General features: G+C 31.7%; 6 protein-coding genes across 9 annotated transcripts; 3 read left to right on the top strand and 3 right to left on the bottom strand.

The window, feature by feature from the left end:
- The first annotated feature begins 3,617 nt into the window (after positions 1–3,617).
- LOC100815092 (transcription factor RAX3) lies at positions 3,618–5,789 on the top strand. Its single transcript, XM_006595944.4, has 3 exons — positions 3,618–3,913; positions 4,257–4,386; positions 4,609–5,789. Exons 1-3 carry the CDS (start codon positions 3,778–3,780, stop codon positions 5,435–5,437), a joined length of 1,095 nt encoding a protein of 364 aa, XP_006596007.1. The 5' UTR covers positions 3,618–3,777; the 3' UTR covers positions 5,438–5,789.
- An 8,314-nt stretch (positions 5,790–14,103) lies between these two features.
- On the top strand, positions 14,104–16,587 carry LOC100806012 (uncharacterized). Its single transcript, XM_003544458.4, has 3 exons — positions 14,104–14,302; positions 15,747–16,169; positions 16,284–16,587. The coding sequence occupies exons 1-3, from the start codon at positions 14,255–14,257 to the stop codon at positions 16,494–16,496; spliced, it is 684 nt and encodes a 227-aa protein (XP_003544506.1). The 5' UTR covers positions 14,104–14,254; the 3' UTR covers positions 16,497–16,587.
- Positions 16,588–21,685: 5,098 nt separating this feature from the next.
- Positions 21,686–35,670, bottom strand: LOC100814561 (CSC1-like protein RXW8). Its single transcript, XM_003545313.5, has 12 exons — positions 35,210–35,670; positions 33,463–33,821; positions 27,282–27,428; positions 26,775–26,838; positions 26,467–26,676; positions 25,639–25,824; positions 24,296–24,594; positions 23,374–23,650; positions 22,951–23,229; positions 22,236–22,469; positions 21,974–22,154; positions 21,686–21,890 (listed from the first exon to the last, which is right to left on the bottom strand). Exons 2-12 carry the CDS (start codon positions 33,738–33,740, stop codon positions 21,793–21,795), a joined length of 2,253 nt encoding a protein of 750 aa, XP_003545361.2. The 5' UTR covers positions 33,741–33,821; positions 35,210–35,670; the 3' UTR covers positions 21,686–21,792.
- Positions 35,671–40,331: 4,661 nt separating this feature from the next.
- LOC100805476 (probable pectin methylesterase CGR3) lies at positions 40,332–44,825 on the bottom strand. Of its 2 annotated transcripts, none has more exons than XM_041009324.1 (7): positions 44,721–44,825; positions 44,039–44,204; positions 43,906–43,945; positions 43,753–43,794; positions 41,526–41,900; positions 40,999–41,054; positions 40,332–40,784 (listed from the first exon to the last, which is right to left on the bottom strand). In XM_041009324.1, exons 2-7 carry the CDS (start codon positions 44,147–44,149, stop codon positions 40,632–40,634), a joined length of 777 nt encoding a protein of 258 aa, XP_040865258.1. In that variant the 5' UTR covers positions 44,150–44,204; positions 44,721–44,825; the 3' UTR covers positions 40,332–40,631. The 2 variants fall into 2 exon arrangements, with proteins under 2 accessions (XP_040865258.1, XP_003544505.1); XM_003544457.5 differs by lacking the exon at positions 44,721–44,825 and adding an exon at positions 44,360–44,642.
- Positions 44,731–49,010, top strand: LOC100804936 (uncharacterized). Of its 2 annotated transcripts, XM_003544456.5 has the most exons (6): positions 44,731–45,019; positions 45,728–45,844; positions 46,325–46,557; positions 47,733–47,769; positions 48,483–48,540; positions 48,630–49,010. In XM_003544456.5, the coding sequence occupies exons 1-6, from the start codon at positions 44,915–44,917 to the stop codon at positions 48,707–48,709; spliced, it is 630 nt and encodes a 209-aa protein (XP_003544504.1). In that variant the 5' UTR covers positions 44,731–44,914; the 3' UTR covers positions 48,710–49,010. The 2 variants fall into 2 exon arrangements, with proteins under 2 accessions (XP_003544504.1, XP_006596005.1); XM_006595942.4 differs by lacking the exon at positions 45,728–45,844.
- A 2,422-nt stretch (positions 49,011–51,432) lies between these two features.
- On the bottom strand, positions 51,433–56,019 carry LOC100804406 (squalene monooxygenase SE1). Of its 2 annotated transcripts, XM_006595941.4 has the most exons (9): positions 55,589–55,996; positions 54,079–54,190; positions 53,768–53,942; positions 53,099–53,267; positions 52,633–52,851; positions 52,222–52,497; positions 51,839–52,117; positions 51,639–51,745; positions 51,433–51,551 (listed from the first exon to the last, which is right to left on the bottom strand). In XM_006595941.4, coding segments are annotated over exons 1-9 (1,581 nt in total). In that variant the 5' UTR covers positions 55,832–55,996; the 3' UTR covers positions 51,433–51,550. The 2 variants fall into 2 exon arrangements, with proteins under 2 accessions (XP_006596004.1, XP_003544503.1); XM_003544455.5 differs by having other exon boundaries at positions 51,433–51,745; positions 55,589–56,019.
- Between the last annotated feature and the right edge of the window lie 15,710 nt (positions 56,020–71,729).

Below are 71,729 nucleotides of genomic sequence, written 5' to 3'. Positions count from 1 at the left end.
ACTTTTTAGCATGTTTTTTTTTACTTACACGTTTTCTGAGATACTTCCCAGAAAGGCACCCATCCTACAACTGCTTGAAGCCAAGTACACTTAACTGTGAAATTCTTAAGTGATGAGCTACCAAAAATTAGATCCATCTTGTTGGTATAGGTAGTTCCAATTAATTCTTTTAAGTCATCATCAACTATATAGTCCCACACTTGCACAACCTTGGATCCCTCTCATTTGAGTATGATTTGTTTGAGGTGTTACATGCCCACCAGGTTTTGCTTGGTTCGTCCTCGAGCCACCCGTACTAGGAGAGAAGTTTACTCTGATACCATTTGTAATGTCCCTGATTATTGACGTCTCAATGGCTCACTCTATGGGACTTCACACAATGACATTTCACTCAACATCCTTATTGGTCAAAACCTTCCATAGGTAGCCCTTTTTAAGACCTCGATAATATGCTTTGGTTACTTCCAAGATCAATGACTGTCCCCATAAACCAACACGAGACTTTTTAGCGTGCTTTGTCCTCACTCGCATGCTTTTCAAGAAACTTCTTGAAGGTCACCCATCCCATAATTGCTCAAAGTCAAGCACGCTTAATTATAGAATTCTTAAATGATGAGCTTTTAAAAAGTAGATGTATCTTGTTGGTATAGGTAGTACCAATTAATTCCTTTTAAGTCATCCTCAAATGTATAGTGTCACATCTGCACATCCTTTGATCCCTCTCAAAATGTAACACCCCAGACGAATCGCACTCAAATATATGAAGGATCCAAGGTTGTGCAGATGTAAAACTATACATTTGAAGATGACTTAAAGGAATTAATTGGTACTACACACACCAACAAAATGCATGTATTTTTCAGTAGATCATCACTTAAGAACTACATAGTTAAGCATGTTTGGTTTCAAGCAATTATAGGATGGTTGTCCTTCTACAAGTTTCCCAAAAAGCATGTGAATGAAGACAAAGCACACTAAAAAGTTTCATATTGGTATAGACTGCCATTGATCCTGAAAGCAGCCAAAACAAATTATCAAAGTCTCAGAAAAGACTACTTATGGAAAGTTTTAACTAGTGGAGAGTTTTGACCAACAAGGATGTTGAGTGAAGTGTCACCATATAAAGTGTCGTAAAGTGTGAGCCATCGAGTTGTCAATAATCAAGGGTGTTATAAGAAAAGATGAAGTGTTGATAGAAGTAGAAAAGTCCTCTATTTATACAACTTTGAGAATCACTTCAAAACCCTTTTGATTTCTCACCATTTATGATAATATCGAGAGTTACAAACTCATGATGTAGGTGCGAAAATTGAAGCACCACCTCCATTTGGAGTTTTACCCCATCCAAAGCGACATGACCATTTAAGACCACAAACGTATTCACACGTGGTGCGATCAAAATACACCTAGACTATTGTGTCTTAAATCGAAGGGTTATGATTCTTTTTGTCTGAAAAGTCATCACCTTGTATGTACACGTGCGTCATAACGTTTGATTGAGGCCATGTTGATTGAGCAATTTGCTCATTGCTACTCGTTGAAGGAAAAACAATTAAAACAGATTGGTTGTAAATCGTTTCTCTTATAGCGGATCGACCAATTAAAACAAGTTAATCATTTTGTTGCTCCATGGTTACCGCGCCAAACAAAACCTTCATTTGACCGCTTTGGCTTGTCATGCCTACATTAGAATCACAATTAAGCTCTTTCGTCTTTATCAAACTCAGCTTGGGAACTTATGTACTGTACAAGACCCACGAGTGATCGACTAACCAACCACCATCTTTGGCACATCCATAGTGGATATGATGGAATAGTTATCAGGTCGATCATCTCGTCCATTATAAGCAAAGGCCAAACACACACACAAAAAAAAGATAAGTTAATTACATTCTATTGACATTTACACACCTTGAACAAAAATACTTATTGTACCATTGGAGTTTCTTTTCAAGTATCTTACCCCACACCGAGAAGGAGATTTCTTACAAATTGGACTAGCGAAGAACTTGGTAAGAAAACATTTTAAGAATATCTATTTTGTAAAAAGAAAAAAAAAATGCATTGGCAGAGTTATTAATTTTATGGCTTGAGCTGGGAGACGGGTATTAGAAAAACGGGTAGTGCTCGCTCCCACTGGTCAGCATACTGCCAAGTTCTCACGGCACTCTTATTATCTTGTTACTCATTTGTTCACCAACCAAAAATATGGTAGAAATTACCCCCCCGCGCTAGTTTTCCACATAAATTCAATGATCGGTATTGCCCTGCTTCTTTTGCTTCTAGAAACTTTGTTAATATTTCAATTTTAGACTAAACGCAATGAAATTGATGAGACCTTATAAATATCAACATCATCAGGTTTTTAATTTCATTTCTTGGATGAAATTTGGTTGGTGAGTTACTGATGAAATTATCTTTGTTTCTCACATTCAATTTTTTAGAAGAGGCGACTTTCAATAAATAACTAGTTAAATCAATTACTATATATTTAATAATTTTTTATAATATGAAAACTTATACACAATATTTTGATTATAAAATTTATTAATATATATAAGAAAAAAACTATAAGAATTATGTGTCATTTTTTAATTCCAAATAAATTTCGTAAAAGATCTTTCAAAGGTCACTATGTTATCCAAATTGATCTAATGGTGGTATTTTAATTAAATAGTTTGGATAAAGTTTTAGGTTTAAAATTTATTTATTATATTTCTTTGTCTCCTTGTCACTGTAATTATGGATTTGTTAAATTCTTCTATTTTTACAAATCATCCTTCTCACCAATCTCACTTTTTCTTATTCATCTGCATTAAAGCCCATTAAAAAGATTATCCTTTAGAAGTTGATATATATTTTTCTATATTCTTTTTTTTTTAAAATCTCCGGTTTGAAAAGAAGTCTAAACATAGATTTTTGAAAGGTACATCTGCCTGTTAAGGCAGCGATATATGCCTACATTGTGCCCTTCGCGTGTATTTAAGACTATCTTTGCCCTAAAGTGATATTAAGGCCGGTCAACTTTGAAGTTGGAAACGTATTAACGTTACATTAATATAAGGGACAACCTTCACAGGCAAAATTCAAAGCATTGACAAAAGCTACCTCGCAATTAAATAATGAGAAACATTGATGACTCAAACAAAAGGAAAATGTAAAAACTTATAGTTTACATTTTCATAGCTAGAACATAAAAATATAGTGCTATGTGGTATAACAAGGTTTAAGAGAGATGAGAAAATAACAAATAATGCTTATGATTTTGTAGAGAAAAAAAAAAGGTAAGCAAATAATTGCATTTATAATTTTGTAAAGAGAAAAAAAAACTGAAGAGTGTAACAAGAAGACTGCTCTATGTCAGATGCATGTATATATGGCTGCGCAGTGAGGCAGCAAAGGTCACAAGGAGTGGACTCCAAAAAGTTGTAAGAAAAATAAAATTTTTAGCCTATAGTATATACAACTTAAAATTGATTCTAGTCTAAGCAAGACAAGAAGAACAAACCTTATTCTCCTATTCTGGCAATACTAAATTTCAGGAATTTTCGATATATATATATATATACCTTTCTTTTCTGCCACACACTATATAAAAATAGTACAATGGATGGTCTCGGAATCATGTTTATTCCCTCAAAGTTTTTATATTAATAATTCTTATTCCCTCTCTCTCTCTCTCCTATAATTCTGACTTGGGGGTTGTAATTAAAGAGTGGAGGTTGCCCCAATCAATCAAAAAGCTGAAAGCAGCAACACCAAAACCAAAAAGGCAATATGGGCAGGGCTCCTTGCTGCGACAAAGCAAACGTGAAGAAAGGTCCATGGTCACCAGAAGAAGATGCTAAGCTCAAATCCTACATAGAAAAGCATGGCACTGGTGGTAACTGGATTGCTTTGCCTCAAAAAATAGGTATATACATATTATACTACAAACACACACTACTTTCTATGAAACCCTATTTATGAATTTGGGTTTCCTTGATTCACTCACATGTATATCTTCCTTTCATTGATTATCTATGTGTAATTAGGAGCCAAGGACTCATTACTAAAGAAAATTTTTGCATCCAGACTTCTAAATTTCCTTTTGATCAAACTTAAAGTTAATACAGTATCAAAATTATTATAGTATTATTTTTCAATCAAAATTAGCATTTGGTTTCGGTGATTCTCATTAATTTAACAACCATTATGATCAACACGAAATACTAGTTTTGTATGTCTTAGTTAATTATATTAATTTTGTGAATCAGGCCTTAAGCGTTGTGGCAAGAGTTGCCGCCTTAGGTGGCTAAACTATCTTCGCCCTAATCTCAAACATGGTGGTTTCTCCGTAGAAGAAGACGACATTATTTGCAGCCTTTACGTCAGTATTGGAAGCAGGTTTGTACATACACATATACTTGTTAGTTCGGTCCTAGCTAATTAAATTTACTAGTTAATTAAGACTGTGATGTTAGTTATAATACACGTTGCTATAGTTATAGAGCGAGTCTGGTTTCACATTTCAGATACACAGTCTTTCATATTTATTAAAAAGCTAATAGTTATTTCTCAAAGAGTTTCTAAACACACTATAATAGACAATACATGTTGTGATCGCAGGTGGTCGGTGATTGCAGCTCAATTGCCAGGAAGAACCGATAATGACATAAAGAACTACTGGAACACGAGGCTGAAAAAGAAGCTTCTGGGGAAGCACCGAAGAGAGCCACGTAATAGAGGGAATTACAACAGTGTTAAGCAAGAAAATGATGTTAATAGAGGGAGTGGTACTACTGATGGTGATTCTTCTTCCTTATCTTTGCTTCAGGAAAATGGTAGCACTACTCATCATCAAGAACAACATCAACAGCAACCATGTTGGCCACAGAATATTAATAACATGCCTGTGCTACCACTACAAGTACCTTTGCCATACAAAAACCAAGGTCCATGTTTTAACGACCAAGATTCCCTCAAAAAACTCCTTATCAAACTCGGAGGAAGATTTTCAGGTGATTCTTACCATCCTACCCTTGATGGCTTGAACCTTGAATTCTCATCACATGGGCAACAAATTTATCAAGAACAAGTCCATGTTGGCTCTTCTGCTGCTTGCATTAGTGCCACTATTAACAACAACAATGAGGTACAATTTGCACAAACTGGTCAATACCCTGGAGTTGATAACTTGGTGCAAGGGCAAGGTGGTAATTTCACTCCGTCGTTTGAGGAAATGGTGTCTTCTTCTAATTATCCAGATGGTTTAGAGTTCTTGTATAATGAGGGCATGATCGACCATAAGATAATAGACACTACTACTACCACAACCTGGGGTGAAACTAGCACTCCAATTTATCATCATCATGATTCACTTGCTTCCACTTACCAAGGTCAAGGTGTGATACAAGAATGTGTTTTGCAAGATTTTAGCTACCCCAGGGCACAATAACATGATCTTGTACATATTTTGTTATTTTTATCATTATTAACAGCTGCTACTAGCCATTTATCACAAGGGGAAAAGGGTAACTGATTAATATTATAGACAATAAAATTAGTTATATATATATATATATATATATATATATATATATATATAACTAGCTATTGTAGCTGTATCAATTTATGCTTAATTAGTCTTTGACATAATAGCTAGTTTTTTTTTTTTGAGGGTCATATAATAGCTAGTGTTGAATGTTGATCATCTGCTAGCTGGTAGCAGTGTAGTTTCTTCGGACTCTTGTTTTGTGTATTAATTTGGCTATCATTTAAATATCTTTCGTGTTTTAACTGATATGTGTGATATGATTTATGATTTATGATTTGCAAATTCTATGCAATAGCGGTAAAGTGCACTAATTAAGTACGGTGCCATATAGTCTGCGGTCAAACTGAATAATGTGATTGGTGTGTGTACATGTATATCTCCTTTAAGAGAAAAGAAGAGATACAATAAATAGGTTAGCTTTTACAATTTGTTTTTTTTATTACATTATTCATCTCAGTTAACATTTCTCTCTCTTCTCTATTATCTTTTCTTCTATTTGTAAATGGAGTCACTCCTACATGATTAAAATATACATGACATATATCTATTATTTATGGTGAGCGAGTTATGTCTTGTAGATGGAATTGAACACTAATAACATAAAATGACATATTTAAATAGGGTGATTTTGTTTGCTCTCTATGTGAGAAAGGTACTCTAGTTAATTAGCTAGGCCCTCTTATATAGTTTCATATCTATACAAAAATATTGATTTGTAGTTACGTGACTCTGCTTAGCATCCTTTTTTATATATGATTTCAGAATTGATAGACTATAGCTGTTCCATCTTCTTTAGATGTTATAAAAAATAAAATCAATTAACTAGTTAGATTTAGATTGTGTAATAATTAACTTAAAGTTTAGTATTACTATTACACGTGTTAATGGGAAGATGTTATATATATAACTATTAATAAAGACAAATATTTTATTTTGTCATTTTTTTTAGACATTTTTATTTTCAATTATTATAAATTATTATCCCATTTTATTTTAACTTTCAGTAGTATTTACATTTTTTAAAATAAATTATACCTAATTACATATACAAATTCCATTCCGTGTTTAGACAAAACTTTTCAATAATATATAGATGAGTTTTGTGTATCTTAAGCTACCCAAAAAAGAAAAAAAGCTAAGTGAATCTATCATCACTCGTCAGGATCACAGTAACACTTATAATAGATATAAGTTAATTTCTCTTCAACAGTAACCTAACGTGCGTACATCATATATCATATATAAAATATGAAACTGAAACATTGATTTATTGGAAAGCCGGAGTTATAAATTTGATTTAAAATTTCCCTTTGTTTCACTTAATGTGCTACTTTTTCTTTTTTTCATTTCACTCTACCTAAGTAGGGATAAGACTGATAGGCCCTATATATTAATTAGTTGAAACTTTTAGAAACGGGTTTTGTCAAAACAGCGAAAAGTCATGGTCCAGAGTTCTTTCTTATTCTAAGAAAACATTTAATAACGTCATCCTGTGTAAAAGGATCGGTGGAAGTACATGAATAAAGCATCAATTTGTTAATGAAGTATTGTCTTTTGTCCTATATAATTCTTAAAATAGTTAAATTACATAAATGGTTCTTAAGATGCTAAAAATTTGTCAATTTAGCCTCTATGTTGTGAGAGTAAATTTTTTAATTTAGTTTTTTTTTATTTTTTTTTCAAAATTGGATATAAGAAATAGATGCAAAAATTTATCCCTAAACACTGAACAATTCAAGAGAAATGATAAACACACCAGTCCGAAAACAAAAGAAACAGAACCCTCCAATTTATCCCTAAAAATCAATAAGATCTAGTATTAATTAAAGTCTAATGTAGAAATCAAATCACGTTTTCCTTTATTTAACACTATGTATATCATTTGATCAACAACCATAAAGACCAAACAATGGATGCTAAATTAAGAAAGAAAATTTCCTCAATTTGTTTCCTACCGTCAGCTGGCCGACAAATTGAACAAAAATTAAAAGATCCCTAAAAAAAGGCAACACAAACAAGAAACCAATTCAAGCAAAAACCTAAACCCAATCCGTCTAATGGTTTTAAAAGGATTAAAAACATACGGAAATGAATATGATGCTGTCAATCATGAGATTGTTTTTTCCCCATTAGAATTAGAATAGTCGACGATACCTGGCTGGATTTTCTTTTAATTATACTATTTCAATAATAATAATTTTCGTCTTTGCTGATAAAAAAAGAAAAAGAATAACTGACAATACTTTGTATAGAGAAATTTTCATAAAAAAAAGTATAGAGAAATAAAATTTCCATTATTATTATTTATATACATGTTAAATCTATTCTTAATCATTAAAAAAAGAATGGGAAAAATTATATTAAAAATAATTTTGTTATTGAAAAATAATATAATTATTGTCCAAATTAATAACACATCTCCTTTTCAAATGGCTTTGTCTATCTTTTCATGACCAAACACAACAGAACATTGGCCATGATTTCCAGAAACACACATACTCCAAATAAGATAATTGTCTCACGTATTTTATTTTATGTTTTTGTTTACACCCAGAAAAAAAGGGAAATATAAACTATATACGTACCTATATTATGATTCGATTTTGTGGCTCATATATCAATCCCACTAAATCCATATTTACATGCCTATAGTAATCATATAGAACGTTAACAATAAAGACCAAAATCTTTTTTGACTTAATGCATGTTTGGTTGTGATTGTTTTTATAAAAATAATTACTTATTTCTAAAATTCTTTTAAAAAATTAACAAATTGTTAAAAAAGTAAGTTGAATCAAACATTTCATGCATCTAATTATGAAACTGGAGAGGTTAGAGACTCAAAATTTAGTAGATAATTCACAGTTAATGTTCAGTAATATTTACTATTTAGGGAAATTCTGAGCCAGTACCCTAAAATCAAAGTAATATATATAATTATATCATATGTACCAATTTAAATATCAATATCGGTGGGGAGAAAAAGCATAGAAAAGTTACCCCCTCCCCCGGGGCATGATATGCACATTTATCTTCCAACATTTGGTTTCCATCAATATCACAAATTAACGAAAGACAGCTTTGCATTGCTTAAAGTATTGTTGTTAATTGCCACACCTTTAACCTATAACATTATGGTCAAAACTAACAATTATGAAAAATTTCATCAATTAAATATTATATTCCTATATCATTTTGAATTTCTACCATGGGATTGTCAGCGTTCTGGTCAAATGTAGTTGGCATGCATCCTAACGACAAGTTTGATTACATCTCAGTTCCACCCAATATATTTCATGCTATGTTATTTGCTTAAATTATTTAGACATTAATGGACCAAAGTCCTCTTACGGTCTTCAATAATTTTTATTTAGAATGGAATCCAATGTGTTACGGCATGTATGTAAGCAGATAATTTATTATTATATATTTCACGATATTATTTTTGTCATGTCATGATCAACGAAATCGTCATAAATTAGTTTCACTTTTAAAAAAATGGAATGGAAGTTTGTTTAAATCATCACATCTACACAAAACAAGGGATACCTAGCGAAGACCTCTCACATTTCTGATGATTTTCACATGATACCTGGTTTTCAACTTCAAGATTAAGTGTGAAAAACAAAGAAAAGATCAAACGGAGATAGATTATTTAGGTTTACAATATCACATCCAAGTTTCCAAACCTACAAATGTGTGTAGTATATAGACCTCCCTTTTGTTTGACTTCTTGATCTAAAGATAAACTTAGTCATTGCTGTTATAAGATTATTTGTTGATTGTGCATGTATATGTAATTGATTATAGTTGTAATATTTTAGATGAATTTGAGTTGACTATGTGGATATTCTGGTAAGCCATGGTTATTATTTGTTAGGGTTGGTTGACACTTGACATAATTTGACACTGGATATATATCTATAATGATTTTTTTCTCAACTGTTTCAAACTTTGGCCGCTATGGCTGATTCCATTCTTGCTATATAATTGAACCAAAATGTGTATAATATAATATCTTCGGGGTCCATAACAGACTTAAGTATAAAGCGTCTCAATTATTATATATTAATCAACAAATAAATTAGGTTGGCCATAATACTTTAGCTTGCAATATATCTTATGATTTTATCACTTGGCAAACATAAAAGGCACTCTCTAGATCTGTATATATCCAAAAAATAAGTGTATGTATCTGAACCATTTGCAGCGACTATTAATGAAAGAAGGTATGGATTTCTTTATTAACTCCATCATGAGTCATGATTCATAAGAAAAACTCAAAAGAATAGGGTTTTTTCTTCTTATTAACACGCGTGCACATGCAAATTCACTATAGCCATCAGTAATTTAATGTGAATGGTTAATTAGTTTAATGTGATAAACCATGTTACCTACGTATGGTGGCTGCACAAATTGAAAGCCGCCAGATAGAGGAAAACAAAAACTTCTAAGGTTAATCCATATATAATAACTAATAAGAGAAAAATGGTTATCTATCCACGGTCTAAAAAATTTTACATAACTATCCAATTATAATATTTATTATGTATGATAAATTTATTAATTTTTAAAATATTCATCTTAATATAATTTAAATAATAATTTATATATCTATAATTTAAACAATAATTTATATATTTAGATGACTGTATAAAATTATTTTTTAATATCAATATATAAATATTAAACTCACATAATAATATATTAATATTAAGAAAAAAAAGTTAGCTAAAGTATTTAAGTTTAAGTGTGAATAGTTTGGCTCTGTAAAGTGAAAGGGAATATCCCGTAGCCAGAACAAACTGGAGAGAACAATCCTACTACATAAAACCAACAAAGACATCGAAACTTGACTTGTGAGTTAGCGCATGAAATTATATAATGATAATTAAGCCACGAAATAATAAATTAGTTTGATCAGTTATTGAAGCCCTGACAAGTTACAACAGCCACACGACAGGTTCTCTCATAGTACTTTATTTTATATAAACAGTCATCCAAAATAAAATTCATGTTAACACTGCACTTTAAAAACCCAAATCAATTGGCAGAGAATTGTTATTGACGTCAAAAATCAACTTAGCCTTTTAGGGTTTTTTTTTTCTTTCTAAAATATGATTTTGGTCCCTTATCCTAATGCTTGGTTTCAGTTTAGTCTTTTAATTTAAAAAATAAATAAATTTGGTTTGTTATAGTGTTTTTCTAAGACCTCTTCTATCTATCATGGCTGTGTTTAGAAAATTTGAGGCCTTGGGATAATTTTTTGTTGTAAGTCTTACACCAATATAATTTATGAATTTATATTTTGTTTTTCAAATTTTTTTAATTCAAAAATTGTTAATTAAAATTTAATAATCAAGTAGACTCCACATTCCATTTTATGATAATTCGTTTGATCACCATCTTGCAGTATAGTTATATCAAATTGAACCTAAGATTTTTAACAATGAAACAATTACAAGTATTATTAATAATAGTTTTTAAGACATTTAATGCATTTTAAATTTTTTCATACAGTTATTTTAAAGCAAGTATAAACCAATTTTTCTTACAACATTTTAAATGAGTAATAAAATTTCTCAAATAATCTTTAATAATATTTATGTGTACAAATAATATCATACGATTTATTATCAGATACTTTAAATTAAAAATTAAAAATATATATAAAAAAATTAAAATGACAGGGGTCAGGCTGCCGCCTCATTCGCCTTGCGGCAACCATGCCCTGCTGTCAATTTTTATTTTATTTTCTGTTAATGATAATGTTAATATTGACTTAAGTAAGAAATATATATTTAACATAATATTTCTCATAGTTTGTTGCAATTTTGATCTCTTTACTTAATCTGCAATTCTGACTCTGAGATATTTGATTTTTTTTTTACTTTTCAAAATTAAGAACTTTTGTTCAAACGTCAATTTACAAAATGTTGATTTTTAATTATAAAATGTTGGCAACTAAATTATTGATCTAACATTATAATAGGGTTTGTAAAATTAAAATCTGAGGTTGTTTAAAGAATTTTTTAATAATTAATAAATTTTAATTAAACTCTTATTAAATTAAATGTTCTATTAATTAAAATAATAATTAAAAATATTATAATATTATGTGAGTAACTTAACTGTTAATAATTTTATTTTTTTATCGATAAATATTAATTATTAAATTATTAATTTTTACTAATAAAATGAATTCAAACTAATAATTCTTTTCCTTTTCTATGTTATTTGTTAACACCCAGTCAACCGTATAATTATTCTCATAACATTTTTGTTAATTATGATGGTGAATAAAATTCATAATATTGGTGTAATAAATTAAGAGAAGGATGAACGTAATTTAACATCATATTTATCTAAAATATTACAACTATATTTAATTTTATATCATATTTAATCAAATCCGTACCTTTTTTTTTTATTGAATTTGGGGTGACTAGGTGTGTTTTCGTCTGATTATGACACTAACTAAGTAACTATAGCTAGATGTGAAATTCTTCAATTTTCGGTACACCTTTGGACCTGACAAACTTGTTTCATTGGCCAATTCCATTTATTAAATTGTTTCAGAATGACTGCACAAAAATTCTAATACACAACAAAATTTCTTAAATTGTTTTGGACATATAGTTGTACCTTGTCCAATAACAAGACACCGACCTTCGCCCACTTTTTATTTATTTATTTCACGAATCATTGGCCTACTCTTTAGAGATAATTTTGTTAGAGTTAGATACACCTATTATGAATAACAAATTTTTTTAAATTTTTTTTTTAAATATAATTATATATCCAAAACTTAAATCTAAAACATATAGGATTAAATTAAAATAATTTTAATATAATTTATTCACATGTTTAGTCGTACTCCACTCATGCATATTTCTATGTCAAAGGCACAGATTCCAAATATTAAAATATGCGATGCCTTACGACTGTGATTCATAATAATGACTAAAAATGTATAATATGAAGACCTGAACTGATGGACCTTTTTTAATATATCGTCGATGGCGAAAGGTGCAGAATAGTAGAGGTACAAATATATAAGTCCGATATTTGTATCTATGTGACTATTTAATTGTTTTCTACGTGCAAAATTCTAATTGGTAAGTGATAGTCATGGATTGGATGCGTTTTGAGTTTATAGAACAAAGGTATAACATATTTTATTTGGCTGTTTAGCAAATTATATAAAGTGCACTTGAATTAAAATATGCATATTTAAGTTTCAATTCAACTTAAATTTGTAAAAGCAATTCAAGTTTTAATTCTACAAAACTAAATTTTAAAACGATTTTAATGTGCAAATATATTTTTAAGTAATCAGGAATATGATGACCAACTAAAAAGTAATTTGACACAAATAATTAATATATTAAAATTAAAGTTAAATTATTTAGGTACTACTCAAATTCAATTCTTAGTGAAAATAATTTTTATTAAGATATTATTTGTTTTCTAATCAAATTTTAGATTAGTTAATATCTTTTTTTTAATAAAGTATTTTTTTTTTTAAAAAGAATATATCACAACCAGAATTGAACTTACTCTTTAAAGTAAGTTTGAAGCACTCCAAACAAAAAATCAAATGTAGCATATTGGTGAGTTATATGAATGATTTTGTTTTACTCAAATGTTACTTTAAGTTTTTCTGGTGTACTCGTGTGTTAAAATATTGAATTTATCATAATGTTGATAGTGAAATTTGTTTTAAGATTCTCTAGTAATTTCCAATTGTGTTAAACTTGAAGTGAAAAAAAAAGTTAATATACTCTTTTTATTGCAATACATGGACATCTATCTCCTCCCCTAAAAAAGACACTGACATGCCTCTTTTATTTATTTATTTTCATTTTTTTAGGAGATGTATCTTTTATTTTATATACATTGAAATGTCTCGTAACTGAAAAAAAAAAAGTGTTCGTAACATAAAATTATCAAAATGTATTTTAGCTCTCTCAATGAAAATTCAGGTAAATTAAAAACAACTAGAAACTCCATGAGCAAAGGCTATAAATTAATGGGGAATTCTATTTGTATCATTCATGTTTTCTCTTCGCACTTACCTATATTTTTGTATTTTGAAAATTATGTTCTAAATATAAAAATACATTTAAAAAAATTAGGAGATATGTAAAGAGAAAAAAAATTAATTATCAATTTGGTCCTCAAATTATTTTAATGGTTCAATTTAGTCCTCAAATTTAAAAATAAAAAATCAATTTGGTGTTTAAGTTCTTAAGAATAAATTAATTTAGCCTCTAATTTTTAAAATTTTTAACTTCATCATCCAATTTTTAAAAATAAATTAATTTGATAATGATTCTTAAAAACGAATCAATTTAATTATTAAATTTTTAAGAATTTAAATATCAGATCAAATCATTTAAGATAATTTGAATATCAAATTGACTTATTTATAAAAATTTGAAGATCCAATCAAACCTTTTAAAGATTTAATTATCAAACTAAATTATTTAAAATAATTTGAAAATCAAATTGATAATTAGGTGAAAGAAAAAAGTTACAAATAAAATGGTCTCTTTAAAAAAAATAATTGAATGGGCCTCTTTGGTTTACGACGTTGAAGGTTGGCCTAATTGGGTCAGTCCCAAACCTGTCTGAACGCAAAACCCTAGCGCTTGATGTAATATTGCATCGCATTGCACTGAATTGGATTGGGTTGCAGCTGAAGCAACGAAGGATATGGCGATTCTTCCTTCTCTTGCAGTTCCTTCAACTCCCATTTCTCGGGTATGTTTTTATTCTATTCTATTTCTTCTTTTCAACTAAAACATCATCTCATGAGTAAATTACGTTAAATTATGTCTGCAATATCAATCATTATTCAAATTCAGCCTTTTTTTGTTTTTGGTTGGTTTTTTTCTTCTTAATTCCACACAAAATGATCCACTAGATTGTAATTAAGTCAATCTTAATTCATTGCATTATGATTATTTGTCCTTTTGTATAGAACAAAATTTGTGCGATTATACAGAAAAAGTAAATGGCCAGTGTGTGTTGTAGAACTAATTAGCTATTATTTTAGAAATCAGGACAAAGACTTGAACATAGAAATTCGTTTAGAGAGATACCCAAGTTTTGCTTTGGGCAAAAAAAACGTTTCAGGGGAAGAATGTAGACATAAAATTATAAAAGGGGTTCAGAAGGGATATAAATAGTGAAATGCCACTTAAGTTGAGAAACTCTCGAGATTTGAATTAATCTGAATAATGTGTCCTACTCTGATATGGTGAATAAGCTTAACTGAAACATGTTGGATGGAATGTATTGAGAATTTAATTTTGATACACTAATAACTGTTAGTGTGAAGATTTTTACATTATTAACCGACAAGATAATACTCAAAGTATGTCTTTTAAAGTAAGGGTAAAATATGTTTTAGGTCTGTTAATTTTTCAGTCAAAATTAGTTATAGTTCCTATACTTTAAAAACAATGACCTGGTTGAGGAGTTACTTGGAATGCTGTCAAGATATCAGTATCTTTGGTTTCATAGTCAGGAGTATAATAAGTCAATTTATAATCTTCAACATCAGCTTTGAACCCAACACTTGCTTTAATCTCTGTTTGTGATGACATAAATCCTTTCCTACAACTCATGAATTAAGAATTCTCGAAACAACAAAGTCTACTCGACATGACTTAGGAGTTAATGAAATCTTTCATTTCACAGGAATCTTTCCCAAATAATAAACTAATATTATCAATTAATTTTGATCATCGTATTTTTTTTATAATTGGTGAATTTTCTTTTTCTTTATGGATCTTAGGATATTAGGGAGAAGGACGAATTCACCATAGAAAATACAAGGACCAAAATTATCATTTTTAAATTATAGTGATTAAGATTAATTTTGTCCAAAATTGAGGGACCTAAAACACATTTTTTATTCATAAAGTGATTATCATGAAATTGAGGGACCTAAAACACATTGTCATTGTATTCTAGTTAAATCCATATAACAATTATTATTTTATAACTTTAAATGTTTGTGTTATCTCTGTTGCGAGTTGCTATCCATTTTTTTTGTGCAAGGGATTCCACTGAAGTTGCAGTCCCAAAAAACTTGTGGATTTTGATATAACATAACTGGATAAAATTTTTATAAATTTGCAGATTGACATCATCTCAATGCTCAGTCGTTTGTAGTGATTTCTTTCCTTTCTTGTGTCAGGTAAAGCTGTTTCAGTGCCAACCCTGTCAATTCCATAGATGCACAGAACTATATCTTCCCCATCAAACATATTATACTCGAACTAGATCAATTAAAGTATCAATGGCAGACCATAATGAGCCGAGTGAGGTTAAGATGCAGATTGGGATCATGAGGGAGAAACTTAAAGAAGCAATGCCAGTCTCAGTTCAAGAATTTCCTTGGAAAAAAGCTGAGCAAATACTCCTAGACAGACTACTTAATCTTGCACAAGAGACAGTGAAGTGGTCTCTTGTTTTGTTTTTCATCTTTAGCTCTGTATCGGATGTTGTATATACATTCTCCATAAACCGTGAATTGGTTATTCCCATTGGCCTCTTTGTTGGCCTTCTTGTGGCTGGTTTCTTGAAAGAGATATCGCAAGACTTGTTTCATAGACCCGAGGTATATTTTAAATTTGTTGTGTATTTCATCCACAGTTCCATGCTCAGTTGATTTGTTCCTATGTTTATTATAATCTATAATCTATTAATGAAGTTGCTTTTGCTGTGTCCACAGGAAAAGGATTTGAAATGGCATCTTCTGGGCATGTATTGCATTTTTGTGTTTGCCAAGTTTATGTCAACATGGTTTGCAACACTACCTCGAGTGTTTCTTTTGCATGTTGCAAATGGGGGACTGATACAGGCTTTGTGGCATTCGACAAATTTTATGGAAGATGAAAAGAACAAACAAGAAACTAGCAGTTCCTCTAGTTTGCATGCTTCATGATGGATGTATAAGTTAAGTATTCCAGCACATCTTTATGAGCAGATTGGGTTGTAATTTTCCATTAATATGTGGCCAATATGAGGTTTTTTTACTGGAGTGCACCTTCTCTCTCATTTATATATCCATTCTACATTAGTTTAAGAAAATATTTTCAAACTACACCATTTTTTTGTGCTTTACAGGAGTTGGGTTTTGCCACCCCGACTTCCCTTCTTCATCTTTCTTTTTATATATAAATTTAAATATTATATTATATAAAATTATTTTTAATTGATTTTAAAATTATTTATTTATTTAATTAATTTATATAATATTATTTTATAATATTACATAAATTAATTTAATAAATAAACGAGCAAGTAGAAAAAAATGTGAACTTTGTCGCTAACATGATTATAGCATAAACAATTGTCCTAATATAACTTCATCTTAAGTTTTTTTTTAGTCAAAATATGATTGTTTAAATATTTTATTGATAATGTATTATAATGTTTTTCTATAAATAAATTATTAAAAGTTTTTTAGTTTTATCATTTTTAATTAAATTTAATAACATAAACAAACTAATTATATTTAGTAAAATAAGTAAATTAAAAATTTTAAAATTCAGATTATTATACAAAATAAAGTTTATTATACAAAATTCAGATTTTAAAACATATATTCACCCAAAAAATATCTTAAATAATTTAAATAATGTAACAAAAATAATTAAATTTAATAATATCATTTTTTTAATAACAAAATTAATTTAATCAATAATATTACATAAATTAATTTAATAAATAAATAATTTTAAAATCAATTAAAAATAATTTTATATAATATAATATTTAATTTTAATAATATTTAAATTTATATAAAAAAATGAAAAAAGAAAGTCGGGGTGACAAAATCCGATTCCCCTAAAGCACAAAAAAGTGGTGTAGTTTAAAATTTTTTTCCCAAACTAATGTAGAATGGATATATAGATGAGAGAGAAAATGTATTGCAGTAAAAAAAAAACCTCAATATGATCTGGTAACCTTCCTGTCAGTTTCTGCCATGCTTCACGAATATCATCTAGCAGCAACTAACCACTCTCAATCATCTTGCACATGTTAAAGTGGTTATTCCTTAGGTTTAATTATAATTTTGGTTTTCTAATTTAATTTACAAGTTCAATATAGTCCTCTTATTATTAAAAGATTCAATTAGGTTCTATGATTTTTAAAAATAATTCAATTAGGTCCTTTATTTTTAAAAGTTTCAATTATGTCCCTTATTTTTTTAATATGAATTCAATTTGGTCCTATTATAAACCAAATTCACTCCCATTTTTCAATATTTTCAGAGCAAGTAAAAGAAAAAATATCACCAAGTTGAACTAATTTTAAAATAAAGAGTCTAATTAAATCTTTTAAAAGTAAAGGAATTAAATTGAATCATTTTTTAAAATTAGAGGACTTAATTGAACCTTTTGATAATAAGAGGAACAAATTGAACCTTAAAAATAAATTAGAGGACTAAAATGGTAACTAAGCATATTCTTTATGCTTATTCAAGTTATAAGCATCATGTAACAAATAGTAGATGAACAGCGACTGATTCTGTTGTGCCTGTGGGCATAACCATTTAACTATCAAGATAATGTTTTTTGTTTTCGTGCAACAAATTGTAATTTATTCAAATAAATATTTCGTTCAGAAAAAAAAATGGACGAAGAAAATATGCACAAATTTCACTTGAGAATAATTCATAACAAAATGGTTTGCTACTAGTTTGAAACCTGTTAATGATGACACATTTGTCCTATATGAAAACCTATAAGTAAAATGGTAGCATATAAAAAGTTTATGCTCCTTTTATCAACAGATTCAATTCAAGGGTCACTAAATAGTAAGATCGTGCTAATAAAATAATTGGATAAAATTAATTAAAAAGAAAGTTTTTGCTGAACATAAATGTTTGAGATATCCAAAATAAAACTCTCTACATTTATCGGGGATAATAAATATATGATTTAAATATGTTTTTAATCCTTTAAAGTTGGATAAAAAAAAATTAGTCCTTCAATTTCAAAACCGGCTCTTTTAGTCCCTCAAAGGCTTCTTTTTTTTTTTTTTACCAAAATAGATTAAAAATGAAAATTAATTATCCTAATTTGTTGTCAAGAAAGTATTTAATAAAATAGGTGATTTTTGCAACCTAATACATTTTATCCTGTTACTTGTTTGTCCTAAAACAAGAGGTGTCATCATATAAATGACTAGATCTCATGACACATATAAAATAAAAAATTACTTATTTTACAAGTATTTTATGTCAACTTGATTAATGCTAAATTAAATAAAAATGTGCTTATAAATCTACCACTAAATAGGAACCCGCATAAAATAACAAAAAGTAAGAAGGTGGGTGGCACCTCCTATATTTTTAGGTGCCAAAAATCACTCATTTTACTAAATCTTTTTTTGACTAATCTGGTAATTAATTATAATTTTTAACCCATTTTGATAAAAATAAATAAATAAAAGTCGTCCCTCAGACATAGAAAATATTTTTATTTTTTTTAGTCCTTTTCCAAAATGTCAATAGCATGTCTCAAACAAGGAATAATTGTATGTATTTTCTGATGATTCTAAACCTTCGTAATCATTTAAAACAAAAATAAAAACATGAAAATTTCTGCTTTAACTTCATAAAATCCCTAAACCCAATATAATCCTCACTCAAATTACCTCCATCAAGATACCTAAACTCCATAGGCAAAAGCAAAGCTCAAGAAAAGAAAATTAGATCTTAAACTCAATTTGTGGCTTCGTATATTATTTCCTTATACTATACAAATGAAGGACCAATTTGATAATCTCACAGCACAAAAAAGGCTTTGCCTAACAGTATGATATGCGTCAAAGGAGGTGCAGTCTATGTTGTTGTTTGTTGAGTCGTGATTGGTTCATATGGTGATAGCAGTGCCGATGGAAGTGGCGGCAGGGCAGGGCACATCGGCAAAACTGCAAAAGCATGGCGGGGTAGGTGAGGATGACAGGGAACCTATTGAAGACGTAGGAATCGATGGAGATGAAGGAACATCCCACATAACAGTCCTTCCCCCTCACTCCACCGATCAATAGATCTGCTACAAAGGTTTCAGGAAACGCCGAGATCTGCGACCTGAAGAAGAAATCCCCGTTTGGCTCGACACCTTCCTTCCTGTGTGTGGATTGGAGCAAGGGTCAGAGATTCTAAATAAAAGATGAAGGGATTTTTGAAGTTACCAAGTTACGGATTGATTTTGAGTTTTAGAGATTTCTAAGGTTAACCAGAAATTTTCATGTTTTTTTTTTAAAAAAAATTTGGTTTAAATGATTTTGACTATTTTGAACCATACAAATCACATTTCTAAATTTTAATTAAAAACATTTAGGATCTTGTTTGAAAAACATGTGCTAATCACATTTGAAAAATGACTAAAAAAGAGTATTTTAAAAAAAAATTGAGAGGTAAAAAAAATAATTTTAAAAATTTGAAGGATAAAAAAAAACATGATTCTTAAAACTAAAAATATATTTAAATCTAAACATAATACAATTTAATTTACTGAATTCATTTTTTTACATATATTTGACATAATATATAATAAAGTTTAATTTACTGAATTTGTTGGGGGTTGTTACAACCAAAATGTAAAGAGAGCATTAGCTTGACCTCACTTATATTTTGAGGACCGTCAATTTACATATCTATACACAAAATGGGTATATTTTTCGAGTAAAAGTTTAGAGGAGTCAATCTTAGTTAATGATTAATTTTCTTTAATATGCATTCTCATTTCATTCTCTCTCTTCCTTTTGCTCGAAGTAATATGCAATGATATTTATACAAAATGGGTATATTTTTCGAGTAAAAATTGAGAGAAGTCAATCTTAGTTAATGATCAATTTCCTTTAATATCGCATTCTCACTTCATACTCTCTCTTCCTTTTGCTCGAAGTAATATGCTAATGATATCTAAAGTAATTATATTTGCATTTTGGTTTTTTCTTCTCACTTTTTGTTTTCCCATCACATTAGCTACCACATTTATATTTTTTCTTTTCTATCTATCTCTCTTTCCTTCACCCCAATCCACCTAAAAATGAAGTTCACACTTTTTTTTATCAAAAAACTCTTTAACAAAGGTGGGAATATTTCATTGAATGAGTAAAAGATGATAATAGTGGATAATATAAGATGAGAGTAAATGCATTAAACAAAAGTTAACACCTTTCTTTTTATCGGCAAAGAAATATGTATACTTATAATATTAGAACACAAGAAGGCCATTAAGTAATAACAATTAGCTATCACAGTACCCTGTCTGAGATGCCCTATCCCAACAAAACAACCGACATAAGATCTTGAATCTTAAGATATGCACACAAGTTGCATATAAGAAGATTCAAGACACAAAAGGCATACACATGTACACATAAACTACAGAAAAGCAAAGAGTTCCAATCCTACACTACAAAATGGATTGACTGCTATACCCCCTATCCCCGACATGCACGTATCCTGCGGCCAGACCAAAGCCAAATAAGACTACAACTGAGTACACAAATCAAGTTTGATAACCCCACATCCCTCCACAAAAGCTTAAGAAAATCTCTCCAGATTATATCCTTAACTTGCAACAAATCCCCTTCTACCATAAAGCTGAAAACTCCACACCTCTGTCGCAGCCAATATTAAACACGAGATATCAGTAGTTGAAGATGAACATCCACAGTACATGCAACAGTATTTGATTGCCACTGAGAGAAAGAGTGAGAAAAGCCCTCTGTTCCTAACCTTCAGAGTTGAGCCAGGACCACGCCAGAAACTTGGTTTCCTCTAGCAATTTATCTCCATCAAAGCTAAAGCAATTAAATACCCAATCATTCCTATGACATTATATACTCCAAACTATGACACACCAGATAATCTTCCAGATTTCTAATATTATTTGACTCAATACGCAAGGCAATGTTGCCAGAAGTGAGTTTCCACGGAGGATGGAAAAACTGTACAGATACCAAAGAGAGAATACCACTGCCACCAAATGCATAAAATTTTCGGGCATACAGACAGAATATGATGGATAGATCCAACCACATCACAGCCAAAAGGACAATTACAACTAATTGAAAATCATTTTAAAAAATAATTACAACTAAAAAAATTTATGAACAATATATCAAGAGACTTTCATCTTCATCTATAATTGATTAACTGTTCATGCATCGGCACACCATGATATTCTTATTCTTATACAATGTACAATTCTGAGTACTCATTGCTTTACACCAAGTACCGATTTATCTGAACTCAAACTCAATGAGCGTTGGACAGGCCGTGGTCTATCTTTTTGATTAATTTCCTTTTCATTGCCTGAGTGAAAAGCAAGCATTACTGAGTTATTAAACATTATCAGAAAAGTGAAATCACAAGGATTGTATGAAAGCAAAGCAAACCTTTCTCCATATCTTCTGATGAAGATGGACTGCTATCCTTGTCCTCATGAAGACTGACACATTTGGCTTGGCTTGTGGAATGTGGCATTAAACTGGACTGGTTGTAGGCTGAACACAAATGTTCATAAATTTCTTCCACCCTTCCGCAGTGCTCATCTCTCCGATCCAAGTCAATAAGAATCTAAAGCAAGCTTAATTAGTTTTAAGGGGTTGAATGACAGACAAGGGGTCAGGATAGGGGCAGCGAGAAAGGGAGTTTTACCTGTGCTGAATTGTTCCTAAATACTGGGAGAAACCGTTGCCTACAATACTGGTGAAATAGAAGTGTACCAATCAGCAGAGGAATGGTGAATCCAGATGTAACTGATGAGCGTTTGAGTCCAAACACCCCTAGCGCTATAAGTTGAGAAAATAGCAATGAAAAGACCGTTGTGTTGTGAACAATGGGCCAGTACTGTCCCCCACTATCGTATTTTGTAATGTATACATTGATAATCTGAAGAGAAAAAATATCTGTTAAATGGAAGCTCTTTATGAAGGTTAAAAATAAATCAAGGAATCACTAACATAGTGTTTAACTGAAAGAAATCAAGAGGATGGGAGGGATTATTTTGAAAATACTTTGTTTATTTCAAAATTTAAGAGGGTTGGGCAAGTTAACTTATAATTTTGAAATTCGTCCAATATTGGGGCTCTTAATTTGGCTTCCTCTAATATTGGACGAATTTGCAATCAGTAGACTCACCTTCTTCCCCAATAACTAATCACTCAAATCATAAAAAATTGTTAGGAAACAATCACTAATTTGTATGGCTAAGTCTATTAGATATTAACACCTAAAATAAAATATAACAAAAGAAACAAAAGCATCTCGATACACAAATTAGGTTAATTTTTATGCATAAATGAAGTAATTAAATGCAATAAACTCCATAATGAGGAAAAATACAAGACAAATACCTGATAGATTTACTAACCTGGTTTCGATAAACAAGGTAAGCAATGAAAAAGTAGATCAACAAGAAGGGCAACATTAAGGGTGCCAGAATAGCACAAGTGAACCCAAGGAATCCAAACAGTAAGATTCTTGGAACTTCTGTATGGTACGGAAAAGATAGGCTGCCATCAAGTGCATCTTCCTTAAGCCTGAGTATGAATCTCTGGAAAAGATTGCATAGTAGAGGGAAAATTTGCATAACTTCAACTGCCAAACTTGCCCAACCAGATGATAAAATGTAAGTTGTGAAGAAAGTAGCCTGCATACATCCAAGTGCATAAAAAATCATTTCAACAATACAACACAACAATACTCCATAACATGTCATATCCAAAGAATAAATCTAAATATAGGGTAAGAATTCAAAATTCACGCTATTCTTGTAGGAATTAAGATGCATCACCTGCAGTGGCACTGCCTTGGCAAGCTGGGCAGGCAGATCTGTTACACTAGAAAAGACTAAGAGCTGGCTGATTACAGAACCAGTAAATACATTAACAAAAAACACGTTCCAGATTGTGAAGTACAAGACTTTAAAACATGCACTCTTCTTCCTTTCACTACGGGAAATAGAACCCTCCACAGAAGACAATAGAATCATCACAGGTGGAACTGCGCACAAAAATAAAACCAATATCACACTTGGCAGGTAACCAGTCACCACCTGATTCACAAATTTCCTGCAAAAAAGAGTCAATTTACAGTGAACTTTATAGCATTTTAAAGTTAATAAGTACCTACCTAACAATTCATATCCCATGACTGAGTTCTCATATATTAGCTTATTATCATTTCAAATTTAACAAGAAAGCATGACATGTAAATACAAAATTTTTGTATTGCTTCTGTGAGAAATTATAAACTAAAAAAAGGTAGAATAAAAGGACAACCAATGAGCAACTTGTATGTGAATACTGACAATATCACTTCAAACAAGAAGCAGACATAATAATAACCAAAAGCTTGATAAAATATCAGATTTAAGAGCTTGGGAGAGTTCCAAATAATTTTTTCTTTTCAAATACTTAGTTTATGAATAATTGGCCACTCAAGTGGTTACACATGAACTACTCTCTCAACATAGTTCACTAGTTGAGAGGCTACTTGTTCCTAAACTACAATCAATTTCTTTTTGTAATTTTCACTAAAATCTTTATTGCTTATTAAAATGAAGTTGTACATTCATCAAGTAAATTAATGCACTAAGTCACATATTAAAATGAAGCTTTGCATACAAATTATCATGCATAATTCTTTCTTTCAAAATCCTGATTCATATAGAAGTCCATGACATTAGTCCCTTAATAGATGCAGCAACATCTTACTCTTTAAGTATCCCTGTCAGAAAAGGGAACATTTTCTGAAGTTTGTCTAGTTGAGTCAAGCCTTGTACAAATGTAACAGGGATAAGGAACACAAGCATGAAGGCAACCGAGGCCACAAGGGTAGCTATCTTACGGATCCAAAGTTGCCTATATGGTATGCAAATATTGGACCAATATACATCATGTGGTTCAGGAGCTACGTCTGTCACCCATAACATAGGGTTTGATGTCTGCAGTACCTGTGCAGCCGTAAGAGCAGCATACCGACTTTTAAAGAACACAAAAGCAGCGGGACATTCCTGTATCAGAAATCCAAACATGAAGCACAAATTAGTGGACACAAAATTTGTTGACATCACACAACCTGAAATATTTCTACAGCAACTAAATAAAAATAAAAATTGTAATGGCATAGATTTCATTACCTGGCATAACAAATCATGATAATAATACTATAAGCACACAGAAGAACAGAACAGAACACTATAATGACACAACATAAAATTATTCCAACTATGACTGCTTCCTGTGTGGCTGATACACAATAACACAAGTAGGAAACATCACAAATAAAATTTGAGATAAATTCAGAACCAAAATAATAAGATTGAAAAAGTCACAAATCAATCCAAAATATATACTGAACTTTCAAACACAAAAAACAAAGATTTCATATATTTTTCACCATGTAGGCATGCACCACATCAATCAACCTAGTATAATTGTTCTTCTTGGAATGCTAATTTTTCCAGCTATTAAGTAGCAACAAGAATGGTTCTTTTATCTCTAACACACCCACTCACACAGGAATCATTTAGATAAGAAACATGGACAATGCAGACTCAGATTACCATGCAATCATGTTTATTTACTTTCTTTTGCATGTGCTCATATTGGATATTAGTTACAAATAATGGGTTCTGCAAGGACCTTACTCTAGCCCACTTGACAAAAAGGCTCCAATACCATGGCAAGTACCAATTCATTTACAAAGCTTAAACCATTAGGTGTAGCTTCAAGAATGATTTTTATATCTCTAATGGACCTAATAGAATTCAGCTACATCAATGATTATTTGTTCGTCTATGTCACACTAGGAACTTGCTTATCAACATTCTAATTGAAAGGTAACATATAATACTTTTGATTTTGAGGCTTTGAAAAACTTCTATAGGGAATTAGTTTCAATTAAAATTTCCCTGGTTTACATTGGCTACATGTCAAAGAATGTACCAGAGAGAATATATTTAAATTTACAAACAAGGTGTTTCAATGTCAAATCAGGAAAAAGGAAGTTTACATTGTGTCATGACTATATAAACCAGTCCAGCCAGAAAAATTACCTTTTTTCCTGTATCTAAATGCAAGTCATTGTTGCATGTTCTCCCATGTGTACTACCCGTTTCAGTAGAAATCTTCTTAAAAGAAAATGTTGGTGCTCCATAACAGCAACATTTCGTAAAACTAGGCTTACAAGTCTTTTCCAATGAAGCATCTCTAATTACCTTACATATATGTTCAGCATCATCCTGGGGGGAGAAGATTAAAATAAAGTATAAGTAGCTGTTCTGGCAACAAGAGTTGTAAAAGTTTATATCATTGAATAAAATAATAACTACAGACTTGAATAGTTGAATGTCACAACAATATCTCCTAGTATACCACATAACATATCTCGTCTTTTCTTGTGTGTCCACGCATCTTAACATGCTCTTTTTTTTGCCACACCCACTTTTTCTTCTCTTGTCCCTTTAAAGCCCAACATTCATTATCATAGAGTATAACTAGTCATATATTGGTACAATAAAACTAAATGTAAAACCAGGCATGTCAAAATGAGAAAGGAACTTCCATTTCTGCTAAAGAGAATTCTAAAAATTTTAAAGTTCACTACGGAGAAAAGATACAGATACATTACCAAATCTACCCAATAAAGATAGAGCCAGAAAATGAAAGAAATGTAAATAATCATTTCCATAATAAACATGTATATCGGTTATATGTACCTTGAACCAAGTAATCATCTTAGACTACTGAAAAAACACACATTGACAGTTATGACTTCAATAAGTGATGGTAATCTAAGCAATAAACTTTACATAAGTATAAAATTGGCAAACAGTTTGATGCTTAACTGACAACAAAAAATTTAAAGGAGTTAAGAAGCCCACCTTCAGTTTTTGAACTTTACCAGACTTATAAATCATTTGGTGTGACAAATATGTTGATGCATGGTAATATGAGAAGAATTTTTTCACGGTTTCACAGTATGATTCTTCTGAAGACCAGGGAATTGATCGGACAAGAATTGTAAAATGACTTGGATTTGGAGGTGATCCAATAATATGTAGTAGCCTCAAATTAGTAATACTCTTATATTCCTAAATATAAACACCAATAAATCAATATTTAAGAATTAGCATAGTAAAACTAAAAAGAGGTAGAGAAGTTTATCTTGTAGATAAATTCAGATCCTTACAAAGTAAAGAAGAGCACAAGCTGATAATGTTATGATGTATAGTGCAAGACAATGAACCCAAAGCCTGATGACATGCAAAAGAATAAAAACAACATATAAGTAACTAGTATGGAGGTGTACCACTGAATAAAGCCATTAATTACTACTTTATTAACATCTTAAAATTAAAAAAAAAAAAAAAGCTAATACATAAAGGTGAATGACTCGGGTCAATAGAAATTCAAATTTCAAACAGTTCATTTTTTTTGTTTTGGAGGAAAAAAGACAGCACAAATAAACTTCCCATTCCCCAATATAGAAAAGTTGGGTAGTTTACTCAGCCATGGGAGGAAAAGTCTAATGAGAAAGCAGATCCACATTTTTCTTTGAGAGCATTGTTCATTCCTGATTATGAAAATTCAAGTAACCTAGGAAAAGTCTATTGTATTTCTCAACTTGTACACTTTTTTGGCTATTTCTAATTAACATAATTTACACTTCCATTGAAAAATAAGATATAACTCATACCACTTTGATCCTTCTTTGACATTCTCAATGGTAAATACTTCCAGCGACTCGAAAGGTATATTCTTACGCATTCCGCCCATACCATTGTAATTTACAGGAAGCACCATAACAGTGCATATGGCAGCAGCAATGGAAAACACTTGAATACTGAAGTAGACAATGGCAACATTACAGTTAGTAACGCCACAAGATGGACAATCAAATTTCCTTTAGGCATAATTTTTATTTGATATACTGTATGATGAACTAATTTTGATTTGAATAAAAAAATGGAGCTGAAACCAAACACATAAAAACCAAGGCATAACAAAAGCTGCATATGGTAATTTATCATACTCAATAGAAAACTACATAATTTTATAAAGGACAAAATGCCCGCTCACACTTAGCTTCATTAATTTGTTTTGGTACTTCATGGATACTGGGTTACCTATATCAATTATATTTAGTCAATAGTATTAGAGTATGCTGTTAGTCAACTGTGAAAACAGTTCTGTAAACTAATTGTAATGGCTGTTAGCTTATGCTAACAACACCTATCTTAGAGTTGGTTAGAATCAGTTAAAATCAGTTAGGTTCTGTTAGTTAGTTACAATTCTGTTACAATAACAGAACAGAGGTCTATATATATCTCTTTTATAACCTTCTGTAATTAAGTTTTGATAATCAATAAAATTAGCCTTTATGCTCAACAAGTTTTCTCTTCCTTCTCTCACTCTCAGTTTATTCAACATGGTATCTAGAGCCATTTTTTCGAATTCCTAGTTCCTTTACAAGGTCCAGTGTTCTGTGTTCATGGGTTCCGCTCCTTCCAGTTCAGTTCCTCAATCATTTCCCAACTCTGTGGCTGAAAAACTTGATGATTCCAACTATCTTCACTGGCATCAGCACGTTGAACCAGTTATCAAGTCACATAGATTGCAACGTTTCATGGTTAATCCGATTATTCCTCCTCATTATCTCACAGAAGATGATCGTGTTGCTGATCATATCAACCCTGATTATGAAGCCTGGGAAGTCCAAGATCAAACACTCCTGGTATGGCTGCAGTCAACTCTTTCTAAATCAGTGTTGTCGCATGTTCTTGGTTCATATCATTCCTATCAAGTTTGGAATAAAATTCATGAGCATTTTAGCCTTCACATGAAAACTCGAGCACGACAACTGCGCACTGCCATGAGAGCAATTACTCTTGACAGCAAAACAATTGAGGAGTACTTGCGAAAAATCAAAGGGTTTGTGGATGAACTTGTTGGTGTTGGTGTCCCTGTTCGTCATGAGGAATATGTTGACGCACTGCTTGAAGGACTGCCATCGGATTACGCGTCGGTGGTTTCTATTATCGAAAGCAAAAAGTGAACTCCGTCCATCGCAGAGATTGAAGTGTTGCTCTACGGACATGAAACTCGACTCATGCACTACGACAAGAAGCACAGGTGATGAACTCTGCTTCGATGAATTACATGCAAGGCTATTTGTATCCAAACACCTATAAAAAAATTGGTGATTCTGGTGGTTCTCGCGGTGCATATGGTCCTGGTGGTAGTCGTGGTGCCTTTTCGGACCGTGGTGCGGGCCGTGGTGGTGGTGGCTCCAACCGAGGTCGTGGTGGTGAACGATTTGCAAATTTTCAATGTCAAATATGTCTCAAATTTGGGCACACAGCTAATGTTTTTCATTTTCGGTCTGATGTGACCTTCCATCCTCATGAATCTTTAACTTTCATTGATCCACTACATTACAGCCTATCCCATACTCTACTGGTTCAGTCAGAACCTCAAACACCTGGGTTAATCCGAATTCTAAGAATTCTGGTCCAAGTCATAGTCAACCCAGTGCCATGCTCACTAGTTCAACCTCTCAAGGGAATGGGCAACCTGGTACCACCTGGATTCCAGATTCTGGAGCCAGCTTTCATGTAACTTGAAACTCACAGAATATTAAACAATTCACTCACTTTGATGGACCAGATCAAATATTCATAAGCAATGGTGAAGGTTTGAGTATTTCTAACACTGGTTCTGCATCATTTATATCTCCTAATGATGTTGGCATAACCTTTAAACTTCACAAGTTACTACATGTTCCTTCAATTTCGAAAAATTTGTTAAGTGTTAGTCAATTTGCCAAAGATAACTCTGTTTTCTTTGAACTTCACCCTCATGTATGTCTTGTAAAATCTCAGGAGACCAATAAGATCTTTCTTAAAGGAGTTGTTGGTGCTGATGGACTTTACTCCTTTCATAATCTTAAGCTTCAAAAGAGTCCTTCACTGTTGATGTTTGTTGTTTCAAGTGCTGCCTCTCCAAGTTCAACTCTCACTGTTAATAATAATAGTTCTACTATAATGTCTGATTTTGTTTCTTCTTCTCTCAGTATTGCTAATCTCTGGCATGCTAGGTTAGGGCATCCTAATGATCATGTAATGAAACTTGTTCTCAATCATTGTAATACTTCTTCATCAAATAAAAATTCCACAGAGTTTTGTGCTTCTTGTTGTATGGGTAAATCTCATAGATTACCTTCTCATACTTCTACTTTTGTCTATTCTCCTTTAGAGCTCATTTTTATAGATTTGTGGGGACCTTTTCATATTACCTCACATTCTGATTATAAATATTATGTCTCTTTCATTGATGCTTTCTCTAGGTATACTTGGATATATCCTATAAAGTCCAAAGCTGAAACCATGTCTGTTTTTCAAACTTTCAAGTCCATGGTTGAACTACAGCTTAACCTCAAAATCAAAAGTGTCCAGTCTAATTGGGGAGGTGAATACAGACCCTTTTCCACACTTTTAGCCTCTTTTGGCATTTCTCACAGACTTATCTGTCCTCATACTCATCATCAAAATGGTGTGGTTGAGAGAAAGCATAGACATATAATTGATCTGGGTCTCACATTGCTGCATCATGCATCTTTACCTTTGCAATTTTGGGATTATGCTTTTACTACATCTATTTATCTCATTAACAGGTTTTCCACTACTTCTCTAAAATTTGTCACTCCCTTTGTTAGCTTGTTTAAAAAGGAACCTGATTATTATTTTCTTAAAACTTTTGGGTGTGCATGTTTTCCTTTATTGAGACCATATCATACACATAAACTGAATTTCCATTCTCAAGAATGTTTATTCCTAGGGTATTCCTCTTCCCACAAGGGTTACAAATGTTTATCTTCTTATGGTAAAGTGTACATTTCTAAAGATGTTTTGTTCAATGAGTTAAGGTTCCCCTATTCTGATCTGTTTCCCACTTCTACTAGTTCAGTCAGTAACCTTGATTCCTACTTTAGTCTCAATCCAAATCTTTCTCCACTCTTTATCTCTTCCGTTTCTCAAACATCTCAAGTGTCTGATACAGCTTCTGTTCCCCTTGTTCCTCTTGGGTTTTCTCCTTTATCAACTCAGTCTTCTGGCAACACTGAGTCTGTACCTCAAAATTCTACTTCCACTGTGTCTGTCTCTGTTCAGCCTGTCAATTCAAACTCTACCACCCTTGCTTCATCCTCTTCAGAATCTATTTCTGTACCAGTCAATACTCATCCTATGCAAACAAGGTCTAAGTCTGGTATTCACAACCCTAGGTTACATCCTTCTCTGTTTCTTACTCATTCTGAGCCTAAAACTGTAAAACAGGCTTTGGCAAATGAAGATTGGCTCACTGCTATGCGACAAGAGTATAATGCCCTGCTAAAGAACAAAACTTGAGACTTGGTATCATTACCTCCTAATAGGCAAGCTATTGGTTGTAAATGGGTTTTCAGGGTAAAGGAAAATGCTGATGGTTCCATTAACAGGTTCAAAGCTCGATTGGTAGCCAAAGGATTTCATCAAGTGCATGGTTTTGATTTTCATGAAACCTTTTCTCCTGTGATCAAACCTGTTACTATTCGGATCATCCTTACTTTGGCTTTGTCTCATGGGTGGAAATTATTTCAACTTGATGTCAATAATGCTTTTCTGAATAGGTCACTTGAAGAAACTGTTTTCATGACTCAGCCTCCTGGTTTTGAAGTTACAAATAAGTCATTGGTATGCAAACTCAACAAAGCCATTTATGGCTTAAAACAGGCTCCAAGGCAGTGGTTTATCAGGCTAAAATCTACTTTACTGTAGTTTGGTTTTATTGGAAGCAATAGTGATTCATCTTTATTCATTTTTCGCCAACAAATGAATGTTGTTTATCTCCTTGTCTATGTGGATGATATCATTCTAACAGGTAGTTCACCTTCACTAATACAGCAAATTACATACAAGTTAAACACTGCTTTTTCATTCAAGCAGCTTGGTCATCTAGATTATTTCCTGGGTTTGAAAATCAAGAATCTACCCAACAGTTCTATCCTTATGACTCAGACCAAATACATTAGAGATTTACTTCACAAGACTAACATAGCTGAAGCTCACTCTATCTCTTCTCCAATGGTATCCAACTACAAGTTGTTTCGACATGGTGCTGATGCTTTTCATGATCCAACCTTATACAGGTTTGTAGTTGGTGCATTACAGTATGCTACCCTTACTAGACCTGAGATCAGTTTTGCTGTCAACAAAGTTTGCCAATTTATGGCAACTCCTTTGGATTCTCACTAGACAGTGGTAAAAAGGATATTAAGGTATCTGAAGGGCACTTTGTTTCATGGTTTGCTTCTTCAACCTACATCTGTTACAAAGCCCTTAGTTATTTGAGCTTTTTGTGATGCTGACTAGGCATCAGATGTGGACGACAGGCGCTCTACCTCAGGGACTGCTATTTTTCTTGGTCCAAACTTAATCTCTTGGTGGTCTCGAAAGCAGAAAGTTACTGTCAGGTCTAGTACAGAAGCTGAGTATCGCAGTATAGCTTAGACTTCCACTGAATTAACTTGGATTCATACTCTGCTAACAGAATTGCAAGTTTCATTCACTACTCCTGTTATTTTTTGTGATAATCAGAGTGCAGTTTCTATTGCACACAATTCAATTTTTCACAGCCGTACCAAACACATGGAAATTGATGTCTTTTTTGTGAGAGAAGATTTTGGCCAAGCAGCTTACTATTGTCCACGTTCCAGCTCTAGATCAGTGGGCTGATATTCTCACCAAGCCTCTTTCTGCATCATGATTTGAAGTTCTTCGAGGAAAACTCAATGTGAAGAATGTTTCTCCTGAAAACTCTTCCCCTTAAGTTTGAAGGGGGGTATTAGAGTATGCTGTTAGTCAACTGTGAAAACAATTCTGTAAACTAATTGTAAGGGCTGTTGGCTTTTGCTAACAGCATCTATCTTAGAGTTGGTTAGAATCAGTTAAAGTTGGTTAGAATCAGTTAGAGTTGGTTAGGTTTTGTTAGTTAGTTACAATTCTGTTACAATAACAGAAATGAGGTCTATATATACCTCTTTTATAACCTTTTGTAATTAACTTTTGATAATCAATAAAATTAGCCTTTATGCTTAACAAGTTTTCTCTTCCTTCTCTCACTCTCAGTTTATTCAACAAACAGCAATCTTGCTTCTATCTCTGAGCACAAATCTCAATTCTTGTTATTGACATAAATTTTTAAGCAAATGCCTTCTTATGCAGGCACAAAACCATCAGTAAAGGTGATAGATTAATAGATGAACATTTGTCATATTATATGATATCACACCATAAAATTTATTTAAATTATAATTTAAGTATTTGTTCCATTCCATCTGACAGCATAATATGCAATCAAGTATCACTTTTAGATGAATATTCTATTTCCAAGCTAGTTTCAATGTTTAGATGCCTTTTAACCCAAAGGGCTCAAAAGAGTGACTTTCATGAGAATTTGTTTCTGAAGCAAGGTAAAATCATTTACAAAATGATAACATTGAACAACACAATTTGCATGTTAATTAAAACTGACCAGAGAGGTTTTAATGGTGAACAATGCAGGTGAGATGTCATCAAATATATACTTCTTACATGTATTCGTAGAGACATCAATTGAATCTAGACTATAGAGAGTAGACTGAAAATATCCATTAGAATGAGCTTAATAACATTTCACTTCTACTTAACTAGGTATCAGAAATCTTGATAGTTGATGGGCATCTGAAGATTTCAGATTAAAAAAATTAACAGATAAGAAAACAATTCACTCTAGCACACTGTTATTATTATAGCACAAGGCACACAGATAAAACTATTCAAATCTTGGAAGGATTGAACAACCTGAACACAAGTATCCTCACGAAAACCACAGCATCCAAGCCACCAATGGCCAGTATCTCATCCTCAGATGTTTCCCATGCTTTCAATATCCAGCTAGGGGAGGGAACAAATCTTTCCAAGCAGAGATCAATGCGTCTTGAATGCTGAGAGGCTAGTCTCCTTCCAAAGTACACATTAACATTGCTGGGTTGTTTTCTTAATACAGAATAAAATGAAAAGAGCACCACACACACAGCAATATTAATTCCAGCAGAAGTTAAAAGAGCAGCAATGTCCATCCCTGCTCACTGTACTTCAAAACTTGATGCATCTCATTACCCGAGAAGAAAGACATTTGAAATCCAAACCATACCCATCACCTGAAAGTGTATATATTCCAAACAATGTCTCCGTCAGAAATGTATTTCTTTGGACAAGTACAGTAATGCAACATTGAAAAATCTTTTCATTTAATTTATTAAAGTGCAACAGGATTTCTGTCTGTAACTATGAGATTTTTAACTATGCCACAATAGGCAACAGTACAGAGACGCAAAGGATTGAAGTGAAAAAAGGATAATTCACTCGAAAGCTTTAACAATAACAGACCCACTTGCTGAGAGTTAAAGAAGTAAAGTTAAAAGAACCAGAAACTAGAATAATTTACTTTGACATTCTACAGTCATGACTCAGGAAGATACATTATACACATGCATAAAATTTATATCACAAAGTATAATGTTTCAACATCCTAACAGTCCACCATGCAGCTTGCACTTGAGAGAGAAGAATTCAAAATAAGAATAATATGCATTGGTGGTGACATTACATTGGCAACAACATTCTTACTCAATAACCCAATCCAGCTGCAAGTTATGGAGGATTCGATGAGAGCACTATGCACAAGTATGCAGAGTCGCTTGGCATCAAGTTTCACAAACTTCTCAATCCCCTTTTCCAACTTCCCAACAGATACCACAAAAAAGCCCATTTAAAAGTTCCATTTAGAATCACTATTAGTTGTAACTCACTATTTGAATTGATTTAAAAATCACATCTCAACTTATTTTTTTAAAAAAAGACATCCGATTGATTTACACATAAAAAAATTCTAATGTTCTTCGGAACACAATAAGAGTTAAAGACAAATTGAATTGGTCTTATATCGGCCATTTTACTTAATTAGCCTTACTACAATAAGTAGATGACCTAACAAATAAGGGGAGAAGAAGTCAAATCTAACAACTAAAACTAAATTAGATCAATTCACAAAATATTTTATCCCAAACACACTCCTAAATGCTCAATTTTACTAATTAATAAATCCAAAATCAAATTCGCAAAACCCTGCTCAGTTCCCATGCTGGAGGAGATAAACTTGAATAATGTACAAAACTAAAACACAGGATTCAGAAGCCGGAAAAAAAAAAGAGCAAAACCAGTTCAGTAAATATCAGTTCCGCTAATTAGTTGAATCAAACAAACTTAAGATTCTAGAGTTATCTGTCTAAACAACAAGAACAGATTCACAATTTCATACACATCGCCAAAACAGATTCAAACTAACAGCTTTTAAACCAAACACAATAATAAGCACACAAAAAAGTTCGAATCAAACAAAACTCCATAACAACAAATAAACAAAACGGAAACTGTTAACTCTGAATGAATCGATAAAAGAGACAAAACCGAAACGATTCTAGAAGAAACTAACAATCTGAATCCGAATCCGAATTAAAAGTCAAAAGAACAAGGAAGCATAATGTACCAGCACAGCACAGGAATGCACAATTCGTCGACGAAGATGGATCAATCAGCGAAGCTTGGTAGAATTAATAGAAGAAGCGACAAAATGCTGAATTGAAAAGCAAACCACGCTTAAAAGTCAAAACTCGCAGAGCAATGCCGCGAGCCTTGCTTCTACTTCACAATGACGTACGTTTAATAATATAAGGCAAAAGTATCGATTCCACGGCAACGAACAAAAAAGGAAACCCTAACTTTTGAGGTTTGTTTGGTTTTGTTTTTCAGTCACAGTGCATTTTTGTTGATTCCTACTCTTTTTTCTTTTTTTTTTTTCTCTTTCTCATTCATTTTCTTTCTCAATTGCCTTGCCAGCGAACACGCAATTAGTTAAAGCGTAGACATAATAATGATTAATCATAATCACAGAAAAGCCACGTTATAGTTATAAAATAAATGGTTTGATTCATGAAATGAATCATACAAGCATGCATATGGTGATTGGTACTTGTTTGGTTTGAAAGAAAAAGCGGGAGTAACGGATTCGCCACGTGGCGGACACCGAGGCGCCAACCTCTCGAGCGCGTGATGCAGAGCGTGTAACCGCTTACGAGAGCTTTTTCCGGATACGCTGCGTCGCGGATCATGACGCAGCGCTACGCCAGCGCGGGCGAGGAGCTGCCACGTGGAACGTGATGAGAAAGAATATTGGTTTCTTCTAGCTGCTGGCGTTGCTTAACACTTGTTGGGTAGGATTTTTTAATCGCTTAACTAAAGACGTAGTGGGATTGAAAACACGTTTGGTCGGTTGATCTGCGCCATACACGCTTTCTTTGGGCCCACTGTTGAAGAAATTGGACTAAATGGGCTTTCGTGTTCGTCTAAAACTCTCATTTCAAAACAATTCTTTTTGTTGTGGAGATTTCAAAACAATTCTGGAAAATCATGGAACCCAATATATAGTTTTTGGAAAAATATTTACTTTTGTCCTTCAAATTGTGAAGCAATTTGATTCATCACAGATACAAAATTTGGATTTATTAATCCGAATGTAAAAAAAAATGCAACATAGAGATCTGTGTATAATTTAATGATAAACTAGTCCTTAAATTTTGTAACTTAATATCAAATTATTTTCAAAAAATACATTTTATTATCAAATTCATCCTTAAAAATTATAACTTAATCATAAAATGATCTCTCAAATTAAACCATAGAACTCATTTGTTACAATTTTTACACATTCAAAAATTAAATTTAAATTTTCTACATTTTGGATATCAATTTATCATCATCTCACATTTTCAGCCATCAAAATAGATTAATTTTTTCAAAGTATATATTTTTTAATTAGAGTATCTTCTGGTCAAAAGTCTGAGATTAATTGTTTGAGTTAATGAAATTTATTTAAAAAATTGTCATTTTTAAACAAATATTTTTAGTTAGATATTTAAGTAAAATGATTATTTGTCAATCATATGTATTGTATTGAATATAATAATTGATGGAAAGGAGCTGTGAATACATGTAAATTGGACTTGAAGACAATTTTTTGTATATTATATTTGTCATTTTACAACAAAAAGATTGATAAAAAAAATATGGAACACAATATTTGATGGGGAAAACTCTGGAGGAGATATATACTTGGATGGATTATTTGAGGACCCTTTTTCATACGTGTCTTTGAAACCTTTTTATATGGGAATAAATAATTATGGCTGTTCAGCAAAAACCATGTATATTATGAGTTCATTGAACAATATAAACCATTTATTCAGTGATTGGGTCGTTGAAAATCTAGGGAGACATGCAACAATTGTTTTCTATTTTTGGTTTCGGCGTTAAGTCAAATATAATCAACCCATCTGTCTCAAATGTGCTTAAATTTCTTATTCCCAAAACCACACCCTACCTTAAAGCTCGATTCGTCAAATATTATCGACCCACTATAATCTGTGCTTTCCCAAGACGCAACCAACAGCTACACCACTTGAAATACAGGGTGGTTTGGTGAATGTTAATGAGAGTCGAAGTGTGGATGGAAGTGAAGAGTAGCATTACTATTTTGTCAATTTGATGGATGGAAATCAAAATAGAATAAAAGGCTGGAAATTGTTTCAGTTTGGAATTGAACTCCAATCTATGTAGTGGTCCATTTTTGCTCAAGTATTGGAACAACCTAAGTTATAAGTGTCGATGGAAGTCTATCTTGACAAGAATAATAACACATTCTTTAATATTTTTTTGAATATACTTTTTTATGATCGACTAAAATTTATTGAAAATCATAATTTTTTTTTAGTTTAATTGGTTTAATAATTTTTTATTCTGATTTTATAGTTTTCAATAAATTTTAATCAACAATAAAATATATATTAAAAGAAATATGTAAAAAAAAATGTGTTATTAACCTTTCTGTAATATACATTGGTAAACAGTAAATCACACATAGCAAAAAGTTACTCTGTAGTTATATCAAGAATTCAAGATAGAGTATTATTACCCTTGAAAAGCATGTCTCCTGCTAAAGAATTCAATTAATCTCAAATTTCTATAAATATAAACAATGCCATAGCAACAAAAAGTAAACATTTATCATAAATTATCATCCTGGCAGAATCTTTTCTGAGTTTAGCATTGAAATGTCTCTTTTACAAGTACTCACCCATTTCTCACAATTTTAAAATAATATTTTTTTAAAAATGAAACTAAATTGTGGGTATAGATATAAATAAGAAAAAAAATATTGAAACAAAATTTTGCATGAGATGATGGAAGCAACAATTTATTTCAGTCACTGTACTAAAATTTGAAAATGACACCTTATATATGTACAAAATGTAAAAGGTGTTCATATTACAAGTCTTATTAGAACTCCTTAGTGTTTTTTTTTTCTTTTATCACGAGGCCTTGCCAAAGAACTCGCAACCAAAAGGATGACTATAGGCCTTGGTCCACTCAAGTGTTTCATTCTCATCAACGTTTACCTGAAAGAATCTTTTTTTACTTTTAGCATTGAAATGTCTTTTTTACAAGAACTTGCCATTTCTCACAATTTCAAACTAACACTCCTTCCAGTCATATTTATGAGACCCAAAACGAAAGTGATACTTGGTTTTTTTTATAAGAGCCAATCCATAATCCATAATGTATCTTACAATAATTATTTGACTAAATATTGGAACATAATTTTGCAAGAGATGATGGAAGCAAGAGTTGATTTTAGTTACGGTACTAAAAATTAGATATGTCACCTTATGTATCTACAAAATGTAATATTACAAGTCTTATTAGAACTACTTAATTTTTTTTTTTTTATCTTAACCTGTATATTTTATCTTCTATGAAAGTGCCTTTTATTTTTTATTTAACGTTATAATTAGTTAAAAACAAAATTGACCGTTCATTTATAAAACATTTTTCTTACGTCACGCAGTTCATAAATATTTATGTTAGTGCAATTTAAGTCATATATTATTTTGTTTCCATTTTAAGTATCAAGTATGCACAAGCGTCACGCTAAATCCTTCAGGAGACACCAACTTTTACGCATAGGTGGTTCCTTTCTAAAATGGCTTTTCTTTTTTATCTGAAATTCGTGTCATTAATTCTCCTGCTTATGATATGTTGCTAGTATCTTCAGGAAAGCTTAATGGTGGGACTTGGCAACACAGCTTCGGCTAGTTATAAAATCTTATTTTACCAGCTTAAAAGTTTGTTCAAGAAAAATGGACATGATAGGTAACTTTGTTTAAACGTATTTATTGAAAAAAAAACATTTGTTTTACTAAATAAGTAACTTCCTATTTTCTTACTATCTTTTATCTAAACTTCTGTTTAAAACATAATAATTTTCTGTTTATTTTAATAAACAAATTCTATTTGCTTATTAAAAAATATTTTTAAAAATGCTTAATTTAAGGTTACTTTTTATAATTTTAAACAAATGGACCCAAAGTTACTTATTTCAGTAGCAACAAAATGCAGGATAAAACTTCCTACGCAGTCAACAATTGCTTCCAACACCTTCAGGAATGTAAAATTGCATTTGGGATTCAATAGAGATGCTGGAAGCAATTGTTGGAGGTTCAGGAAACAACAACGCATTGGAATTACTCACAAAATGTTTAGTCCAAGCGTTGCTGCCACTGGTATTTGCAACTTGTGTCTTCGGACATGAAGGCAAAGCATAGTCTATACAACCCTCATTTTTTTTCCCGTGAACTCAACATTCTTTAGTCGAAAATTACAGACTAATCTCTCAAAAATATTAAAATTCATTTACTGACTTCTCTTAATCAATATCTTTTCATACACAAACTTAAAATTTGAATTCATAATCACATGCTTAAACACCAAGGAGACAAGTTCAAACCAACCTCAAACAATCCTATTCTAGAGCTCTTTTTTGCCTTTTTAAGTACACAACAGAAGAAACCGAAAGTATCCCTCTATTTCTGATGCCAGAGAAACCAGACCTAAGCGGGGAATGTTGACAGCTACAGCAACGACCTATAAGATTTTAAGCCACTGATTTTTTTAATCTGCAATTGTGAAGTCTATACTCTAGTGCCAGTTGAGATTAATTTGAACACATATTCAACTACATTTAATGGTTCAAAATTAATTTTATCAAATTCCTAGCAAACTTTAAACCAAACTGACTTTTGACAATGGAAAACTCAGCTAAGCTAAGTTCCGTTCATTCAACTAATTGGATTAAAAGGGTTGGCAAAAAATAAGAAAGAGTTTACAATATTAAAGTGAACATTTTAATAATATGTATATATTTACATTTTTGAATTATGTCTTGAATTATTGTCGTGAAAAATGTAAATATATATATATATATATATCACTAAGATGTTGGTAAAAAAATTCAGTCATGACGTGAAAATCAACAGTTAATATTACTACGTGTACAAGCATAATAAAATAATGTATGTGATGGAATGTCATCCATTGATTTTGTCATCAACGAATGATATTTCTTACTTTATTCTTGCATTAGGAAAACCAAGTCTCCTTCCCGTTCAGGTATTGTACTTTCCTGTGTAATCTACAGACCCAAAATGATAGACGTAAACTAAAGGAAAAGGATGTGGTTTATACATCCTTTTGACAAATTATTCAACAAAATATGATGACATTTAATTTTTATCTTTATATCTCAACAAAAGAAGTAATATTACTTTCGCACAACAATCACTGCGACTTACTTATAGATTGCCTAATTCAACTAATAATTTAGTAAAAATACTAAATTGATGTGTCTTTTACAGTCAGGGGCTGGAATTCAAAGAATAAAAATCTATCAACAAAAATGATACACCATCTATGGCGAGTATATTTCCAAGAATTAAATTACCTTTATAGAGAAGAAAGTGTTTTAAATGAAAATGGAGAAGCAGCAACAGAGCTCCAATGCTGAATCATCCCACAAGTCAATGGAGTGACTTCAAGTGGAATATCTGGCATTTCGGAACATATGAACTCTTGGATGAAGCCAGTTCAAACTTCTTAACAGCAGCTTCATTCTCCTCTAAGTTAATCTGGAGGAAAAACTTGACCCACCAGGATGAACTCCTCATCTTGGCCTAAAGCAAGAGGAATCAGTTACTTTTTTCCCACTTTTTGCACATAAAACAAATAAAAGATATACCTAGGCGATAATATCCTTAGCTTTAAAAAGGTTGAGAGTCTAGGATCAAGGACCTTCTATTTATCTAGGCTCGGTAATTGACAATAAATTTAAAGCGACAACAAAAGCATAGATAACATTCTATTATTCTTTATATAAAATCCACTCACCGCTTTTCCAAATTTAGAAACATCCGCTACCTTGGCCTTTTGAGTGGTGGGAAAACCTTCATTATAGATATTATCAGATGTCAGTGACACACCCAAGAGATTATTGACTATTGCTAAGATAGTCTTTTAAGCTATTATCAAAACAAACAGTATATTTAAAGCTCAAGATCCCAATAACTCATCAAAATTACCGCCAGACAAAGTAAATCATAATTCTTAGTCAAATAAGAGGCATTTTAAGTGTTCCCATAAGCTCAAACACACTACATCAAACAAAATTTTTGCTCTCAATACTAGATGCTCCATTCTTCAACAATAGCCACCAAGCTTTTGGACTCAATAACAGCTAGGTGGGATTGGTTACAAAAATCAATCAACACCATTGGCTATGTAGCTCTATAAAAAACTGCAAAGCTAACTGATTTTATGAAAGTTTCAAATAAAAAGAATTTCTTTGGACAGAAAAATAAATTTTATTCATTGATGGGAATCTACACTAATTTCAAGATTCCATAAAATGCTCTTACCAGTAAATATCACTACACCATCAGATGCTACCCTCACCAAATCTGGAAGAGTTTTATTGAGGTATCTGGGAGACAGGTAATCCAGAGCATCTGAAACAATTACAAGAGAGAAAGATTTTGGCCTGTATGGAAGAGGAAACTTGATATCAGACACACGCACACTGCCTCTACGTATAAGTGCTTTGCAATTATTATCAGCATCCTCTATATCATATGGTTCTATTCCCCAGGCGTCAGTTTCATCCTCCTTCAGCAATTTAGAGACCACATAACAAGTATCAGGACCAACATGCAAAACTTTATGCATGCTATCTCCATATGCTTTCTGTAAAAGGGGAATTGCTTGTTGGACCTCTCCACTGCACAAATAATCACCTGCATTTGGAAGTAATGTATATCATTACAGAACATCTGGAATCCAATTAAATGGAAAGCTAAAGGCTATTGGATAAAGCAGATGATAGAGATAATAATACTAAGTAATGGTTTTTAAGTTATATTTGGGTGAAGGAGAAAGGAGAGGAAGAGAATGTTCTAAGAAAACCTTCCACTAGTTTGAGAGTCTTATAAAGTAAGGGATTAACATGTGATCCTCTAACCCATCTCCATCCACTGGAATAAAAAGTCACTAATATCAGAATGAACATTTTTTTATTCATTTCAATGATGCACTTTAGTCTTTAAAGCACATTCTGTTTTTCATTAAAGTACGAAAATGCATTTCGAGAAAGAAATATGAAATTTATAGCACGAGGTATGTTGCCACTTTTCAAGACTCGCAATTCAACAAATGTATACATCCGCATAGAAAACTTGCTAAATACACAACGGACTATAAATGCACAATATATGTGCATTATGCTTTTTTTTAACATCAAAACAACATTTAATTACCAAAAAATTACGTTTCCAAGAAAATGAATTAAAAAGTAATTGTTGAATACTTGACTCATTAATGGATGATAGAAATCATTTTCACTTAATAAGTTCAACAAATTCATCATGATTGGCACAATAAATTATACAAACACCATGAATAAAAATGGACCATGATCTACAAAATTTACATCATCACAAAGAATCATAGATTGTTGAACCAGAACAGTTGCCCACCACCGCAAGAAGAAACGAACAAGTATGCAATTTTCAACCTTAGGATTCATGAATAAAAGCTTACTTATATTTCAATAAAGAGAAACAACTGAATGCCTTTCATCTGCTAGAAGCATTAAGTCGGATAAAAATGGGTATTGAGCAAGTTTTATTTTTCTTTTTTTCTTTGGAAGAACGACATATGACTTATTATACCACACAACTATCAGAAATGAAATTCCTTGAATGAAAGAATAGTCTTTTATGCGCTATGCATTCACATGCACCAATAAGCCTTCAATGGACAGACCCACATAACAAAGAGGAGATAAGCATCATGTGGCTTAACATCTTGAATATTTTATGATTAAAAAACCACAAACACCTCCAATTCCAAAGAGGAGAAAATGTTCATGAAGTCTTAATCACATAACAAAAAACATGACTAGAAAATCACATTTGATGCAGCAAGCCATCATTCAAGGTCAGCTCAAACGAGTAAACAATCATTCATAACACCGATAAAGCTCCAGCATATCCAAATACATGACACAACATTGTATTGTTGTTTAAGACTTCAACTTAATTGACATCCATCAAGTGTGTCAAAATACTTCTCTGCCAACAGAAATTAACCTCAAGTAATCATGAACTAGGAAAATCAACAACATCCACTGTGTGAGTGCACACAAGACACTAATTGCATACCAACTAAAAGACTACCATAATATTTCAAATGCACGAAGAAATTGACGGTGAAACAGATCACAATCAATGAGAAATTATTACATGGTCTGATATCAATATATGTCCATAGTCCCGATCAATTTCACATGACACATGGCCAATTTTTTTCAATTTACAAGAAAGAGTTAATCAAACTTGTGTGCATGTCACATGTAGATTAGTCAAAACCATAGTGGTCTAGAAGCATGTAATAAGGTGTTCGTTCGAAGAGCTTGGTTTTGTTTTGTTTGGAAGCTCTTTTTGTAATGAATCAAAGACACGTGACAGAAAGTTTACAATATCTCACACATACTAAGCTAGATAGACCCCCTTAGTTTTGTTTTGTTTGGATGCTCTGGGACCATGCCATAAATTCTCACAATCCAGAGGAAAATAAAATTAAAATTACCTTCAACCCTGCTAACAGAATCTATACGGCTGCTAGATCCACCTACATAGAAAAAAGAAAAAAACACTAATATTAAATTAAATTAAATAGATAAACAAAACGAGCCAAAAACCATATCAAAGTAACAACAAAATGAAAACAATAACAAAATACCTGAGCCTCTATACATATAGCCAATGAGAAACAAACCTCCCTAATATAAAGTTGCCAAAGCCAAATCAATCAGCAAAAATCTTCCTCAAAGTGAAATCACAGCATTGAATCAACATCAAAAGAAAAATCTCACCACAATTACAAGCGCAATAGACAAAACCGGTGGCGACCTAGATTTCGAAGAGAACAATCCACCGCCATTGTCACCGAACCTTCTAGTAGGATTCCCCGGTCTCCTCGACATCACTCTTTTTTTTTTTCTCGATATCACAAAAAACGTTGTTTCAGTAAACACTAATCTGCAATACACAAATAAAAAAACGTGAATGAAAAGTGAAAACGCTTTCAGCGGAAACCAAATCACCACCACAATGCCAATAAGGAAACAAGACGAAAAGCTACGCAGCTACATCAATAATGCACTGAAAGCACGTTACAACAAAAGTCGAATTACCGGCAAAACCAAACGAGCCTATAGAACTTGCATTGTGCAAAAGCTAGATCTGAATTGCGCGCAATACATATAGAAAGAAGAGAGAGAAACAGAAAAAACAGACTATGGTGTGTGTGTGTGTGTTTTTTTTTTTTTTTGTTCTTGTGGAGATGTGTATGCAAAAAATGAAGAAAAAAAAAAGTGCAGAGACTGTTGGTGTCGGTTGGTGGAATCCAACGGTGCGTGCCGAGCCGGTGATTGACAATCAGCCAGGCCTTATTGGAAATGGGCCATTCGTGGCCCAATATGTGGAAAAGTTAAACCGGATGATGTGGTGCCACGTCATAGTGCTTATTCGGATTAATAATATTAATAACCGAACCGGTTCTGGTGAATTCGTTGAACAGAAGCTGGAAAAGAATAAATAGATGACAATCGCTGTTGAGAGGGAAGAAAAGAGTTTTGGATTTTGGTGCTGTGAGAAATTTATAGAGAGAGAAAGAGAGATGTGTTTGGTTTGTGGAATAATTGGTGACTTGAATCGTTGAATGAGATATTATTGAGTTTGATTCAGAAATGAACAAAGACGAAAGCGATAGGAACGAAAAGAAAGCGCAAGATATTAAGCTTTGGGGAGTTTTCATCTTCGGATTAATCGGCGCCACCGTCACTGCTTTCTCCGTGAGTTTCTCTGTTTTTTTTTTTTTTTTTTGCTTTTCGAATTGTTGTTTGAATCTTCTGCAATTATGTTCCTAGTTTTTTAATATGTTTATCTTAATTGCTATTTCTCTCAGAATAATGATGTTAGGGTTTGCATGCTCAATTTTAATCTCAGTTGCAACTTCGTAGTATCATTTTTTTTTTCAATTCGGTTATTATCTCGATCTCGCACAGACCGTGTTTTTGTGGTGGTTGTGCCGTCATGTGAAGAAGTGATACCGTGTTCGGATTCACGTTAGATGATCCAGAATCACTTAAAAATACCAGCTAACGTGAGTTTAAGTGAATGTTCACCATTTATGGTTCACATGTTTAGTCCAGAATTGATCAAGTTAAAAGCAAGTTGCTTTTGCATTAGACAAAAAATCTTATAATGAGTTTTCCTGCTCAGTTGCTTTTAGAATAAAAACTTTCAAACTTTAAGCAAGATCAATTTTGCAAATGCTTATCCAAACATACACAATGGTGCACCAAAATCATTTTGATTTTCGGTGGCAGATTTTTTTTAGTAATCTTAATATTCTATGAGCATATGCATTTCCTCTCATGTCTTCAGGGGGTTTGCTTTGTATAAGAAGTTTAAAAAAATTCGTGTTTGAACTACAAGCTAGAGATGCACGGCAACCACAGTGAAACTGATCGCATGTGCTATTATTGAACTGTTTGTAGCTGTCCAGGTCGCAGGCAAAAGGAGGCAGCTCTTTCCGAACAGCATTTCAAGAAGAAGCATGGAAGAGGTACAATAAGCGATTGCAAGAGGAGTATGAGGAGGAGATGGAGAGGGTGGTGAGTTTTCTAGTACAGTATCGTTCAATGGCGTACCCGGGACCCAGAGTTCAGTGGGGACAAATTATACAAATTGAAATCAGGGGGTTCAAATATATAAATATAGAAGAAATAAAATACAAAAATATACGATTTTAGTTAAGAAAAAATTTACTTGTGAATTTTTAAAATTAAGGGGGTGCAAGTGCACTTGCACCCCCTGACCTTAATGTAGGTCCGCCAATGGTATCATTAATTTCTGTACTTGCTTTATTGTTATTTTTGAGAAAATATATGTTTCCTTTTAAAAAAATTATGATGGAAGTTGTGATGCAATCTTCAGATGGGTGAATCTGAATCCCCGTATTTTGTGACGAAAACAAATCTCACTGCAATGTGTATTTATTAGTTGATTGATCATAGTAAGTCACAAAGAAAATGCGCTTTTTCTGCTTGCATAGATGTTTAATTGGTTGGTTAAGTCTGGGTCGGTTCTTGTAGGAACGAATAAGACGTATGCAAAGTGTGTTTAATAGAGAAAGGGATAAGCATAGAAGAAACTACGAGAGCTGGAAGGAAAATGGTGCCGGTGCACATCATCAACATTTCCAAAGAGATGATTGGTATTGGAAGGCTGAAGCATCCTTCAGAGAGCAGTGGGCCAATCAACATACTCAAAGAGGGAGCGGAAACTATTCGTTATCACATCACTACTCAGTTTTAGGTCTTGACAGGTACTTATGGAAATATTGTGTATTATGTTATTCAGTGCCTTGTATTAGCAGTAGATATATTAGAATGTGATAAGTACTGGAGCGATTGAATAGGAAATAGAGCCAAACTCCCTACAATCAGTAGGTATTCTGAAATTCTTGGAGATTAAAAAAAAAAACAGCAACAAATAAAATATCATAGTAAAACCAAGAGAATCCCAGTCTTAGGAACAGCCAACTCCCAGCCTTATGAGTGGCCAAAACCACCTCTACAATGTCCTCAGACTCCTTACTGCCATGATCCCATTTATCACATGGCACCCTTTCTGTTAGGATTCCCTACTTTCTTTCTTCCAGCTAAGCATCCTCGACATTCAACTTGTCTTTCCCTCCCTAGATTTTAACTAACTACATTTTTGGCCTGTTATTTGTCACCCAATCCTCTTTCTCTTTCTGTCTTTATAGAAGAAAGAAAATCAAGATATTGGCTTAACTAACAGAATGCTGTAATAATTGATTTTGATCTTATTTAAAAAAATCAACAGCCCATGCTGTTGCACTTGTTTGAAAATTATAAGTAAAAGCTTTGATACATTTGAGACCATAGTTGCTACAATGATCTGGCACTTGTTTGCTTGTAGTTTATCAAAAAATTCAAAAGTAAATTCTTTATTTAATATGCTACATTTTAATCACATAATTCTTAAAGTAAAATCTTTTTCATTTTTCTATTACATTCACCTACGGCATATAGTGATAGGTGAGCATATTGTGATGGGCATTGAAACTTTGCCTTTGTAATATCAGATACAGGATTGGGTAAGGTGCGATTTGAAAGAAAAATACTGTGCTTACTTATATGACATGAGAGAACACAAGATAGCGCATGCACAGTTCATATTGTTCAAATATGAGAATCATGTTGAGAGGAAGAAAATGTCTATAACAAGAATATTTGAAGATATTATATGACACATCAGGAGGGTCAGTAATGACATCTCATATAGAGCAGTATGTGATTACAACCCAATAAAAAAGGCTGTGTGATTTTGGTATCCGTTGATAGCTGACAGACCATTATTTGTGAATGAAAAACCATGCATAAATCATGTACCATCTACATAATAAGCTAGCAATAGTGTACCTGTTTTGCATTCATGATTAGCCATTAAAGGTTCCTTTTATATGGATCTCAGGTTTAGAACAACACCATATACAGAAGCGGAGATTAAGGTAACTTTTCGTTTTATCATTATTATCTCCTTGCATATTACTGTATGCTTTGTAAACTATATGCATCACATCTGTATTGATGAACAGAGTGATTTATGAATATGAACTATGGTGATAGTCCTTTATCTATTTTTTTCTATTTGCCTCTGTGATATGTAAGAAATGGCTATGATTGACACTTTGGTTGATATTATTTGATGGGTGGCGGACTGGTGGGTTTAGCACCATTCTTATTTATTAAAACAACTAGTTCCGTAATCCTTTTGTTGGAAATTAGTGCATTAATGTGAAAAATAATGTCATTATGGTTTATGCTCAAGTAAAACCATAAAACTGCATAATTTTTATTTACATTTTATCAAGTATTTTGATTTTAGAGACTGTGATCTATCTTAATTCACATATGATGGTGATTGATCTAGCAAAACCCTTTAATAAGTTGCCAAAATTCCTTTGGAAAGCTCCGTTGAATAAATGAGTTTGCATCGCACTTCAAACTATAAATGATATGTATAATGGGGGAACAATTAATCTATAAACTCAAGTATAAGATTTTCTATAACAATAGGTTTTCTGCAAGGATGTACTTAGTGTCCATACTTTTTTACCTTGATTTTGGACATCTTATGTGTAAATTGCTTATTTTGTTATATATATTGCTTTACCACGTCTTAGTTTCGTTTTATAATTTTTTTATCTTATCTCTTTCATAGACAGCATTTAGGACCAAGGCAAAGCAGTATCATCCTGACCAGAACCAGGATAATAGAGGTAGACCATTGCAAGCTACTATTAAGATCTTGTTATCTCAAACCATGACATTATTGATTATTTGATTCTTGAATGTGAAAATGTGACAGAGGCTGCTGAGGCCAAGTTCAAAGAAGTAATTTGTTCATATGAGGCCATACAACAGGAAAGAAAAAACCAGAATCTGTAATTGGCCACCTCTGCCTAACAATCCTGGAACCTTAAAGGTGAGGTATTCAAAATCATCATCAAAGGTCCTCCTTAACTTCATAAAATAGTATTATCATCCAGCTAAAATATGATTTTGCTGCTAGTAAATTTTGGGTAATTATCACATCATATCATATATTTTTTTTTTAAAAATTATCACATCATAAATTAATAATGATGTTGATGTGTTGTATTATAAAGCTGTTATCCTTGGATGCGTTGAATTTCTTTTCCGGGAAATTGATTGAAGAAATACATATTTAATTAATAAGCATTGCAAATAAGTGTCAATATCATTGGATAAGTTCAAATAAGTTGTAAATAAACTCTTCCACGCCCGCCAGGGAACTGTAATCTTTTTCCAACCTATTCACACAAGTTGTAGCCCTAATTTTGAACGTGACCAAATCATTATCATCTTATGTTTGTTTTTGAAGTCATTAATAATGAGACGACCTACCTCCTACTACTGGTGTTTTCCTACCATCTGAAAGTGCTATCCTATTCAATTAAGTGGTCTTCTTAGATTCCTTAATACAAGGATTGATGTTAGTAGGGTCCAAATAAATTTATGATGGGTTAAAAAGAACGTGTATGTTTCTTCTGGTATTTTTTTCTCCGAGAAATGTTGCATACAACGAGAAGTTTACAAAAAACTTTAAAATAAAACCTTTTTAATGAATAAAAGTATAAATTATGAGAAATGTTGCATACAACGAGAAGTTCACAAACAGTGGCGGAACTAGATGATTTTGGTTGAGGTGGCCAAATATATATAAAATTTTGGGGGGCCATGGCCACCCTTAGGTATACCTCTATTCACAAAAGTGGGTTAAACATTATTGAGATTAACTTGGTTGTTCCTTTGGTAGCCTCACTCTCATTAGTTCCGATAAAATACTCTTGAGCGGCTGTAGTTTAACCTAGGCACAGTACATATTTTTTTATCTTACTTGGTAAGAGTTTCAAGAGTTCCATATAATGTTTTTTTTTTTACTTTAAATGATATATCAGATGACGAGCCCAAAAAGTTGTGTCTGGTTAGTTTTTTTTCTTTAAATGATATATCTCATAATACATTCATAGATCATCGTATGACTGCAAATAGGTTGCATTTAATAGAAAATCAAATATGGAATCATCAATTACCCCGAATTCGGCTGCGGTTCTTATGACACCGGTTAAGAAAAAAGAACAACCAAATATGAGTCTATTGAGTGGGGTTTGGGAAGAATAGATATATGCAGAGAGTTTGTTGAGTACTTAAGTAGCTCTAAAAAATAGGAGATCAAATAGAATGTTCATAACATTTAGATTTTAGAGCGCCTAAAAATAAACACATTAAATGTTAGACTAATAAAGGGAATATATGAGAAAGAAGACGGGTCCAAAATGCATTCAAACATTTTTTATTTGACATACATAGTTTTTCTTATTCATATGAGTCAGTTATTTTTTCATTTGTAAAAATCAAAGGTTATCACAATAGAAAATTTACAATAATTCATATATCTTTCTTAATCAATTGAATTAGATATCTTTAGTATATAACTAATAGAGTTTAAATACAATAAATTATCATCTTATTTTAAGAATAAATGGATGAGTTTCACGTCATTAACGAAACAAATAAAAAATATTAAAATTTTAAAAGGAAAATAATAAAATAAAAGCCTAAATTTATTTTTGGTATGATTGCAAGTTTAGTTTTACTTTTAAAATGGAAAATTTAAAATAAGATGAATTTAGCTATAATGGAGTTAAATTGTTTAACTAAATTTCAAAATATTTTTAGATCAATTTTTAAAACGAAAAATATAATTTTGGCTTTAAGTTTTTATTTGCAAAATTAAGTTTTTCAATATTTCCATCCTCTCCAAAAAATATTCCTAGATTACCTCCGCCACTAACTCTCCTATCAACATATCACAGTCACCAACTAGCAGTCATAGTTGTAAGTTGTGTAACTTTGTAAGTGTAGTTGCATCATTGTTGACGTCGCACCCACCATTCTGTCTTACTAGCAATTGTCATTCCATTCACCGTCTTCATCACTTATTGCTTACTACTACCATAACCATTATTGTTGCTTGTTATTACTCATCAACCAACATCACCATCAAATAAACTCAAATGTTGTGTGGTTTTGAGTAATCCGTATACTTTTTTACTTCATTTTTTATTAAAAATATAAAGCTACAACAAATTGAAACTAAAATCATAAAACCGAAAATTAGTTTTAAATTTTAAAGTTTTCAAAATTTAAAACTAACGATTATCACTTTAAATTTTTATGTCCTTCTCCCTCTTGAAATTGCAAGACGTATTTTTCGTCTGTAGCTAGACCTAGACCAAACCACAACTCACCTAAATATCAAGTCTAGATCAAGCCAACAGAAGAATTAGAGTAATTCATAGATGAACAGTGTCTTGATTACAAGCTGAATACGGTACCAATAAACATAACAAATCAATTCAAGTTAATACTATAATAATTTCAATACTGACTTTATTTTATACTATTTATTTATGTTTATACAAGTTGAATTTTTATGAGTTGTGTTTACAAACATGTTCTGATGCATAAATTATTTACGAAATCGAATATGCACAAAACTCATTTGCTTAAATGCCATACTTAGTTGTTTAAGTGGCCAGTGTGGATGGTGATTTAGTTTAAGATCATGGATTTAATTTCTGGTGTACCAAAAAGGAAAGAGAGATCATACATTCACTTATAACATTGAGTTACAGACTACAAAGAATACACAATAAAGAAGCCAAAATGCTTACAGAACTACGAACTGAACCTTCCCTCAATTCTGACAAAAAGCAGGATAAGCTACCATATGTTATCGACAGCACCTTAAATTTTTCAAAATATATTCACTAATTTCACATATACTCACTATTGTGCAACTGGAGGTGTTCTGTAATAAGCTGGAACAGTGGCAGGGAAAAACATCTGACGAATCCCTTCAGCCTTAATTATGGGGAGGATGATTGCAGATGCACCCTAACACAAGAAAATTTTTGTTTTACGGAGTTAGCTTCCCTGCTATTTATTCAGACACAAAAACTGAACTAAAAATAATGGAATAATACTTACAGAGATTAGCCGGGCTCCAATCCATACTCTCTTAGGTGAAGGAAATGGTAACAATAAACGGCCAACACCGTATATTGCAACAGCAAAGAAATGGAGAACCAAGCTCAAGGGACGAGGATTTAATCCAGAGAGTAAAGAGACTGGTCCTTCCGAGAATAGGCCTCCAAGGCTGAGATAATCAAAACAAGCTTGCCGCATTTCCTTCCTTGCCTGATCAGGGGATGCACAAAAAACTTTGTAAAGAGCACCTGCCAATGTATTTATGGTGGATGCTACAGGCTACAAATTAAAAGATTAACATTAGCTTCACAAGCTTTAATGAGTTCATTGAAGTTCTGCTCCATCAAGTTAGATAAAGGAAAATGCGAAAAGCTAAACATTACCTTACGCAAGGTATAAAAGGATTCAAGGTATTTGCAGAGTGTGGGTGCATCATTCAGGTCAGACAAGGGCCTTAGAAGATTTCTCAGCACCACAATATCAGACAATGCAACCGTCATTCCGCCCCCGGTTAGTGGATGCCGCATGTTGAATGCATCTCCCATCAAAAGGGCTCCAGGTGTAGGATGAGGATCTGCCGGCATGCTTCTGTTTGGCATTGTCCTTATGTTGCCTTTGTCAACAGCAGCAATGAAGGCATCATAAAGCTGGGGGGGAATCTGCAATTGACACTTTGTCACAATCTAACAGACCAATAATGTGAATGTGAACAAGATTCTACACTGAATGAAAGGTTTATCACATGCCAGAGTTAAAAAAACAATTTCTAGAACTTAGAGCATAAAATGGGGTACCTGTGGAGCCACCGTTGTCTTCAAGTACTTTCCCATTTCACCGTTTGAAATAGAAGGAACCTTCTGTCCAGGTACATCGACCAGACAGCGAATCTCTGTACTGCTTATAGGGTAGAATAAGATTGGCGAAGGGTCTCCCAGTATGACGTGGCCATGATTTGCACATGGAAGTTCACAGTTCTCTAAAACTAAACCAACAAAGCATGAGGGAATATCCACCTGCAAACACAGCATTATAAAAAATTAGTAATTCAAGTTCTACATATTTATTCTTACAAACACGAAGAAAACCTTTAGTAGAAAAAAAAAAGTTTGAATAATGTAAAACGAAAAAAAAACTCCGAATAAATTATAGCAAAAAGTTTTTTCTAGTGTGATTGCTGGTTAGTTTATAGGAAAAAGTTGACTGATTTGATCGTGATTCGTGGAAACTCTATCACAGAATTAAGCTGAAAGGAATTCTCACCTTAGGATTACAAAGAGAACGGCGTAAGTTTGAGAAGCAGCCATCACAAACAATGGTAAGAGGTGCATATGTTGCCAATTCCTGACCATCTTTGGTCTTATATTGCACACCTTTAATTGTCCCCTTCTCTTCAATTAGGGAAGTGACTGTTCCTTGCTCCAATCGTACACTGCAGAATATTTAAAAAGAAAAAACACCATGTAAATATGACTTTACAAGTAAATATCTCTAGCTCAATTGAACAACTAAAATCACATTTGTAATTCTCATATCATCACTACTACTGTTGGCATTCTGGTTCTTATTCTGAATTCTGATAGCATTATGATAATTATATCAATTGGCTGCCCGTATGATGATATGATCAAATACTATTAGGAAACAGAAGCTAATGGCAGAACAACTTTCAATCAAATTACTTTGGTTCATGTAACATGACTAGAATATCAAACCAAATCAACTAAAATGGCATCAAGGTTAAACACATAAACTGAGGTCAAATTTTACATTTATTACAAAAATAGAATCCTAAAGGTAGTTGTAACTAGTTGTAACTCTGTAACAAGCAATCTCTAATCTCTTATCTGTTTTTTTATATATGACAAACAACTACAAGAACTAGTAAGCATATTCTATAAAGTATAAAGCCGCAAAGGAAGAAATCAATACTTGGGAATGGAGGCGGCTTTCTCCCGCATCCTCTGAATAAAGCGCCCATTATGAAAGCTTCTGCCAGAGACATCTGAGTGAAACTTCTCCAAGGGGTAAGAGAGACGAGTATGTTTCCCATCCTTGAAAAGTGCATAACCAAACACTTGCTGAGCATCAATTTTGTCCACACAATCTGCAGTTAAACACAAGACGGATATCATTTGGCACAGATGTTCAGACAAAATTGTAGATATAATTCTCCAGCACCCATGATCAACCACAATTTACAAGTACAATAAGCGGCATGCAATAGTTAATATTTACACTACCTTCAAGTCCGAGCTCAATTAATTTGAGATAGCCACCGGGTTGTAGCAACTCTCCAACAATTCGATCAGGCTCACTCAGGTCTCTTTCAATGACGTGTACTCGACGCCCATCCTGTAATACAAAATATTTATGCAGTCAACACTCGTAAATATCGAAAAACAGTACTCAACCTACCTACCACACAATCCTTAAGAGTTAAAAACTCCAAAAAAATATGTATGTCCTGAATCTCGCTAATCAACGACACAACACAACTCAACAATATAACAGTTAGTGCCGAATAACTCAAACTCAAATTCGATTCTCATAGGTGGGGTCTTCGCAGACAGCAGAACTAAAAATAAGGACGATAATAACTAGTTGAATTTTTCGTTAATACCTAAAATTACCTACGTAACTCTTCTCACTTCAGAGAAGCCACATCCAAAAATTACAATCCCGCTAGATTTTGAAACGCAGAAACGAGTAAACAGTCCCTAAAGCTAATATATATTAGGTTAAATTAGTGTTTTATGCCCGTGATTTATTATTTTGGTTTAATTTATTCCTCTACTTTTTTTCATGTTTAATTTGATGCTCGCCGTTCATTCTCTTTTTGTCTTCATGTGTCCACTTAAGAGAAGGACACATTGTTTGTCACTAGATTCTATCATTAACAATCTTGATGGAATGATGACCAAGATGAAATTGAATATAAAAAAATTAAAAGATTAAATTGAAACAAAATAATAAATTAGAAAAAAAATTAATTTAACCTTTATATTTTATGAAAAACTACTACTAGTTTCTAACTTATGCAAATACCTATCATCATATTCATACCCATGGAAACAAATAAAATTTCACATTCAATTTTGACTTTGCGTTCTTTCATATATTATTTGAAACAAATTAAATTAAAAGAGCACTTAACATCTTATTCGTTCTAATTTCTAAATTAGAACATATTATATCTTCAGCTGATTACAAGAGAAAAACTCAATGCGAAATTTCCGTAGATGTTAAATTACAAAACCACGAGACAAGCACGTGACCCGTCCACCAAACTGCAACGTTGTCATTTACTTTTCAACGCAGATAGAGATAGACGATACTTTACGAGATAACTTCCATTGGCGAAACAGTTCTTTTTATAACTTTCTCCCAAATAAGTTAAAAATTTCAAAAAAAACGCAAAAACAAGAAGAAGAAAAAAAAAAGCAATTAAAAATAATTTCTCTAATAAATAACAGCAAGTCCCATACATGAGAATTTTAAAACAGAGAAAAACAGAGGCATGTTCCGATGTTCTTCATTCATCGTCAATAATAAACAAGTTTTCCTAAAACGCAAAAAACAAATAATTTCTCTAATAAGTAACGGCGAGTATTATATATGAGAATCTCAAAACAGATAAAAATAGAGGCACGTTCTGATGTTCGTGATTCATCATCAATAATAATAATAATAATCACATGCAAGAAGAAAACGGATTAACAACAACGAAACGCGCGTTTTAAATCTAACTACCTTTCCGAGAGTGTGCGCCAGGGCGGCGCCGGCGACGCCGGCTCCGACAATGATGACGTCAGCGTCGCCGTTTCGTTTCTCCGATCTGCATTCTCCGGCGGAGGTCGTCACGGTCTCCGATAACTCGTTCCTCTTCTCCGGCGAAGCGCGGCGACGGCCCGCTCCGCCGAAGGCCAGGCTGTAGAGCGCCAAGAGGCTCAGGACGGAGCACAGAATCCAACCGAGAACGTACGGATCCTCCATTTCGGTTAAACAAAACAGAGAAACCTCGCCGGAAAATGCGACGGCGAAACGACGACGACGACGAAGGAGAAATGAACGGTGTGTTCGCTCTCTCTCTCTCTCTAGTTTCTCTCTCTGCCTCGCTGGCAGTGAAATTTGGAACGTTTTCAGTTACTTTAAACGGAACTCGAATGAGAGGTGCTCGTTTTATAGCGACATGCGAGCCACGAGGTTCGTTGTTTACAACGGCCACTATACGAGAGGGACTAAAAAAAATTATTCATTTTAGTTTTACAATATTTTTTTTATTTTTTACCTATCATTAGAATTCCTTTGAATTAAAAGGTAAAATTTATACAGTAATTAAACCAAATATAATAAAAATACTAAAATACAATTTTATTCTCTTAAATCCTGTCTACAATTTAGGTTTTAATCTTTTTTAAATTTTTTTATAAAAAATTGTCAAATCTAATTGGCTCCTCCAGTAGTTTATAACATTAATAATTTAGTCAGTTTAGTAATATGTGATAAGTTGAGAGATAACGCGTCCAATAAAATCTACACGATTAGTATCAATAATTGAACGAAATTATTAACTTTATCTAATAAAGACTAAGAGACAAAAATAAAACTTTGTAAATTAAAGAAATCAAAATAAATCTTAAAATATAGATAAGAGAAGAACATCCTATTTTAGCCTAATGAAAATTATAAGGCCACCAAAAAAAATAATGAAAAATATAGAAATTAATAAAAAGGAACAAAAACAATGAAAAATAAAAAATATAAAGGTTTTAGCCGCTAGTTTCAGTAGTTTGCGCCGCGTGAGCATTTGGACAATGGACGGAACTCCCGCGTTGCCGTGAATCTTTAAGCGTATGTTTGGATCGGATGTGGCAAAATTAATTTTTATAATTGATTATTATATAAATAGAAGTTTTGTTTTAATTTTATCATGATTTTTTCTAATTCATCTTACCATAATTTTGAAAATAATTTAAATATTTAAAATTTGATCAAAACTAAGATAAATTCACCTCATCACCATGATTTATGATAATTTTAGAGATTATTCAAATATACACTTAATTTCCTTAGTGTTCAGTCTTCCAAATTTCATTGCCATTGCCCATTGGGCAATACTAATGAGCTGAAAAGGGATAGAGACAGTGAAAATTGAAATAAAATTCTAGTAATCGCTAAATTGCTTCTCAATTTCCATTCTTTGCAGAGTGATTTATGTGTGGCGTTGGGAGATGGAGATGGTTAAAGGGAAAGCAAAGCTATATTAATTGAGTTGGATTCGTTTTTATGAAATTAATTGGGTTAGAATTTAGAAAGATATTTAAGGAATTTGATTTTAAAAAATAAAGTGCTTTCACGGTGGTTGATTATAAAATTAACAATTATAAATTATTATATAAAAGACAATGTTTAAAATCGAATGAGTGATTTTTTTAATTTAGTCTTCGAAAAAATGTTTTTCATTGTTTTCTAAAATTTGAAATTATTATTCTGTCCTTATAAATTAAGTGAATTTTAATTTTGGTAAAATATTTTTCTTTAATCTTATCTCTGTCAAATCTAAAATAATTATTTTTTTCTTTAGCATTCATTTTTAAGTCGATAAATAATATTCATTTTAGGGATCTAGAAAAAAATTTAGAAATGCCAAGGGCTAAAATGATACTGTGGACACTAGTAGGTATGTTTTGAACTGGTCGGTTAAATTTGTGTTAATTACACAAGCATGTGACATTAGGAAAAATATTTTCATATTTTAAGAGATAAAAATATTAAAATCAATAATGTTCATTTTTTTAAAACTAAAAAATATTTATAATTAATTGCAATCTTTCTACTCAAAAAAATTAATTACAATCTTAATAATTAATTTTCTAATTAATTAATTCATTATTATTATTATTATTATAAGAATGTTAATAAAAAAATTTGTAAGCAAAATTTTACTATACATTCGTTAAATATCTGTTAGAACAAAGGAGAATGTGGATGAAAGTTTGAAAAAAAAAAGACTTCAAGTTCCACTCATATTTCAGCCGATGCATCTCCGGCAAACTTCTCTCTCTTTCTTTCTGTTGCTCTAAAAAATTTCGGTTGACTATAAGAGTGACTTTTTAAGTCATAATTTCGGTTGGCTATAAGAGTGACTTTTTAAGTCATATTTTCGGTTGGTTATAAGAGCGACTTTTTAAGTCATAATTTCGGTTGGCTATAAGAGTGAGTTTTTAAGTAATATTTTTGGTTGGCTATAATAGTGACTTTTCAAGTCATACTTTTCGGTTGACTATTAGAGAGACTTTTCAAGTCATATTTTCGGTTGACTGTTGGAGTGACTTTTCAAGTCATATTTTTAGGTAGCTTTAGAGTGACTTTTCAAGTCATACAAGAGGGTGTAATGCTAGAAAAGGTTCCCTTAGTGCAATGGGAATCTTATACAGTGATCTGAGCTGTTTTATCCTGTGGACTTCGTGATTGATAGGTTGCTTGCACAATTTTTGACAGTACCACGAAACGTCTTAAAGAAAATGACATTGTCCACGACTCAGCCAGTAATTTTTTCGGTTTATCATAAACTATTGTTCCAACAATATCTGAAAAACTTGTTTTCATTAATAAAAGTAACCAAAATTTGTTTAACAATAAAGATTATTGGAAAGTATGTTCTACCCCTCTATTGACTTTGATTTTTATTTTGATTAGTGGTCGTTCATTGTCAAATGTAGAAAATAATTACTCACGCATAAACGTCTTCGCTTTATACTTTGATTTTCTCCATTACCCATTCTTCAAAGATGGAAAACTAGAAATGATTATGGAAGTCAAAATACCTTAAAGGGTTTAGACTAGAGCGCTCCATAAACGTCTTCGTTTAAAAATATTTTATTTAAGTATTATTTTTAAAATCTTTTAAAATTTTGGCCATTTTATATTATTATTATCATATTAATTTTATTATAATATTGTAAGACTATGTACTTGTTGTTTTTTTTTTCAGAAAGACTATATACTTGTTAATTTCATTGATATATAATTATAAATTTAAGTTTATTAATTTTTTTAGAAATTAATGTTTTTATTTCAAAGATTTTACTATAAACTTGATTTTTAAGTTTTTAAATCATACCATGCTTTATCAAACTTAAAAGAACTTATTAAGAGGAACAATCAAATTGCATCACTCTAACCTTGATAATTATTATATTATTTTTATAAGTTGATATAGAATGTGTTTTTTTATTAATTCAATCATTGATTTATATCTACATATTATCTAGATTTTAGATTGTTTGTGTTAAATTTTATCAAAATTGAACAATAACAAGAAGATAATCAAATTATTCATATTTTAATATATTTTGAGATATTTATATTAAGTCGATTTTAACTTATATGAACGAGATAACAAATGATTTCAAATTAATATAAAATTTTACGTATGTGGATATATGTGAAAAGAACTTTCAATCCAACAATAAATTTTAAGAAAATATTAGCATAGCGAAGAGTCTCTGGGCAATGGGGTACGAAGTTTTTTATTATATAAACAAAAGTTATAAAATGTTGTAATAATTATCAAAATTACGCTGGTGTAATTTGATATCTCCTCACATAATAAATATATAACACAAGATCAAGCTTTAAAATTAGAAAACAAATTAAGTTAGCAATACATATTGTGGGGGAATTTTCGGAGTTATAAGGTTGCTCCTGGCCATGCTAGTTGTGAGGTATTTTTAGAGAACATTGTGGTACTGTCTCGGGTTGTTTTGCTACCTATGTTGGGGGTTCAAAATTTCCGATTTGTTGAACGTTTTATTGTCATTTTGGCTCTTGAAGCTTCTCTTTAAAGAAATTGGAAAAAAGTTTAGATTGAATGCGACTCGCAGTTGGTGGTTGGGGCTACTAAGAATCCTTCCATTGTTCCTTGGAGTATTCCTAAAAGATTGGAGGACTGTTTATATGCTTGTAAAGATTCCATTTTGCTTTTTTCACACATATATAGAGAAGATAACACATGTGTCGACATTTTGGCTATTGGAGTCATAGATAAATCTAATTTTTGTTGGTGGGATACTACTTCGGCTTTTGTTAGAAGCAAGTACATTTGTAATAGAGTATCTCTTCTTGCTTATAGATTCACTTTATTTTGTCAATTGGTTTTGGTTTGGCCCCCTCATTTTAGATGTTTTGTTTATTCTCCTTTTTTTAATGATATTAGCTGTGTTGCTCTTGGCTTGCAAAAGGATACAACATAGTTGAGATGTTTTTGCAAGTCTAAGGTTGTTCACTAATTTTTATAAATAAAAAAATAAAAAAAATATAAAATTATTTCAGCTAGTGATCTTAAGTTTAAGTAATCATTTAATAATATAGAACAACATTCACAAATGTCTTCTAAGCTTTGTGCATCTAATTAAAATCTACATTTATAGATGTTAACTACTTAATTGGGGAAAAAAGATTACAAAAAAAAAATGCAATAGTGATTTAAAATATATTTTTAATAAAACTATGCAGTTTATAATTCTTTTATACTTTAATTTACAATAACAATAAAGTTTTGTGAGTAAAAAAAATTACTAGGTAACAAGTAATAATGCTTCATAAGCTTTTTCTTTTATAGCAAAGGTACTTTTTGTCTATTAATAAAATGTAATGATCACTTTCTCAAATAGAATTTTACATTTTTATTAGTAAAGGTGTACCTAATGAGAGTTTTATTTTCATACGGAGAATGAGAAAGTTAAATTTATATCATATAATAAGCACTTAAAAACTAAAAAATCATGTATTTTTTAAAAAAATTCAGATGACTTGTATGTTTTATTATTGACTATTTATGACAAAATTTAATGGTAAATATATTTGTCTCACTTTCACATAAAAAAGCTCTCTTGCCCTATATTTTTCCTTTATTAAGTATGGAATTTTTTTTTATATCTCTCCAAATTAAACTTTTTGTTTAAGCATTACATCGCATTCAATTTCCCTATTGACTATGTTTGCATTTTTTTATGATACTAAAATTATCTTTCAATTACTAACCCTAGACTAATTCCTTTGATAAATGAGTAAGTAGGTTTTATCTTTTTCAGTAAAAAAACTTATACTCGAAATAAATAAAAAAAGTCAAATCCTAATCAACACATTTGGAGAGCATATATCTATCAAGTGGTCCTTGTCGATTATTTGTATGTATCTTCGTAGGTAATTAACTGAAGCTATTGTTAATGTATTTTGGACAGTACCATTAAAGGAAATGACAAAGAGAGTGCTTATAAAATAGGGGATTCCATTATATTGATATTCGATACCTTAGCAAACAAGAATGGTTGATCCGTGCGTTCTGCGTGTAAAGCATGGCTTATTTTTTGTATATCTATTTTTCCCCCTGCATTTAGATTTGGTAGTCGTTGGATTTACTAAATAATAATAAGCAAAAATACAACTTTTTAAAATCAAAACCAAGGGCAGCAAATCAAGGGGCTGCATGTACCTCCAAATTAAAAATTAATGAAACCAAGGGTTGTGAATTCTTGTGAATCACAACTCTTGGCATGCAATATCCAGCGAACTTGCCTTCAACAGGGACAAAATGCATTTACAACGGGACAAATGATGACTGGTATTTCAGTCGTCAATGGTTTAAAAGCGGGAATATATTTAAATAAAATAAATCATGTGCTAAACAATGTATTTTTCATCCAATATTTTTTTAAGAAAAGATATAACAAATGGTCCTAGTAAACATTAAAATACTTGTTAACAAGACTTACTCACATGTACAATGGGGGCTGTACATAACTAGAAGGGGTAGGGGTGTTCAAAATTAAATCAAACTGATAAATTGATAAAAATAAATAAAAAATCTTTTAAACTAAAAACCACAAAAACAAGAAAGCTAAAGAATTGTATATTTTTTTTGGTTTAGTTCAGTTTTCAAATCTTCTTATATAAAACTAAATCAAATCTAATAAATCACATATTATAATCATATTAATTATTATTGTGACAATTATTAATAAGTATTAAATAATTAATTTTTTTGTCTTATAAAAAAGATGCATTTTTATTTTCATATGTTAAAAAATATATACTAGTATTGTTAAAAAATAATGTTAAATATCGAGTGATAAACAAATTACTACTATGTTACAAAAAGAGTTAATATTAATGTTAAATAGAAGTAAAAAATAATAATCTTAACTAAAATATGTTAAACAAAATTTAATAAAAAATAAAATCCATTTTTAAAGCAATATAACATAATAATTATGTAATTTAGTTGATAGATTTTAAATTATAATAATAGATTAAAAAAATAAAAAATCACAAAAAAAAATCACAAAAGATTGGTTTGGTTTGGTTCGAATTTAATGTTATACATAAGCTGAACCAAATCAAACTGCATTTTTATTTTATGTTTTGTTTGGATGACTTTTTACTTAAAAATTGAACCAAACCGCACCGCAAACACCCTAATATCTAGGATAACCATTTTATAATTATGTTATCATAATATTCATTGATAAACATTAGCTTAGTAAACTACAAATCTATGGTTGATCTAGTGACAAGAAATTTGAATAATTTACACAAGCTTTTAAATTCTAACTTTGTTGTCATCCATGTAACCTAAAAAAGACTTAGTAAATCATCAAATATATAGATAAACTGATGTCAAATTGTTACCACTCCTCCTTGTTTGGAACGATTCTTAGTTTTGAGTTTTGAATTTCTTAAAAACAACAACAAGTTTTTGGTTTTAGTTTCAAAAAAATTTAAACCAGTTTTAAAAATATAATTAGTTCCAAATAAACTCATTTTAAAAGTTTCATGTCGTATTAAATTAGTTTAAGAGTATTTTGTGTGATAATAATGACAATGATTGTGATACCAACAACAATGTTGACGATAGACATACTAGTGGTGGTCACCGTAGTAGTGACAATGCTAACGGTGGTGGCAGTGACGACATGTTGGTAATAGTGGTGTTGGGGTTGACAACAAGTGATGAAAGTGGCGGTGGCAACGTTAGCAATGATGGTAATAACAAAGGTGGTATTAGTGATGGTAACAACGACAACAATAGTAACGACAATGACAACAGTGATGACGGTGGCAATGGTGGTGATGATGGTAGCAAGTGGGGGCGATGTGATGGCGGTAGTAGTTGTGAAAACGTTGGTGGTGATTGTGGTGGCGGTGACGGTGACGGAGGTGGTATTGTTGATAGTGGTGACAATGACGATGACGATAACATTGATGGTAATGGTGGTGGTGATATTGATGGTGATAATGGTAGTAGTGACGATGATGGTGTTAGTGGTGTTGGTGGTGGCAACAAGTGGTGGTAATGCGAGGGTGTGGTGGTGACAATAACGATGATCGTGACACTCATGGTGTTGACAATAACAATACCGGTGGTGATGACGATGATAGTGACAGTGAAAATTTTGTTGGTGGTAGCGATACTGACGATGATGGTGATGGTGGTGGTAGCAAAAAATATCATTGTGAAATATGGGAAATGTGTGTTTATTTAAAACTAAAAACCAAATTCCCAAAATATTTTTTCTTGATTTTGAAAATGAATGTAAAATTATTTCAAAAATAATTTAAAAATCATTTTAGTTTCATTTTGTCAAACAAGTAACCAAAAATTAAAAACTCACAACCACTACAAATAGACCTTTATTTAGTAGTTTTATGTTCCAGATTTGTATACGCACCTATTTTATATACATAGAGGCAAGACTTTTGTAGTTTATAGAGATTCTATCCAGGTTAAGCAATTCAGTCTCTCATAATAGATAACGATAATCTATTAAAAAAAAACTTTAACTTAATGAAATTAAATGTATTAAATGTTCAAGTAAAGAAAACATATATTTTGTTTATATTGTTATCCAATCACAGGTTGATATATCAAGTTAATTTTTATAATAATTATCTTAAAAGTCATATTAATTTTTTAAAAGGAAAAGTCATACTAATTTTTTAAACTTTAAATTGTAGTTTAAGATGAGAAATTTTATCAAAAAAGATCCGTCAAGTCTTTCAAACTAATTATACATGAACAAAATCAATAAATATTTTAAACTTATATTATGTTAAAAGAAAACTTCAAAGATTATCAGTATTTCTAACTATCACCCTTGAAATAAGGTGCAATGTTGCTTATAATTCTAACCATTAGATATAAACTTAGTAAAACTAATGGACTTAAATTATCATCAAAAGTGACTAGTTAGGTTTTTCATTAGCAATTATTCATCAACAAAAATCAAAGGATACTTTGTAGAATAACATGATAATTAAAAAGTATAGACAGAATTATAGAATGTTACTTAATTGAAAAAATTGACTTGTACTTGCATTGAATATGACATGTATATGAAATGTAGCTTTGCTAAATAACAAGAAACCTTCTTGAACAAAAAAAATACTAAAAAAAGACACTATTTTATTGAATATTTTAAAATATAAATTAAATTTAGCGTTGGATAGAAATCAAATAATTGTGGATGGGATGAAAGATATACAATATTTTATGTTTGCTTTGAAGTTACAAAATCATTTTAGCAAATTTCAATGCAAAATTATGCTTTTCAATGTATTAACACCAAAAAAGTTTGCTATCGAGACTAGTCATTTATAGTCGGTGAACTTTTAATTTAGTAGATGACCATTAATTGATGCGAATCAATGAATTTTAACTTATCTTAGTGCTATAGATGATTAAAGACTAAAATAGTAATTTCTGATGACTAACAGCTAGAAGAATCATTTTTGGCCAATAATGGCTCATTTATGTTGGCTAACATAACAACTAATGTTTGTCATTAACGTGGAAGACCATTACAAGCAATTTTTTCATTTTTTCCGAGGTCAAATACATATGGATCCATGATTCCTTAAAAATAGGAGAAGTTGTTTGCAATAGCTCTTGGGAATGTGGGGCCACAATTTCAACAAAAGTCAACAACTTAGGAAGTTAAAATCATGTAATCTATGATCTCCTAAAATCTAGGATCATGGATAGTTATTAGGAAATAGTTGGTGTGTGTCTTGCTTAGAAAACAATATAAATAGGACAAACTCAAATGTAGGAGGAACCACGGTCAAATCAATCAAATTACTTTTTTTTTCAGTCATTTATCTTTTATTTATTTATTCTTTATTTACATCTTTCCTTTCATCGTTTCCGATCCTTTATAACTTTCCTTTACCACTTTCAACTATTACATATTTCCTTTACCCTTTCGGTCATTTACAGTTTTCTTTACAATTTTTCTTAATAGCTTTCAGCTGTTTACAACTTTCCTTTATCGCAATTTCATATAGGAGTAACCTAGCATATAAATTTCACTTCATTAGCTACTAGAAAAATCTTTGGAGTGGACATGGAACCCAATTGAGGAACAAAACCCCTTCCTCAAGTCAATCACTTAAAGGAAATCACTCATTGGTAGTTAGTAAACACGACGACTAACCAGTCGACACAATGACTAATCGATCAACAGATTTTTCACACCAACACAATGTATAATATAAGAAGAAAATATTTGATGCTTTAAGAGTACAAGTACTCTTGAACTTTCTCAACTTTAGCTCAAACATGCACATAAAAATTTGTTGAATTTCATTTCATAATATATATAATTTCTTGATGAAAAATAACTTCAACCATAAAAATTCAATACATAATTACATACGGCCTAAATAGTGAGTTTGGAAAGAAGGATAGAAATAAAAAAAAATGAAAATAAAAAAAGAAAAATAAATAAGGTAAATAAAAAATGAAAATATAGTAAATTTTAAGAGTGTTTAGTTTTAAGAGATATAAAAAGTAGATATTTTTGTAAAAAAACCATTGGTAATTGATTTTTTTTAACAAAATATTAAATATCCTTTTGAAACAATCAATTGTTTTCTTGGAATAACTGACTACCATGTATAAAAATTGAACATCATTGGTAAAAATGTTTGTAACAATCAATTATCAATTAAAATTATTGATTATCCATGTCTTTCACGTTTTCATTTGTTTTTTTTCTCTCTATTATTCATTGTTGCAGTTTGAATGTGGGTTTGACTTAATCTCAATTCTATACAATCAAATTATAAGATGAGATTTCCTCTTCACTTATATATTATATTTCCATACTATCTCTAATCATAATAAAACTTCAACACTCAATTTTTATCCACAGCTATCCATCACGATATAAGACTTCAAGACACTCATTCTTCTACCCATAGTTACCCGCCACAACTAAAGTAGATTAAGAGTAATGTGACTTTCCTAAAGGCTGTCAAATAAAGACTCTCCGCTATGACTCCAAACAAAGAAAAATAAATAGATAAATGATAAAAAAAAGTATAATGATAATCACAACTCTCCCACAAGTCTATTTGTCTTCAAAATGTTAATGATTAAACTTACTTGAGGGTCATAACTGAGTTAAATTCTCTTTCATCTAATTTGCAAGTTTTGTAGATAGAACGTTATCAAATTTTAAATTGTTTGATACCAAAACAAATTTGAATTGTCAACTGTTCAAACTGATAATTTCTTTATTTTTTTATTAATTGGGCAAACTAAATTTTTATTAAATAAGCCAAGTAGTTATTCCGATTTAAAAATCTTTGGTGTAAACATCTAAGCATTGTCATTGAAATTCGGTATAGAACGATGTATACTTGTATATAATATTATATTTATATAATGTTGCATCAATGACAACCAACAGGGTCTGGGAATTTTAACCTGTTTCTAATTAGAAATTTTTTGTTAGCATAATTTATGCTTTATCATTCATGGTGACCACCATATATGAGGGTACTTATTTCTTAGTATATATGTAACATTTCTATCTAAGTACAAAGTGTACGTGGTCCTTAATACTTGTGTTAATACACAAGGTTAGGGTTGGGGACCATTTTTCATTGATGGGAAGGAAAGGTCCAAAATCTAAATAACGAACCACTGAAATACATAAATAACTTTAAGACATTAGGTGCAATTATTATGAATTTTAAACTACTATATGTTAGTTTTCTCATTGAATTTGGTGCACATCACGTTTAGTTCTCCCTATCCATTAAGAAAAGGAATTTGAAAGTTATCTTCAAACTAAGAATAAATAAAATCAAGAAAATTAAATATATTTAAAACAAAATATTATGTTTACTGGATTAATTTGACTTTTTTGTGTGAAACTTATTTATTTAATGTGTAGTCCAGTCCCACCTGCGCTAACATGAGTAGCCACCGATAGTAGAAAATATAAGTTTAGTAGGCCAAAATCATGATATCACGGATGATTAAATAAATTAGGACATTTTACTAAGAAAATGATTAAATGGGATCCCTTAAAAATATATTGTTGACATAGGGCTATTTTCAATGGAAATTGTCAGTTTAAACTGAAGAGTTTCATACCATGTAGTCTGTAGGCATGTAGCAATAAAAGTAGAATTCTGATTCTTTGCATTTTAAGTCACCATTTGGTCACAATTTTAGTTAGGTTTATCTGCATTATTTGTCATTTAAAACTTAATCTTTGTATGTTTATAATTACATGCTATAAGTTTGTTAGTTTAACATCAAATACAAAATAAGTAACTATGTATTATTATATAATTACCTCTTAATAACTTTTTGGTTAAATTCATTTTTCTGACATTACTCCTACAATGACAGATTATCACTATTATTGTATGTCCATGTGAAAAATAGTATTCGTATCGAAGATATGTGATGCAATAGTTATTATGTAGGCTTAAATAAACATATTTTTAACACCTGGTTAGTGATACACACATACAAGTTTAACTGAAAACATCATTAAGTTAAAGACAAAATTATTTCCCAATGAAAGCATTATACACAAGTCTGCCCCAGTTAATAGATGTGTGATGTGAGTGACATTGTTTCCTCATTCAACCTTGATCAATAAATAGACGTGTGATGTGAGTGGCATTGTTTCCTCATTATAGTTATGCACTATTCCCTCCTGACCCAAAATTTCTGCATAAAACATTTAGTTTGTCACTGATATAAGTTGCCCTCCACTTAACCGCTAACCCCTAGTAAGCTATAGCATTAGTTATCATAATGTGTGATCAATATAACCATATTATTCTATTGTGTCAAACACTACAAGAATTTTTTAAATTAACTACAACAAAATTAGTAGCTAATTTATAGCTATCTCTAGTAAAAAGAATTAACTACAAATTAGCTACAAAATTACTACAATATGGGTGGTAACCTGAAATGAGTAGCTAATTAACTAGGAAAAATAATCCTAAAATTTGCAGCTAATTTTAAAAATTTTGTAGCCTTTCTCTAGTTAATTGTAGTAATATATTTTTCAATTTTTTTTTGTTCCTAATGCAACTAGGTTATTTTCATACTAATTTTGTAGCTAATGTATATTGAAAATTATTCTATATTTATAGTATTAAAATTATTTACTGGTTAATTCCTAGCTGATTCATAGTTAAATTAAAGATTTATATATATATATATATATATATATATATATATATATATATATATAATTCTTAGCTAATTTAATTTAATTTTTTAATTTATAAATTATTTTTACTCATTCAAATATTTGTCATAATTTGACAATCCAAACAAAATAATCGTAGATGAACTTTTTTTTTTCGAAAAACAAATTACAGAACACTGAAACGACTTCTATATTTCATAGGAAAACAAATGCGGTTCACTAAATAGTAAACCATGATAACATGTAAAGAAATTCATCATTATGTGACTTGAGAAAGTAGCTAGCTAGCTAGCTTATTCTATAGGAGCTTATATATAAAAATACAACAAATAGTTTCACTTAACACTGCTCTCAAAAGAGCTCAATTTGTTCATTCTGTGAGGCAATTTTTCACAAAAAGAAGCACATTTTAATTGCGAGGAGTTGAGGCTTCAGATGGACTATTTGAGGAGTCACCTGAGGCTGGATTTAATGGTGAACCGGTTGCAAGAGAACCATTGCCACTGTGACACCCTCTACCCCTCACATATATATTAATAAAGGAATAAAAATTCAAATATTAATTAAAAGTATTTTTAAAACATTTTTAAATACAAGCTTTTTAAATGGATAAAAGGCTCACATTCACTTTCTTCTACATCATATTCAAACTTATCCAAATAAATAATAAAGTCATCTCGACTCAAAGAAAATCATATAAGTTTCATACAATTAATATAGAACCTATATCCTAATGTCACATCCTATCAGAGCGTGGTGTTCCCGTGTCCTCTAACATGAGATTCTTCATAGTCATCCACCTATTCATCTGCTCCCCCGAACACAAGTTCAAGATCATCACAGGATCCAAACACAACAACACACAGGGAGTGAGTTATCACATTCCTAGCTAATAGAGAAACAAGACAATTAAATATACATATTATATAAATGAGATACCACTTGCTTAAACATAGCTCACGTAACTTCACCACTTCATCATTCAAAATTCACTTTTCAATTATCAATCACATTACACAAGAATCCCACACTTCGATCAAGATATAATAACACATCAATTAGCAAGCATATGCAATAGTTATGCTAAGACTCAATCCTATATGCAATGTGGTACCATGTCAATAAAAAACCACCCTGGGGCGCTTAGGAGTACATAACAAGACACACCACACAATGGGTTTGTCAGGTCACTCTCACTAAGTAAGATCATAGGGAGACCAGTCAGGGTCACGATGTTTTGCGAGAATGCTCCAACCATATGAGATCAGCATAGGCTTAAAGGAGCACTCAAACCCGGTGACCCCCAAGGCCTACACTCCGAAGAGTCCGTCAGGGCCTCTCCCTCCTGATTCAGGTCCAACCCCTAAAATAATTTTTGCATGCAGACACTGCTCATGAATTATACAATACCCACGACCTTACACTCGTGTTTTAAACAAGTTCAACACAATCGCACTATGATTTTAACACTAGCTCCTAAATAGGAAACCTACATTTTCTCTTTAACACTGCGCATCAACGCTTTTCTCAAGATAACATTGGTCGGGTTATTGTACAATTCATAGCTTACAACACAAGTAATTTCACATCAAGTGTTAACTACACACTTATCCACAACTAGAACTCATTCACAATTTCACTTCTCATAGTGTGATAATCCACCATCACATGTTTACACGTATCTCACAAATTAACACATGTTCAACTTTACATTTATACTCAATCTCAATAACAATATTATAATCTCAAAGCAACATATTCTTCTACAATTCATCACATACTCACAATTTGAATCATCATTTCATATCCTCAATATAACAATTTATATAAAACACTATCACAACATTAGGACTAAAACCCCTTAACTAATATTACACAATTATATCAAAATCATAGGTCGAAATATACAAATATCAAGAGCACAATTTATCAAGCAATTTTCATTAGGACATCAATATTTTATTTATAATCATAAAGGAAAAATTGCAATTTAATAAACATCTCAAAATAAAACCCCAATTTAATCCTCTAAGGATCCCTACACATGTTCTCACTAATCCCCAACTGTGAATAACTCATCCCTTACCTCTGAGCGGACTCACGTGTCTTCAGCCAGGGATAGCAACATCTCTAGCGGTTCCCTGAAATTCTTTCAGTTATTTCTCCGACTGCTCCGATAAAATTCTCAAACGTTAGAGAGACGGAGAAGAGATTGAAACCTCCACTTATACTGTCTTCATGCGATTCCTTTTTCTCCCTCCACGAATATTATCTCATAAATCCCAACGGTGGTAGTGTGCGGAATTGAATTTCGAACAACATATCCAAATTTCACAATAATCCAACGGTTAACGAAACCGGGATCGTAGTTTTACCAAGACAGTTCTGGGTTTCTGCGGGAAATAAAAAAGCTACAATGCGAAGGGTGTTTCTCTCAGTTCAGACATGATATCGAAATTCCCAACGGTGAGAATGCTCAGAATTGTGTTGCGAACATGATACTCAAATTTCACGACGATCCAACGGTGAACAGGTTCGAGATCGTCGTTTTTCTGAGACTGGTTTGGTGGGCTGCGGGAAAAAGAAAGGGTTTTGAGAAGAGAAGGGGAAAAACGAAATTGAGGCAAAAGGAGACAGTTGACTTAACATAACTATTTATAGCTAGGGTACTCAGCCTATTATTTGCTCTATATTTATTTATTTATTTTACTAAAAAGCTTTTTAAATTTATTTAAGAAAAATTGGGATGTTACAGCCACCCTCATTCTCAGCCACCACTGGTATATTAAAAGCAGCTACTCTTTCCATCTCTTTCTCAAGTTCTTCCTCTTTACGCAATGTGGTAAAGTGGATATCCAAGGATTTGGTTACTGCTAGTCAGGCATAAACAATCAGTAGAAGCACTCCTCCTAAGTATGGGATTGAATTATTTAGTGACCCAAAAGTCAAGATCATAAATTGCTCAATAAGGGCACCTCCAGACTTCCCCCAATGGGTTGCCCACAACATCAATGGCTGCCTTCCCTTTAACCTGCAGCAACAAATACACAATGCACATTCAATAGAAGTAGATATATCAACAAGATTGATGCTGATTCCATAAGCAACCACTGAAGTGGCATTTCTCCATGTTCAGCAAGCACTGAAATTCCCTATACAGAAACACACATGCTCACCACAATTCTAACTTGTTAATTTGTGTGGAATGAGAGGTAAAAACCCACATCTAAGAAGCACTTTCAAAAACATGAAGAGAGGCCTTAAAGAAGGATGATTTGGCTTACCTACGATTCTGGAACCAAACCTTGATTTCCTTAGCCTCGATGTTGGAGAGAATGTGGCACTCTCTGAGCAATTGTTTC

Source organism: Glycine max, chromosome 14 (assembly GCF_000004515.6).
Source record: "Glycine max cultivar Williams 82 chromosome 14, Glycine_max_v4.0, whole genome shotgun sequence".
Lineage (NCBI taxonomy): Eukaryota > Viridiplantae > Streptophyta > Magnoliopsida > Fabales > Fabaceae > Glycine > Glycine max.
This window is presented reverse-complemented; position numbering and strand designations above follow the sequence as displayed.

What these genes read in the sequence shown, in the direction of transcription:
- LOC100815092 (XM_006595944.4), top strand. Translation starts at nt 3,778, where the DNA reads ATGGGCAGGGCTCCTTGCTGCGACAAAGCAAACGTGAAGAAAGGTCCA. An exon ending in TGCTTTGCCTCAAAAAATAG is followed by an intron (nt 3,914 to 4,256) that starts GTATATACATAT and finishes TTTGTGAATCAG; the next exon opens with GCCTTAAGCGTTGTGGCAAG. An exon ending in TACGTCAGTATTGGAAGCAG is followed by an intron (nt 4,387 to 4,608) that starts GTTTGTACATAC and finishes TTGTGATCGCAG; the next exon opens with GTGGTCGGTGATTGCAGCTC.
- LOC100806012 (XM_003544458.4), top strand. Translation starts at nt 14,255, where the DNA reads ATGGCGATTCTTCCTTCTCTTGCAGTTCCTTCAACTCCCATTTCTCGG. An exon ending in CTTCAACTCCCATTTCTCGG is followed by an intron (nt 14,303 to 15,746) that starts GTATGTTTTTAT and finishes TTCTTGTGTCAG; the next exon opens with GTAAAGCTGTTTCAGTGCCA. An exon ending in ACTTGTTTCATAGACCCGAG is followed by an intron (nt 16,170 to 16,283) that starts GTATATTTTAAA and finishes CTGTGTCCACAG; the next exon opens with GAAAAGGATTTGAAATGGCA.
- LOC100814561 (XM_003545313.5), bottom strand. Translation starts at nt 33,740, where the DNA reads ATGGACATTGCTGCTCTTTTAACTTCTGCTGGAATTAATATTGCTGTG. An exon ending in ATTTAGATACAGGAAAAAAG is followed by an intron (nt 24,595 to 25,638) that starts GTAATTTTTCTG and finishes TTTCTGATACAG; the next exon opens with GAATGTCCCGCTGCTTTTGT. An exon ending in CCAAGGCAGTGCCACTGCAG is followed by an intron (nt 23,230 to 23,373) that starts GTGATGCATCTT and finishes GGATGTATGCAG; the next exon opens with GCTACTTTCTTCACAACTTA.
- LOC100805476 (XM_041009324.1), bottom strand. Translation starts at nt 44,149, where the DNA reads ATGTCGAGGAGACCGGGGAATCCTACTAGAAGGTTCGGTGACAATGGC. An exon ending in CTATATGTATAGAGGCTCAG is followed by an intron (nt 43,795 to 43,905) that starts GTATTTTGTTAT and finishes TTTTCTATGTAG; the next exon opens with GTGGATCTAGCAGCCGTATA. An exon ending in TTTCTAAATTTGGAAAAGCG is followed by an intron (nt 40,785 to 40,998) that starts GTGAGTGGATTT and finishes CTCTTGCTTTAG; the next exon opens with GCCAAGATGAGGAGTTCATC.
- LOC100804936 (XM_003544456.5), top strand. Translation starts at nt 44,915, where the DNA reads ATGAACAAAGACGAAAGCGATAGGAACGAAAAGAAAGCGCAAGATATT. An exon ending in ATACAGAAGCGGAGATTAAG is followed by an intron (nt 47,770 to 48,482) that starts GTAACTTTTCGT and finishes TCTCTTTCATAG; the next exon opens with ACAGCATTTAGGACCAAGGC. An exon ending in CCAGAACCAGGATAATAGAG is followed by an intron (nt 48,541 to 48,629) that starts GTAGACCATTGC and finishes AAAATGTGACAG; the next exon opens with AGGCTGCTGAGGCCAAGTTC.
- LOC100804406 (XM_003544455.5), bottom strand. Translation starts at nt 55,831, where the DNA reads ATGGAGGATCCGTACGTTCTCGGTTGGATTCTGTGCTCCGTCCTGAGC. An exon ending in AGACAACGGTGGCTCCACAG is followed by an intron (nt 52,498 to 52,632) that starts GTACCCCATTTT and finishes TGTCAATTGCAG; the next exon opens with ATTCCCCCCCAGCTTTATGA. An exon ending in CCTTTTATACCTTGCGTAAG is followed by an intron (nt 52,118 to 52,221) that starts GTAATGTTTAGC and finishes TTTAATTTGTAG; the next exon opens with CCTGTAGCATCCACCATAAA.